The sequence below is a fragment of the Gorilla gorilla genome, chromosome 21, assembly GCF_029281585.2.
Source record: "Gorilla gorilla gorilla isolate KB3781 chromosome 21, NHGRI_mGorGor1-v2.1_pri, whole genome shotgun sequence".
Lineage (NCBI taxonomy): Eukaryota > Metazoa > Chordata > Mammalia > Primates > Hominidae > Gorilla > Gorilla gorilla.
The window spans coordinates 64,939,051-65,011,139 of NC_073245.2; the positions used below are offsets into that span (position 1 = coordinate 64,939,051).

Sequence of the window (72,089 nt, forward strand, 5' to 3'; positions counted from 1 at the left end):
TGGGCAGATCACTTGATGTCAGGAGTTCCAGACCAGCCCGGCCAACATGGTGAAACCCCCTCTCTACAAAAATTAGCCAGGGGTGGTGGTGCCTGCCTGTAGACCCAGCTACTTGGGAGGCTGAAGCAGGAGAATCACTTGAACCCAGGAGGCAGAGGTTGCAGCAAGCCAAGATCATGCCACTGCACTCCAGCCTGGGCAACAGAGTGAGACTCCATATCAAAAAAAAAAAAAGATTTTGGAGTAAGGAATAATATTTTTTACAATTTTAATACCTGGAAATGCCTTTTTATTTATGATATTTCTTTAGACTGTGAACTTCTCATAGGAAAGACTCTTCCATATTTGTTTTTATTTACTTAATGCCCAGCACATGGTGTTACTCTTACATGTTTCTGAAATGCATGTCATTGTGGATTTTGTGAAATGAAATGCATGTGGTTATTTTAACTGATCACTCAAGTTGATTAGACTGCCACATCCCACGCAGAAAGAGGGTGCTCAGAAAGCCAGTGACTGGATAATAATTTCAGAATACTCAAGTTGCTAGTAGTCCTAATCGGTTGAACCCGAAAATGTCATTAACCCTTTCTCAAAGAAGCAGACTGGAGGTGAGTAGCAGTTGTGTGGCTTTTTGGTATGCAGCTGTTCAGTTTCAAAACTTAATTTAAAACAATAAAAAATATACCTCGAAATCATTTTGTTTCCCTATTTATTTAATGTGATTTATTCTAAATGTGTTTCATATCACCATAATGTATCGGAGCTCAACCACCACCTGTTATTTTGTAGGGGAAATAAACAAGACCTCTCTCATCAGATGAGTTAATTACACTGACATATTCACTCCTCCCCAGAGATACCATAAACTAAAATGCTGCAAAGCTTTAATTCAAACAAGCAGGCTGGAAACAAGAGCTAGTGCAGTGGTATAATTTTCTTTGGGAGAATCAAAAGCTCAACACAGACTTGAACTTAGGGGGCAAAATAGCTGGAGTTGATCAAATGGAGGCTTGTCTAGGGTCGCATAATAAATCTGTAGGTGAGTTGAGCTTGAACCCATTTCTCAATATTATGGCACTATTTTCCAGCCTTTGTGCTTCTGAGCATCATGTGGTCATTTTTAAAACTTGTTTCATCCCGTCATTTCTCCCTCCTCTCAGGTATTTGTCTGGGGCTGGCTGTGCACCCAGAAGGCCATTCGCTCCATGAAGAACATGACAGAGGTACCTGGTCCTACCTGGATTCTTGGGCATGCGGGCAGCAGCAGCAGCAGCAGCAGCAGCCACAGTGAACTTCATCCTAAGGAAATTAAGCACACGTTGCGTGAGGCTGCTGTGGGGGTGCCAGGTCAGATTCTCCAGTGGTAGAACCTGAGATGAGGATTCATGGGCAAGGATTTACTGAGAATGTTCCCCCAGAAGAATTGTGTAGGGTGATGGGAGAAGCAGCCCAGGGAAGGGAAAGAAGCCAGCCAGGCAAGATGTGACTTCAGGCAAATCTCAGCCTCAGCCTGATCCTATGGGGAGCTCAGGAGTGTAAATCTCCCCCCAGATTTTTTTCTCAACTGGCAGAAAAAGAAGTGGGGTTTCATACTCCGCCTACGATTGGTCCCTGCCTAAGAGCCACTGGGAGAGGCATAAACTCCCAGGCACTTCTGGTTATCTTCCCTGTAAGCAGAGCAGGCCTCATAGCCTGCGGCAGCTCCTTAAAAAGAATCACAAGTATAGGAAAATGCCCAAAGAAGGGGGGGAAGTGGGGATAGGACCCACAAGAGACTGTAAGAAGGATTCAAGGTGGTGTGAGAGGAGAACAGCCGAGTCTGCTGTCCCCAGTAAGGAGTATCGGGTACTCTGTGCCTACAAGGTGGAAGCTGGGGGAGGAGCCCCACCCCAAGGCAGAGTACCTACAGTCTGTATAGATTTTAAGGACCTCTAAAATATTTGAGATCTAAAAACTAAAAAAAAAAAATCATAATTTTAACATATAAAAAATTCACTTGAAATTAATGCATTTATTAATTCAACCAATATTTGCTAGATATCTACTAGGTTCCATTCTGTTCTAGGTGCTGAGGTTTCTGTAGTGGATAAAACACAAAAATACCAGCCCTCATTTTGAAAATGGAGTGACAATAAACAAGATAAATTAGATCTATGGTAAGATAAATAGATCTATGGTATTGAGGAGGGAGGTGGGACTTGACTCTGGAGGCTGGGCTCCGATGACACCAGACCAAATTGAAGACTAGCTAAAACAGGGACCTGACGGAAGCAGCTTTCCATAAGACACCTCACCCGTCTGCCATGTCAGTTTACCACTGCCATGGCAACACCTGGAGTTACCACCCCTTTCCATGGCAACGACCCAAGGATCCCAAAGTTACCACCCTTCCTCTGGAAATTTCTGCATCAACTGGCCCTTAATCTCCAAGTCATTAAAAGTAAATGTAAATATGGCTGCAAAACTGCCCTGAGCTGCTACTCTCAGCACACTGCCCATGGGGTAGCCCAGCTCTGTAGGAGCAGTCACGGAGATGTAATACTGCCTGAGCTCTAACACTGCCACTTCAATAAAGCTGTTTTCTTCTACCCTACTACTGGCTCACCCTTGAATTGTTTCCTGGGTGAAGCCAAGAACCCTCATGGGCTAATCTCCAATCCGGGGTTGCCTGTCCTGCATCAGCATCCTATGTTCACAAGTTCCATAAAGAAAATAAGGCAGGGGAGGAGAAGTAAGTAGGGTCCATGGTGGTGTGGGCAGGTGTGAGTTGTACTTTTAAATAGGGTGGTCAGGGCAGCATTCTCCGCTATACGTAATGATTGCTGGGAACTTTTGGGCAAATGAGTAACTCGTAACTAAATAAGTAGCTTAATAAACAGTCTTTCCACTTGTTTTTCACAAAATACATTTCAGTTAATGTGCAATGGAAGTGGGGTCACATATTGTACAATTCCAGGGAGCTCCACTCAAAACTGGGCTTGTCAACATGGCAGCCCAGGGAGTGAGTGCATTTTAATATTCTTGACATAATACAAGGTGGTACCTCCTGTGACAAGAATGGCCAGGATTACGAAAGTCTTAAAAGAGCCCTTCTCACTTTGGTCACGTAGCATTGCAGGTCTGCAAGTCAAATGACAGGGCACCCTAGGAAAAGTGGTGTTTGCAAACTGAACTCTTGGAGGTAGATTGATAAATCCACAAACCAATTTATTCATTTACAGCAGGTGAGGTAGCTGGCACAGTAACTCTGTCAGTCTCTTTCCTGGTATTGACTTACCTGAGGAACCAAATTAATTATCAGAAGGTTGCTCTGCTAAGTATGGAATTAGAAAGAAAGGAAATTGGATGGTCTTAAGGGATTGTTCTTACAGGCTTGGATAAATCCTGATAAATTGCCTTTAAAGAGAAAGGAATGTACTGCTCTTTGAGAACCTGGCTCAGTCGTAACCACCTTCTCCTTGAACTCTGATGCTGACCCAAGTTTGTCATCCAAGGCTTTTAGTTTACACTTGTTCTTATATTACCTGGTTTCAAAAAGAAAATCTAAATTGCATTGTAAATCAATGAGATTTTAAGTGTGCTGTGTTCTGACTGTGTCCGGGGAGGTATTTTAATCTCATGGATAAATGGTAATCTTTCATCAGAGATAATTTCCTCTTTTTGATCTTTCTCTTTATTCCTTTGTCTGTCTTGCTTTAGGTCCTTTTTCTTTTTTCTCATCACCATAGCAAATGTCTCAAAAAACTGTGGTTGTAAAATATGCAGATAACAACCACACCTTTATTCATCATAATGGTTAGGAGCACACACTCCAGGTAAATCCTGGTCCTTCTTGGTGGCTGTATGATCTTAAGTAAGCTCATTTTGCTTCAATTTTCTTACCTAGAAAATGGGGATAATAACACCCATGTTATAGAGTTATTCTGATGATTTCTAAGAGTCTCAGAGACCTAGGATCCACAAAATCAAAAGTATGTTCATAAAAATATTAATAAGTAATTTGCCTTTTCACTGAGTTGACTTTTGGAATAATGGTGCAAGATCAATGCTGGGTAGACTGTGGTGCCTTAGTATGACAAGTGGTGGCACCAACTATGCTAGAAGTCTTGGTATTCTGCACCACAGCATACTTGTGGGGGAAAAAAATGAAACTTAAGAGCAGACTTGATGAAGTAGTAACATTTCTTAATTTTATTAAATCTTGATATTTTTAATGTTCTGTGTGATAAAAAGGGAAGTGTATATAAAGCACTTCTGCTATATAAGGCATGATGGTTGTTTCTAGGAAAACACTTGTATGATTGAGTTGGGAGCTGAAGTAGACATGGTTTTCATAAAACATCTTTATTTGGAAGAATGACTGACAAATTATGGTAATTCAGACCTCAGAATCTGGCAGTTTTTTTTTTTGAAAATGAGCAAAATAAGTATCACTGCAAGGAAAACAGCAAGTGGTATTTGTTGCCAATTATAAAATTCTTATTTTCAAGCAAAAATGAGAATTTTGTAAAAATTAAACCCACCACTGTGAGCTTGACAGCTTCCCCATGCTTAAATTCCTTTCTGATAGGAATGGTGGTGATATGAAATATGTCAGTATCTGGAATATCTTCATAACTTGTTAAGTCAATATTTTCCAAATGATCAATGTGTGATGTTACAAAATCATGCATGCATTAAAGGTCTATTCAAATTGCAAGATAGACCAAATGGATTTTAATGTAGCAGAGTATGAAAAGTCTATTGAATATGATTTCACATTCCACATTGTAGTAACCTTTAAAAAATTATTACTTGTTGAGTTTTGGTGTAGTATCAAAGAAGAAAATCCCTACTTATCTGAAAAGCTTTTTATAATACTCTTCTAAGTACACACGTGTGCGGGACTGGATTTTCCTCATACACTTGCTTTAACCAGAACAACATATTATTACAGACAACACAGGGAAAGATATGAGAATGTAGCTCTTTTCTACAACTAGGCATTAAAAATATACTTCTTACTAAATATTTTTTGTTTTGGAAACTATAGTTATCCTTTCATAAGCATATGTTGTTTATATTAACATGTAATGGATTCAGTCATTTATTATTAATTTATTTTTTTAGCATGAATTTATAAATAAATATATTAAAACTTTCACAGTTTTAATTTCTACCATGGCAAATACTGATTGCGATAAGCCATATAAACAAAAACTCTCTGGGAAGCTCAATGATTTCTAAGAGTGTGAAGGCATCTTAAGCCCTAAAAATCTTGAGTGTCACTGATTTAGAACATTGCTTAGCTCATAGTAAAAGGCATATAATCCTTAACACTTTTATTGGCTAATTATTCACACACCTAGAATTACTTGTTCCCAAAGTATGTATAATTTTAATAAATAAAGATATACTTTGTGTGTGCCAGACACTGTGCTATTTGCTTTGCATGTATTATCCAACATAATTTTTAATAAAATGTGATGAGATAGGTACAAATGTTAGTTTTATTTTATAGATGAGGGAAATGAAGTATGGAGAAGTTAGGTAATTTGTCTAAGGTCGCACAGTTATGAAATAGCAGAAATGAGACCCCAGGCAGTCTGATTCCAGACTGCCCCTAATGACTTTTTTTCTATGTATTTGAGTTGTGTTTATATTATTTCCCCATTTAAATGCTCTGAGTCCCCCACCAACTTGATTGTAGGATCAGAGTCCATTCCCCCGACTCAACCCAAGCAAGTCTTCCTGGTACTTTCTAGGAACTTCCAAAAAATAACTCTCTCATGGAGCCACAGTCAAGTCCATCAGCCGCCATCCTCCACATTCTACTCTATTCCAACCACTCTCTGGTTTCCACTGGCTACAAAACCAGTTGAAGGAGTTTTGCCATCACCTTCCTAATGATGCTCTTCATATATAAACTATTACCTCACAACCTCTGGGACACCAACAAGTGCTGGTTCTATCAAGACTGGCTACATAATTTGCAGCATCCAGTGCAAAATAAAAATGTGGGGCCTTTTCTTTAAAATTTATTTAAATAACTTTAAATGTTATTTAAAGTCTGCAACAGCAAAGCATTGATCAAGTGTGGGGTTCCATGTGAAGTGCTCTTTCAGTTGCATGCCTGGGGAATTGGCTATGGGTTCTCTGCAGAGATGGGAAATACCACAGCCTGTCTGAATCTGTCACAGCTTATGCCCCTTGGGCATGAAGGCAGGAGCCTGCAGCTCATGGCCTCACATACTTTCTTGTGAAAATGAGTCCTGCAGCTTCTAGTCTTTAGTCCTCTAGCCAGAGACCATCGAATCTAGTCTATAGGGATGGAGGTGCTGATGCCTTGACACTCCTTCTGCTATCTTGTCTTTCCTCTCCTTCCAGCAACAAAACCAAGCCTTTGTGCACATCTGTGGTTGTGACCAGTTGGAGAGACATTAGGAGATGAGATACTATGTTCACTCCTCACAGCTGTACCAGGGACCTGAGATATTCCATCACTATTCTATGAGTGAGTAAATTTAATATGTGGAAAGAACTGAGAACTTTTTCTTAAAAGCATGAAGAGCAGGACTTTGTCAGGTTATAGAGAAATCAAACTATTTTTTCTGAAGCCAAAGAGGGACACTAACTGCCTTATTTAACCAAGCCATGGGAAGGATAGAGCAGGCTGGTTTCATACATAAATGGATCTAGGGCCTTAGCCCAGTCTGACAGTCACTGTGAGAGTCTTACCCTGTTTGACCAGCCTTGACTTCAGACCCAGAGCTATCCCTGGACCCATCACTGTGGCCAAGGGAAATGGTAGGACCATTGGCCCAGATTGTGCCCACTCATGTGGTCAGGAAGTGGGCAGGAGTGCTATGACCATCTCTCACCATGGTGAGATGGGATAGTGGAGTAGGAGCCATTTGCCCCAGAAAGTAGTAACTATTCTGGATAGAACCTTTGTGGCAAAGCCATGGTTCTTCTAAAATAGCCCTTTGCAGAAATGTAAACCTGAATGTGGGCAGGCAGAACAATGAGATCCAGGAAACAGGATTCAGTTTGAGAAAATCTGGTTTATTAGCAACTGACATCAGGTGAGTGCTGATGCTTATATCTCCAAAGCAAAATTTGGGAAACCAGAGAAAGTAAGGTCAAATCAGTAGAACCTCGCTATCCTGAGAGACACAGGGACTAATCCAGTGAATAACGTTCATATGTTAGGATTTTGGAGATCCCACCAGTGGTTTTCCGGTGCCAGGGTATGAGAAGATAGTCTCCATGTCCAAACTCACAATTTCAGAACAAATTTCATCAAGATAAAGGTAAAAACAAGCCATGACCTGGGAATTTTGTCAGTCAGATCATATTGCAGAATTTATTTATTGCATACCCATGTCTTACAGCAAAAGGCAAATATGCAAAGGACACTCAGGTATGAAAATCACCCCTCCTCCACGAACCGGTGGCCTGTGAAAGAGGAACCCAATGAGGAATTGGCATACGTCTGTTTTTATATTTCCTTTGTTTTGCACCAAAGGTCATATTTTTGCAATATTTTGCAATATTTTTGCAATATTTTGCAATATTTTGTCTATATTTGTTCCCTCAACACCCAAAATGAAGGGAGCTGATGAAATAGAGGCAATCAGGAAGTGGGGAGGGTCACTTTCTTAGGAGTGGGTGGAACCAATGAGAAGCTGTCTGATTTGCAGTGGTTCAGTGATTTCTTAAAATTCTTTGCAGGGCTGACCTATTTCTAATTCCTTGAGCCTATAGTCTGAAAGGTCATTAATCTGGGCTCGGCTCATGGTGCTGAAGCTTAAGACTTCTATTTCTTAAATGCCAAAGGTGTGTCAGGTTGCCTTTTCAAATGCTGGTATCTCTATTCAGGCATGCAGCGGTTAGTAGAGAGGTACATCAGCACTTTCCTTTGTCAGGGAAACATTCACCTAACCAAAGGAACCACCTGTGTTTTTAGTTTTTACTTTTCTTTCTTTTTTTTTTTTTTTTGCCATTTGGATCTTTGCCATGGATTCAAAAGACAAACCAATCTCCCCCACACACTTTCTTTTTTCTTTTTTTTTTGGTCAAGTACAGGGACAAACTGGTATGTGTTTGCTAATGGGTGACAGCATCAAATGTACTTTCTGAGAGTCAAGTTGGAGGAAAACATGAAAAGTATCAGTTTATTCTTGTCACTTTATGTCTCCTCATTTTCTATAGAATGAAATCTGAGCTCTTTGTTGTCACATATGAGGTTCTTTCTGGTCCTCTTTCTGCTTCCTTCGCTGATCTTCCTTCTTGCCTCTCCCCAAACTTACCTTTGACCTCTAAGAACCAGTCATGTCTCGGTTCACATCAGGGCCTTTGTAAATGTCATTCCTGGCCTTCTCACCTGGCGGATTCCTGCTGGCCTTTCGGGTTTCAACTCAGATGGTTGCTTCTTCTTCAGGAGGCCTCACCTGACTCCCCAACCCTGAAGGAGGGACTTCTCTTTGGCGTTCCCATAGCAACCAGTGCTTGCTGCAGGAACTCACTTCCTCTGCATGTAATTGCTTATTTATCTGTCTTTCTTCCCTATTATGCCTTTTCTGGCTTCTTTCTTTTCCTCTTTCTCTTTCTCCTTCTTCTTCATTTTAATGCATTTTCCTTGCATGAAATCCAAATATCACAGATAAAGAATGCCATCCTCCTGGGCCACGCGTCAGATCTCTTTCATGTCTCTCTAGATACACTTACCAGTCACTTACTCCCACAGTGCGCTGGGAGCCTGACCGTGGGGTCTGCCTTGACAGGCATTTTGCCCTCCACCTTCCTATTGGGCTTGGCCACTAGGGACACAAAAGAAGGTCGGAGGGTGGGAGGGAAAGGGTTTGATGTATGCGTCCCCTACTTCCCTCCCCGCCACATTCCCATGGCTGATTGTGTCCCTCTAACTAAGGCTCTAGGTCTCCTCAGGTGTCCCTCTTCCTGCAGTCACCTCTTGGGCTCTGGTGGCACTTTTTCTTCTTGTCCTTCAGGCCTGGGCTGGTGAATGGTTCCTGCTTTCACTATTCCAGATGTCCAGCTCTGTACCTTGCTGCTCTCCTTAAAGCCTGCCTCCATCTAGGTAAGGTGTCCCTGTATTAAATGTTCCTTCCACTACCCAGTGTACATGTGCATTCCATCATGCTGAGAGCCTCACTGATTCTGACAGTCCCTTCCAACTCTAGTCCTTGCCCCTTCCTCGAGTTCACCCAGTTATAACTATGTCTTCTAGAATATCACAACCCTAGATGCTGGCACAGTATCATACACATAGAAGGAGTCCAATAAATGTTGACTAAATGCTGTTGTTGAATCTTGGGCTCCCAGGAGAAGATGGGATAAAAGTTGCTAATTTCAGCCAAACACTCATTTCCTCTGCACATCATAAAGATAAAACAGGATCACAGTTGTTAGAGTGGAAAATTCCCTCACTGTTATGGCAGCAGATAGCCAGTATGTATTCCAATGAAAGACTCAGGAATGGGTATAAAAATAATCCACTGTATACCATCAAAAATTGAAAGCACATTCTTTTCCTTTGAAACAAGATCGGCTTCTAGAAGCTTTCACTCCAACACCCATCCATCTAAAACTTCTCTCCAAGGGCACGAGTAAAATGCAACTTGTTTCATAATAAGTCCCAGGAGTTTACTTTAAAGACATGATTACCCAGAAGGCAATGAGAGCTGTCTACAATTTCTTTTGTTTTAAGAATATTTCTATCCTAAAGAAAGACAGGGCAGCACCAAAGTTTCACTGGAAATTTTGGCTTGTGAATTATACAGGAAATAGAAATTTTGCATATCTGTGATTGATCGTGGATTGGACCTCATTCCCCCAATTAGAGTTGCTCAACTATGGAGCATAAGGCTCCATCAGAAGCCCAACTATCTGTCAGATCAGCAGTAGGCCAAGCTGTAAGCTGACAGCCTTTATTCTACAGTGGTTTCATTGCTGGGATCAGTGACTGTTTCAAAACCAAGCTGGGGCATTGCATACTCGAGCCATTATTATAGCTACTATTAGCAGTGTCCTTACCAGGTACTTTGCATGTCTTATCTCACCCAGGCCTCCCATCAGCACCATGAGGGGGATGCTTTTAGCATCTCCATCTTATAGATGAAGACACTGAGGCTTAGCCAGATGAAGGGGCTTCTCCAGCTGAGTGGTGCAGGCAGTACTTGCTTTGCAGCCTAGGTTCCTTATCACATTTCCATTCACCTGGATGGAGTTGAGTCAAACTGCCTCTGGCCACCTCCAGCTTCCTGCTGGGCTTTGCTATTAGGGGCACCAAAGAAGATCAGAGGGTCGGAGAGAAAGGGTTTGCAAATTTGCAAATATGCAAAATTTCTATATTGTGTATTCACAGGCTGAAATTTACAGTGAAACTTCAGAGCTATCCTGTCTTTCTTTAGGTTAGAAATATTCTTGAAACAGAAGAAACTGTAGACAGCTCTCATTGCCTCTGGGTAATCATGTCTTTAACGTAAACTCCTGAGGCTTATTATGAAACAAATTGCATGTTATCTGTGTCCTTGGAGAGAAATTTTAGATGGATGGGTGTTGGAGTAAAATTGAGTCTGGGCTGCCTCTCTACCTTGGTACCAACTTCTACTCTTGTACTTTTCTCATTGTGTTGCATTGGCTCATACTCAAAGGTTAAAAAGAAAAATTGGCACAAGTCACATTTGGTCCACAAACTCCTTGCCCTCCAATGTTCTTAAAGGGCGTGAAATTTTGCTGGATCACACTTCAGAGTTGCTCATAACATTTCTGATTTTATTAAATTCCCCCTCCTCCCTTTTTAGGTCCTTAGGTAAAACTCCACTAAAACAAACAAAAAAACAATGACCCATTGCCAGCAAACCTCTGACTGCACCTTTTTCTGTTGTCTTAAGATTCATGGAGTAGACATTCAACTAAGCAGAAATCCTCCTCCAACCCTTATTTCTTTCCTCTCACCAAACATTCCCATGCCTGACTCTTCTTTACCTTAGAAATGTCCTCGTTATCCCCATTAGTATCAGCTGGTTCCATTAGGACACAGATATCCCGACCTGGACATTCTAGGGATTTATTTCCTCACCAGGCACGGGTTTGGTAAAGTTCTCCTTATTCCACAACATGAGCACTGTTAGCATTTTGGACCTGACAATTCTCCATGGTGGGGGCCATCCTGGGCATTGTAAGCTGTTGAACAGCATCCCTGGTCTCTGCACATGAGATGCCAGTAGCGTCTCCAGTTGTGACAAACAAAACTGTCTTCAGATATTGTCAAATATCCCCTGAGGCCAAAATAACCCCTAGTTGAGAACTACTGGTTTAGTGACTGATAAGTGGGGCCTGGCAGCAATACAGGTAGCTCCACACATTCCTACACATCAAGGCTCCTTGGAACATGCTCAGTGGTGACTGTGAGTCTCCCTCAGGAACAGGGGAGTTAGAAGCCCTCAAAGTGAGGATCCCAGTGCTTTTTTTTTCTGAAGCCCTTTCATATTTTATGCCTATAGAAGCTTAGGGTCTTAATACATTCATTTCTGCATGGGTGGGGTTTCAGTCTGCAACAAGATCTTGTAGGGACACTATTGCTGGCTATTAGGTGATCACAGTTCTGTGCATTGTCTCACCCAGTCCTCACAGTAACTCCAAAGACAGGTTGTATTATGATCCTATTCTATAGATGAAGGAACTTAGGAAAGTCACACATCCAGGCCATACAGGTAGAGAGTGATGAAGCCAAGACTTGAGGCGAGGTCTTTTTGATTCCAGGTATGGATTGGCTGATTATAACTGCTTCTTTTGTGATAAGAGATTGTACTGGGACTCCTCTACTTGAGAAAGAAATGCAGTAAGTGAAAGAAATGGTGGAAACTCAGATGCTGGACAACACATCCAGGAGGCTGGCTCCTCTCCATCAATAAACCAAGAACAGTTGCTTAGTGCTGTCACTTCAGAAAACTGACTGAGAGAGGCCAGATAATGATCCTTCCTTCTCCATATCTATCTGCCAGTCTAACTTCTCAGTTCCATGTTCTACTTAAGGGGCAGGAAGGCTTTATTCAGTTGTGCTATTGCTATTCAACGAGTGTTGCCACCTAGTTTAGCTACAATCACAACATGATTTCATTTGATAAGCTATGTGAGGGCAGAACAATGTCTGTATTGTTTGCCATTTTATTCTCAGCACTTGGGGCTCTCAGTGAGCATTTCTGAAATGAATGAATCAATGAATTAATGGATAAATCTATCTTGAGAAAGAATAGGTAAGTTTTTACTTTTATTGCTTTTCTTAGATTTTTAATCCATGAGCAGGAATTAGTGATGGGTTTCAAGATGATCAAACTTAACGTGGTATGTACATTATTGATGTGGAATCTTGAAAATCTCTACTGTCCATTATATGTACTGAAACATCACTATGTACCCTATAAATATGTACAATTATTATGTGTCAATTAAACTAAAAGGAAAGAAAATATATACAAAAGGGTAAATCTGTGTTTCCAATACACATCTTTTGAATGACAGCATAGCATAATATGGTATTTCATAAAAGCAAGACAAAACACAACAAAATGATTTGGGGGTATATTGACTCATGATTAAATAACAGTGACACTCCTAGTAGGAAAGATTTGCCCATTGGATTTTCTTTAAGTCCTTCTGTCTGGTTGGGGAGAAAGTCTCAGCTGGTGCTAGCGTAGTCTTTAACATCACACTATCACTTGTTAATCTTCCTTTTTGACAAAGGGAGAGGAGACTTCAGGCTCAGACCCTTCAACAGGCAACAAGTCCAGATAGAATTTTATAGCATTTTAATGTTTATATTGTGACATATTCAAGTTGGTCATCTATGTAGGGCAAATGACACTTGTGCTTTACATTTATGGTTTTTGTAAAATATTTCCCTTTTAAATAAATCTAGGAAAACAAAAAGGAAGGGAAAGCTATTGAAAGTAAAGCATTTCATGTCTTTATAACAGATGTTGCATAGATATGGCAAACATTTTTGATGCAGTACACAAATGGATGGAATTTAAGAAATACTGTCACACCTGCTAAGAACAAAAATGGAACTGGTTTTTAATCCTAAATTTACACCTTGCTAGAAAGGTGGACTTCAGGAAATTCTTTTGCTTTTCCAGGCCTTGATTATCCTCAGATGGAAATGGGGATGGTATGTACATCATAGTTTTTTAAATAATATTTTAATGAGATAGAATATTTTATTATCTGGCATTTAGGAAGAACTCAAAAAAAGGTTGCCATTTGTTGTTTAGATCTTGTTTCCCCATAAGCTGATGCCATTAAAGATGGACAATAATACTAGGGAATGAAAAATATGCCTTCTTTTATTTTCAGATGGTCTGGCTTGATGATATCCAACCTGACGTGGCCTGAAAAGACAGACAATGGCTCTTGCTAGCTAATTATTGTCAGATGGATCGGCAGCCGACCAACGCTTCTGAAGCTATTGTTTTTGGCAAATGTTCCTCAGCATTTTCCTGGTATATAAATAATGATTCCTTGCAGAAAGTCACTTCCTTTAGTTTCCTTGGTGTGCGTTTCACAAATGGTTTGTTTTGGCAGGTTCTCCAGGAAGTCACTTTATCATAGCTACAGGTGGTTTATGAAGAATTCATTTTGGTTAAGGAGGACACCTGATTAGGCCTGCCTTAAACATTTTCAGGCCATAGCTACTTGGGAAATGTTATATTCTCTTGGGTCTTGACCATCTATTCTGTGTCTTGGGGCAGATTCAGAACAAGATTCTGGGTAAAATCTGGAAATTTTGGCTTTGGCTTTGGAACTGGGTTATCTGACTCCCATCCAAGCTTTTTTGTTGTTGTTGTTGCTGTCTCCCTCTCTGATCATCTAATACTCCAAGAACAAAGTCCAGTAACCAGTGTTTGTGAGATGGAACCAAATGGTGAAAGAAAGAGAGAGGGAATTTTAAAGGGCTGTTGATCAGGAAAGACATATCAGAGAGTGAGGTAGCTTGGAGAAAGGGAAGGGAGTGGTGCTTGGGGGAGGGTACCTGGATCCTGGGGGCCCACTCACCACCTTTATAGGGGCAGTAGATAGAAGGGTAATGTCAGAGGATTGCTTAGTGGTCGAGTACATCTTCTTAGGGGCAACAAATTCCCTCTACTCCCAGCAGGGTTCTACCAACAGACTGTATTCATTAGCACAGAGGTTGACTTCTGTCATAGGGACCCAGGATGAGTTTGGCTTAACCAAAAGAGAAGCCCTTTCTCTCTCTAAGCCTAGGGCTGCTATAGTATGGCAGTACCATAATATCAGTCATCCAGCACCTTCTTACTTGTTACTTCTCCGTTTTTGGACAACTTCCTTGTTTGTCTGACTCAAAATGGTTTACTACCATCCCCACATTTCAGCTAGGGGGAAGAAGTAAGTGCAGAGGGGTGGGCAAGGTGCTTGAGAAGCCATGACCCAGAGTTTGCACATATCACCTCTCTTAACAACCCTTACAAATATTTACCAAGCACTTCAGCCTCAAGCACTGTGAATAAAGCATATTAGATTTCTACCTTCAGTTTAAAAGGCCAATTAGCATTCTTCAGGGGCTACAGTCTCATTTCCTTGCCCATAAATATTTATCAGATTTTCAGAAAAACATATTCATTGTTTCCTATATTCATTGTTGTGCATGAAGAACATTGTTGAGTTCTGCCTGAGTGCTGGGGTAACAGCAAAGACAGTAGGCAGATCCTCCCTGCAGGGAACATACAGTCTGCTGAAAAATAGTAATGAACAAATATGTGAGCAAACTGAAAAAGCAGTTGCAGGTGGGGCATGGTTGCTCACATCTGTAATCTCCACACTTTGGGAGGCTGAGCTGGGAGGATCACTTGAGCTCAGGAGTTCCAGGCCAGCCTGGGCAAGATAGTGAGACCCTGTCTCTAAAATTTAAAAAAAAAAATTCAAACAATTAGCTGGGCATGGTGGCGCATGCCTGTGGTCCCAGCTACATGGGAGGTTGGGGAAGGAAGATCACTTGAGCCCAGAAGGTTGAGGCTACAGTGAGCCTTGTTCGTGCCACTGCACTCCAGCCTGGGCAACAAAGTGAGACCCTGTCTCAAAACAAAAACAAAAACAAAGAACAAGTAATTGCAAATTGTGGCAAGCGTTTTGGAAAAAAACCCAAACTGAATGCTTAAAGAGAAAAGAATGAGAAAACATATTGTTTGAATTGATGGCTTCCAAAGCTTTTTGAGACAGTGTCATTAGAAAGCTTGTCCTTGAGAAGAAGGGAGCTGAGAAGGAGGGAGCCAAGTGAAATTCTGGGATGTTGGAATATTATACAGCAGTGAAGATGAAAGAGCCACAGCTATATGCAACCATGTGGCTGCATCTCAGAAGCATACAGTTGAGTGAAAAAAAAATCACCTAAGACTACATACACTATGATACCATTTTTATCAACCTCAAACAAAACCAAGTAGCATATTATTTCAGGATGCATACATATGGAATAAAACTAAATACAAAAAAAGACATGAGAATGATAAACACAAAATTAAGAATAATGTATACCTGAGTGGGAGAGAAGGAGAAAATAACAGGATATTCAAGATAAAGTGACAGTTTTAAAGTTAGATGGTAGGTTCCTGGATGCTAGTTTTGTTAGTGTGCTTTCTAACTTACACATGTGTTAAATGTATTTTTGAATGTATCTAACATTGCTTAATACAACACATTTTAAAAACATAGAGGAGGGACATTCAACTCAAGTATCTAGGGAGTCCAGGCAGGCAGTGTAAACTGGTGAAGTGGCTGAGTGGGTCCCTGGGGAACACCAGAGCACCTGCCTCATCTACAGGGGTGCCACCGCCCAGTCCCTGCATGGGGTTGCCATGTGAGCTTGCAGGCCAATTACCCAATAACATCCATCCAGAACTTCCGATTTTTCTTAAGGAGCCTCACATCTGACATCTGCATTTTTACAAAGCACTATTCCAATGCTGGCAACGGTTCCAAATTTCAAAAACTCTGTGGGGGCAAACAATACCCTTTGGGAGGCATACCAAGTCTCAGAAATAGAGGAAGTACTTGGAGGCCAACGTTAATTCCATGCCTATTTGCAACAAGAATGCCTAAATGTATTTGTATCATACTGTGCTGCTCGAATGCAGGCAGGAAGGAAACCCATCCCCTCTGCGTTCCCAGAGTGTGCTATTTCCAACCTGTGGCTCTGCTGGGTTCCTGCGCCTCTCTCACTTGTGAGCTCTCACCTCTAAGTTTGGAACGTGTGAAGGTGGTGCCAGCGCAGCTGAGAGCAGGCGGGCAGGAGCTCAGGCTGCGTCTCCATCCGAAAGCCTGCTTTCTGCATAGCACCCTCGCCCCCGGCCTTCCAGGCCCGGCTGTGCATGGTATTTGCAACACTCTCATTTTCCCCTAAAGGGCCGTGGGGGAGGAATGGGCAACCTGCAGCTAGGACCATGCTGCTGAGATCTAATTTACGTTGTCCACTGTTGGGACCGAACACTTTCCATACAAGAGTATGCAGACCCCAAGGGACATTTGGCAATATGTGGAGATATTTTTATTGTCACAGCTGGAATGGGGGCACTGCCCAGATTTGTGGGTGGTGGATTGTGGATGGAGGTCAGGGATGCTGCTAACCATCCTGCAATGCACAAGACAGCCCCCCTTCCTCACCCCAAAACTCCAACAAAGAATTATTCCACTGAAGATGTCAATAGTGAACAGTGCTGAGGCTGAGAAACTCTTTTCCCTCTGTCTGCTCCCACCAAAAGACAAAGGTAAATAAAGCCCACTCCCTGTGAGTGATGAAAGGTGTGTGTTGGGGGTGGGGTACGGTGAGGGGTGTAACATGAATTTAGAAGAAATGCCCTTTAGCTAGAGCTGGGATTTGTGGCCACTATTTTTGTTTTTATTAAAGCGTAATGCTCACAAGCAGAAGAGGAGATTTGTTATTCTAAAGACAGTTGCACACCAAAGCATGCTATTGTATAATCTGGCATTTTCCCCACTAGGGAGCTATGGTGCATTACTCACGAGTGACAGAACCAACGAGCTTCATCTCCCAAGAGGCTGGTGCATCTGTTTAAAGGAGCAGGCACTATGCAGAGCAGCCCCCACCCCACCCTCCATGGCAGAGTGCAGTGGGGGAAGGTAAGCTTCATTTCAGTCAAGGTGAAGATGAACCATGCATTGATTCTATGCCCGCCCCACTCCCACTCCCCAAAAGGAGAGGGTCGAGTCCAATTTTGTTCTAGTAGTGGGACCACAGGAGAGGAGGCAGTTATTCTAGGATTCAGTTCAATAAATGTGATTAGGGAAGTTCTAGCTCTTTCTGTACCTCAGTTTCTCAGAAGACCTGTGCATACTGGGGCCAAGAGCTTGGGGTTTGGGAGTCAGTTGGGTGTCATCAGTTTGAATGCAGGTTCAGCGCTTACGGTGTGTGCCCTTGGGCCTTGACTTCTCCCTGAGTCTTGGTTTTCTCATCTGAAAAGTAGGGATAATAATGCTTGTCTCATAGGGTCACAAGAGACAAGGATTATAAAGCACTCAGCACTTGCCAGGCATGTAGCAAGGATCATTCCAGTACTCAGAGATAAAAGGAAGTCAACACATCTTCCCTTTGCACCTCGCAGAACAGTTGGGAATTGAAATGAAACTATGGATGGGAAAATACTTGGAAAACTTAAAAGTGCAATATCAGTGAAATGTAATGAAATCAATGTAAACATCAATGCAAATAGCGATAGTGTTTATTGTGCTGATCCTAATAAAATAGAAACATTATTACACACTATAATTATAGCCAGTTAAAAGTGGAAGAAAATTAGGTCTGCATTAGTTTAAACCTTCTGTTTTATAAGGGGAGAAATTGACTTCAGTGGCAAAACTTTCATGAACCCCAGCCTGGTGCCCTTTTTCCACTCCCCACAAAGTTAACTTGTTTAATTTGGCAGCCAGTTAGAGCATTACGGCATCAGATGGAAGGTCTGTAACATACTGACATAAGCCTCAGTTTCTTCATCTCTAAAATGGACATGATAATGAAACCCAACTCACAAGGTAGTGATGAAGAATGAGATCATGCAGGTCAAATATTTAGCAGGCATGCCTAGCCCATGGAAAGTCCTCCAGAAACAGTAATTATCATTATCCTTATTAATGGTAGTAATTGAGATGACATCTGTACATGTATCTCTCCCAGAATCTGACATAAATTGGAGGTTGGGGGGCGGGGTGGTCAATATATATTCATTTGTGCCATTGCAGATAACAGTACCTCAATGTTCTGAGAAACATTGGTGGGGACTCTAAGTCTTCCTGAACAATTCACCATCACATTGTCTGGTTCCTGGACATCCCAGGGGAGGACCTGGACAGGCCAATGGCATCCTTTTGTAGCTTCAGAAACGATAAAAGCTGTCTGACAGTCTAGAATTCGGACAGGGGTAGAATTCTACAAGCCAAAGGCCCTGATACTAATTTTGTTCTAGTCTTTGTATTAGTCCTTTTTTACACTGCTGATAAAGACATACCCAAGACAAGGTAAATTATAATGAAAAGGAAGTTTGATGGACCCACAGTTCCACGTGGCTGGGGAGGCCTCACAATCATGGTGGAAGGCAAAAGCACGTCTTACATGGCAGCAGGCAAGAGAATGAAAGCCAAGCGAAAGGGGTTTCCCCTTATAAAACCATCAGATCTCATGAGACTTATTCACTACCATGAGAACAGTATGGGGGAACCTCCCCAATGATTCAATTATCTCCCACCACGTCCCTCCCACAACACGTGGGAATTATGGGAGCTACAATTCAAGATGAGATTTGGGTGGGGACACAGCCAAACCATATCAGCCTTAGAGGATTTGTGAACATTTAGGGTGGGCAGCAGAGATCAGTCACATGTTCCGATGGCCCTAGACCAGTGGTTCTCAAATTTTGGCCTGCATCAGGATTACCTGGAGAATTGTTAAACCACAGGTTACCGGCCCCGTGCCCTCTGAGGGTCTGGGGTGAAGCCCTATATTTTGCATTTCTTTTTTTTGTTTGTTTTTTGAGACTGAGTCTCGCTCTGTCGCCCAGGCTGGAGTCTAGTGGTGTGATCTAGGCTCACTGCAACCTCCGCCTCCTGGGTTCAAGCCATTTTCCTGCCTCAGCCTCCCGAGTAGCTGGGATTACAGGTGCCCACCACCACACCCAGCTAATTTTTGTATTTTTAGTAGAGACGGGGTTTTGCCATGTTGGCAAGGCTGGTCTTGAACTACTGACCTCAGGTGATTCACCCTCCTCAGCCTCCCAAAGCGCTGGGATTACAGGCGTAAGCCACTGTACCCAGCCTAAATTTTGCATTTCTAACAAGATCCCAGCTGATGCTGATGCTCCTGGTCCAGGGACTGCACTTCAGAATCACAGTCCTGGAGCAGCATTGCTCTGCTACAGTACTGCTGATGTTTAGGGCTGGCTAATTCTTCGTTGTGGAGGGTACTGTAGGGTGTTTAGCAGCATCTCTGGCCTCTATTCACTAGATACTGGTAGCAGTTTCGACAACCAAAAATGTCTCCAGACATTGCCTAATGCCCTCTGTGGGGCAAAATCTCCTGGTTGAGAACTGCTGCTGTAGACCGAGACGATTAGAATCAAATCCTAGTCACTTCTTGTCATAGCAGTATGACTGCAGTCATATTGCTGTACCTCTCTAGGCTTCTTCATCCATGTAATGGGTACGGGGATGCCAACCTCATAAGATCCAAGTAGAGTCTAAGAGATAATACAGGGAAAGCACTAAGCACAGTTTCTGTACACATTGAGCAGCTTAATTCATGTTAGTTATTGCTTTTGAGCCCTCCGTAGCAGATCAACTTAGTGCAATGTTTTTTTTTCTCCCATCAAGAAGTTTTCATAGAAATGCTTCCTATAAAGCATTTTCATAGAGAAAGCAGGTTCATATAGAAAGCACTGGCTGCTGGTTGGAGTGGAGAGATTGAAGACCCTCATCTAGGATCAAGCAACCCCCAGAAAACAATTTTAAACATGTCCATTCAGACAAAAGGAGTCCAAAACCATAAGATCCTCTCAGCATCCTGAACTAACGTCCAGCTGTTATCTCGGTGAGTAGCTCCCAATCCTTAGCTCAGAAGTGACTGACTACAAAAGCATATTCCAGCTTTATGAGCATACCTCCTGCTTGCTAGCCAGGGTTGATACTACAGAGATGTCTTTCCAGTTTTTAGAATTTAAAACAATGATCTGGTCACTCACATTTTCTTTCCCAACTTTGCTCTAGAAGTGAGCTTTCAAATCTGGAGCACTTCTGCATTCTGAATTCCCAAACAACTCCTGTTCAAGGGTGATCTATGCTGCCACACACAAGGGATCATGGATTTTTCTTTGGCTGTCAGCTCTCAAAATTACCCAGCAATCCCAAAATGAATTTCCACTAATCTGACAGTTTTGCCTCTCCTGACATGATGTACTGTATATTCAGTGGTCAGCAGGGACTATTTAATTGCAGTTAAGCCTGTGCTGTTCATTGTGGCATTCAAAATAGAGCAATGTGTAACGTGGCTACCCTTACTGACTCTCCAGGCCCAGATGGGTGGGTGGAACTCAATTTTGGGGGGAAACTTCTACTTGGGAACATTTAGTAATTAAGTTTTACTGACTAGCAGCTTTAATTCTTTCACTTTGAAGATTTATAAATGTTAGAATCAAAACTAACATCAAATCTCTCTGCAAGGTAGAAGGAACTAAAATATCAGATGAAACTGATGATGAGTTACAAATGGATTAGAAACTCAAGAAAGGAGAGATTAACATTTTTAGAGTACGTACTATATGCTTGGCAGTTTGCAGGTGTTATCTCACTTTTCTCTTAAAGCATTTCAAAGAGGCAGGGACATTTCCCCCCCATTTTACAGATGCAGAAACTGAGGACTTAAAGAGATTAAGTTACTGCCCAAGACCTGTGGGTTGTGTGAGCAGAGCCAAGATTTGAGCCCAGGTTTGTCTGATAACAGTCTAGATTCTTATGCCCCAATACTAAACTTCCCAAAAGATGCTTGATGTCATTGGTTTTTCAACTGTTTATTTGATGGGTGGAGAAACTGAGGTGTAGACAGTTCAAAGTGACTTGCTCAGAATTAAGTTATCTCAGGCTCAGGAAATTAGTCTGTGGGTATTCGTAAGTCTGATTATTAAGAATAATGTGGTGCTTTGCTGCTTATAAAGTGCTGTAACATCCATTATCTCATACTAAATTTTGGTTTTCAAGCAATTCTGTTATATGAACTGATAACTCAAAAAGAAAAGCATTTTGATAAGTGCTCTTTTTCCCACTGTTGAATCTAATGATAAATATCTGCAGTATAACCACAAAAATGCTACTGTAAGGTGCCATGAACACATGAAGAGCAAAGACTTAAGTGGATTCACGTATTCAGCAAATATTATTAAGCTTGTAATATGTGCTAAGCATTATTCCAGGTGCTGGGAATACTGCAGTGAGTAAAATATTTAAAAATTCCCTACCCTAAGAGGGCTTACATTTTGGAGGGCACAAGCAGATAATTGACTAAGTAAATGAGCGAGATATATAGCATGTCAGGTCATAAGTGTGAGCCAGCAAAATCAAGATGGGAAGGAGAGAAGGGGTCACTGGAAGCAGGGATTAAGTGGAGAGGGTGATATTTGAATGCAGACATACAAATATGAAGAACAAGCTTTTTTAATATATTGGGAAGAGCATTCCGGGCAGAAGGAACAGCTAATGCTAAGTCCTTGAGGCAGTAAATATACACTTTGTTATGTTTAAGGAACCCTAATGGTTAGCGATGTGGCAATTTTTCATGGACTTATTTGCCATTCATATGTCTTCTGTGGTAAAATATCTGTTCAAGTCTTTTGCCCTTTTTGGGTAACTATTTTTTTCTTCTCCTTCTCCTTTTCCTCCTCCTCCCCTTCTTCTTCTTTGTCTTCTTCTCTTCTTTACTTCTTCTCTTCTTCTTCTTCTCCTTCTCCTTCTTCTTCTCTTCTTCTTCTTCTTCCTCTTCCTTCCTCTTCTTCTTCCTCTTCCTCTCCTCTCCTTCTCCTTCCCTTTCCCCTTCTCCTTCCCCTTCCCCTTCTCCTTTTTCTTCTCCTTCTCCTTCTCCTTCTCCTCCTCCTCCTCCTTCTCCCTCTCCTTCTCCTTATTGAGACAGGGTTTTACTCCCATTGTCCAGGCTGTAGTGCAATGGTGCGATCTTGGCTCACTGCAATCTCCGCCTCCCAGGCTCAAGAGATTCTCCTGCCTCAGCCTCCCAAGTAGCTGGGACTACAGACACACACCACCATGCCTGGCTAATTTTTGTATTTTTTTTTTGTAGCGATGGGATTTCACCATGTTGTCCAAGCTGGTTTTGAACTCCTGGGCTCAAGAAATCCACCTGCTTCGGCCTCCCACAGTGCTGGGATTACAGGTGTGAGCCACTGCACCCAGCCTAATTAAGTTTTGAATATTTTATCCCTATCAATGACTTGTCTTTTCATTCCTCTAATGTTCTTAATTTTGATCAAGTCCAATTTATCTTTTCTCTCCTTTATAGATTGTGCTTTTGGTGTTACATCTAAGAAATCTTTGCTTTTGATTATTTTAAAAATTGATTTTCTCATCAAGTAAAAGAGAATGTACTTTCAAGTTCCTTTAAGTATATCCATGTTGCCTAGGCAACCAAGTTATTTATTGATAGGTGATCATTTGTAATGATTTGTTAATAAAGGAATTAGAAAATCTTGCCTTCCGTGATCCTTAATCTACTTGCAAGACCTCATCCCCTTTAGTATAAACTTATCCAAGACCTACGGCCAAGTTGGAAGAGAGGCAGGTGTGATTTTGTGGGGAAAGCTTCCTGGGCCCTAGCAATAGGAGACTGAATTTTCTTCTTTGTTCTGCTACTAATCAGAAGCTCAACTCTGGGCCAGTTGTACTCTCTTTTTTAGTTTACATTTCCAATTGCAAAAATCAGGAGTTGTACTAGATTTTTCTGTGCTCCTGTCTAGTCCTAATACTATATAAATGGGATATTGACAGTAAATTGAACATCTTCAGCAGGACCAGGACTAGAGTCAGGCAAGAGCTACGTCTAGGGTACAGCATTTAAGAAGCTGTGCACGGCCAGGCAGGGTGGCTTGCACCTGCAATCCAGCACTTTGGGAGGCCGAGGCGGGTGGATCACGAGGTCAAGAGATCGAGACCGTCCTGGCCAACATGGTGAAACCACGTCTCTACTAAAAATACAAAAATTAGCTGGGTGTGGTGGTGCGTGCCTATAGTCCCAGCTACTCAGGAGGCTGAGGCAGGAGAATCGCTTGAACCCAGGAGGTGGAGATTGCAGTGAGCTGAGATCATGCCACTGCACACTCCAGCCTGGTGATAGAGCAAGACTCCATCAAAAAAAAAAAAAAAAAAAAAAGGAAGCTGTGTGCTCTCAGGGTTGTCCAAGTTTTCATTCTGTATTTCCACAACCCTAACAAGGAGCCACTTGCAAGACACTGGGAATGAGGGCCTCCATGAATTTTATGCCCTCCATAATTCTCTTGCCATATCCTAGTTCTGGTCCTGACCTTCAATGAGATAAGTTGGCATGACCCATATGGGGGCTGTGATGAACTGGCACAGGGCGTCTTGCATTTGAGTATGCATTTGAATCCCCTGGGAATATTGTTCATTCTCATTCAGAGGGTCTGGTATGGGGCTTGGGATTCTGCCTTTCTAACAAGCTCCCAGATGATGCTTGTGCTGGTGCATGGGCCACATTTTTCATGTCAAGGAACTAGAATGTACCAGCTTTGTCCAAAAAAGCAACTCACCTTCATTCATTGCCATGTGGGAATTCAGTCCCCAGAATGCTCAATGTCTTTTTTTGTTTTTTTTTTTTGTGTGTTTGGTACATAGTCTTGCTCTGTCACCCAGGCTTGATAGTGGCTTACTGCAACATTTGCGTCCCAGGCTCAAGCAATTCTTGTGCCTCAGCCTCCTGAGTAGCTGGGAATACAGGTACATGCCACCACGCCCAGCTAAGTTTTGTATTTTTAGTAGACATGGGGTTTCACCAAGTTGGCCAGGCTGGTCTTGAACTCCTGACTTCAAGCAATCTGCCCACCTCAACTTCCGAAGTGCTGGCATTACAGGTGTGAGCCACCATGCCTTGCCCCAATGTCTTGATTATTCAGAAGAGACACTAGAAATCTGTGGTGTAATATGAAGTCTCTGAAAATGGGCAAAGAAATAGCAAGATCTCAGAATCAATTTAACAACAAAGTCAACATCCCTGTCCCCACACCAGAAATGTTAGCCTAAAAAAGGATGACAGAGTTAGACTCAATTTCATTTCTCAGGGTGTCCTTGCTTGAGTTGACATGCACTGATGGATCAGTGGCCCCCCTATTCTCTTCCATCCTTTTTGCCCACTGTGTCTCTACTAGTAATTTTCATCTTTGTTTTTTAGTATATCTCCCCCTCTCTCTTTCCACTCCCCAGCTCCTTACATGCCTCAAAGCTTCTCTGGAATAGACAGCTGTCTCCTTTGTCAGCCCAACATCCATTTGTTCTCCTTCTGGCATCAGCCTGTTTTGTTTTGAAGATTTATTCTCTCCCCACATTCAGCTCATGGGATTCAAACCAGACTGCACCTTCCTGTACCCATGGCTCCAGTAGGAACCAGGCCCAAGTTGGCCGATCAGGGTATTCTATCACCCCAGCTCCAGTGATTGGCTGAGGAATGAGCACATTACCCAGGCAGGATGGATTACCTTTCTTGCCCAGCCTGAGTTATTGGGAAAAGGGAGCCCTTTCCCTTGGAATTGGAAAACTGGCAATAATGATATCTAACACTTACTGAGTGTTTACTCTCTACCAGGCATTGCTTTAAGAACATGCTTTTACATGAATTATCTCTTTAATCCTTACAACAATCCTGTTTTGTATGTACTTTTATTGTCATCATTTCACAGATGGGGAAACTGAGGCACAGAGAGGTTAGAGATATGCCTGAAGCCACACAGCTTGCAAGTGGTGGAGCTGGGATTTGAACTTGTCGATCTGGCTGCAGAGCTGAGCTCTTGGAGACTAGGTTTTACTGCCTAGTAGCATGTAAGCCTGGAACTGCCAGCAGTCATTTTGTAAGTTTGCAGAGTGAACCTCAATGAGCATGAAGCAGAGAGGAAAGCAGTACTAAGAGATGCAAAAGAGTCTGTGTTCCAGCAATGGGATCTGAAGTCCTGGATCAAACCTTACCTGGTGACCAAGATTTACCCATCAGACATGCCAGTTATAAGACCCAAATTTACCCTTTTTGGGGGATTGAGTTTGAATGAGTATTTTTGTTTGTTTGTTTTGGCATCAGAAAGACTCCTGATTAATACACAGTATGACGCTGACCAAGATGCTTCCTTTCTCTACGACTCAATTTTCTTATCTGTAAAGTAAAGGGTTCATCAACATTCTTTGGTTGAATCTTACCTGAAACATTTTGTCAGCCTTCACCAATCTCATCTAAGCCTTTGTTTCCATAGAACAAAGCCCTTTAAGAAAGGAGGGGAAAGCGTCATGGAGTCTTACTGTCCTGAGTGCAAATATGGTCTCTGTATTGTCCTTATCTGTTCATTTTCTGCCTCTCAGTACTAGAATGAAAACTCTAGAAGAAGAAGGAATTTTGTCTGATTTTCTTACTGCTGTATCAGTATTTTGAACTGTTTCTAACTCAGAGTACAATCTCAAATTTTTTTTTGGTTTTCATATATCTGTATATATATTTGTTAAATGAGTGAAGAAATCCTTATATGTCTTTATGGATAACAAGCTGGCTTGGGCATGGTTTTCAGTTATGGGTCCTTCCTTTTGTGCGGGAGTGGTTATGGATGGTATTTGTTCCTCTCTGCTTCATAATTCTCTCATCCATTTTTGACTTAATGGACAGAAACAATAGATGAATAAAATGGAATCATCTCTGAACAAAACACAGGGTTTTAATGCTTCTTAAATCCTGTAGCATATTATCTCTTCTAAACTCACAGTAAGCAGTTAAGTTCTTATGATGGATGAATTTCAGTTTCAAATGATATAAGAGAGGACTGTGTCGTACTTTCCTTCCTATTTTACTTATATTTCAATATCTTATTAGAGCTATTACGTGAAATTGATCCCCCAGCATTAGGAAACAGGATGTTGCTGACACTGTTATATGCTATTATATAATGTACTATTATTTGTCATTTTTGTCATGACATCCAGCCCAAGCTTCTCTCTTGCAAATAAACCTCATTTTTGTTTTGGGTGGCAATGTGCTCAGATCCAGGTAATGATAAAGACTATAGTAGGCTGGGTGCGGTGGCTCACGCCTGTAATCCCAGCACTTTGGGAGGCCGAGGTGGGTGGATCACCTGAGGTCAGGAGTTTGAGACCAGTCTGACCAACATGGAGAAAACCTGTCTCTACTAAACATACAAAATTAGCTGAGCGTGGTGGTGCATACCTGTAATCCCAGCTACTCAGGAGGCTAAGGCAGGAGAATTGCTTGAACCTGGGAGGCAGAGGTTGTGGTGAGCCAAGATCACGCTATGGCACTCCAGCCTGGGCAACAAGATCAAAACTCCATCTCAAAAAAAAAAATATGATGATAATAAAATAAAATAAAATGACCATAGTAGCTATCACTTGAGTATTTTTTCCTATGTTTTAGGCACTCTTCTAAGCCAGAAACGTGCATTTTATGTATTTGACATATGAAGGCATGGATTGGGATTAGGATCAGCCAGTCATGCTGTCACCCACCCTGAATTCCAGGCAGCTAAGTGTGGCCATGATGTTCCCCTGCCCAGTAAGAGGCTATGCAGCAGGTGGACTGGAGAAGAAGTGGGCTTTGCTTCCAGCTTTGCAACCTTGGAGAATTTATTTAGTGTCTCAATAGCTAAGGTTTTGTTTTGTTTTGTTTTGTTTTTTCCTTTTCTTAAATCTCTGAAATGGGGTTAATAATACTTATCTCACAGAGTTGTTGCAAAGGTTAGATGAGCTAACGCATGTGACACACTTAGAAAAATGCTTGACCAGTGCTTCTCAACTGAGACAAGTCTGCCTCCCAGGAGACATTTGGCAATGTCTGGAGACACTTGTGGTTGTCACAGCTAGGGTGGGAGTGGAGCAGGTGCTTCTGGCACCTAGTGAGTGGAGGCCAGGGATGGTGCTAAACATTCTACAGTGTACAGGACAGACCCTACAACAAAGAACAATCTGGTCCCGAGTGTCAATAATACAAATTGGGAAATCCTGGCCTAGACCTTAATAAACACTCAGAGTATGGGAGCTGCTTGAGGGCTGCCTAGAACATAACCTCCAGAAGAGCAGAGAGATGTTGCTTTTTTCCCTGCCCTATCCCTGGAGCTTAGATTAGTGCTTGGCACATAGTAGTTTCTCAATAAATATGTGTTACATGAATGAATGATAGATACAATGACCCTTGGAAAATTTTTGCTGTCATGACTATTCCATCCTCCTCTGGTTTCATCCTACTTTGGTCTCAGTCATTATAAGTTGTTACAGGAGCCATTTACCATCATGGTACCCAACATGCTGATGGAAGAGGCAAAGGCTAGAAGGAATCTGGGCCTCTGATGACCTTGTCAGCCACTGCACTGGCCTGGACTACCGGATGCCAAGGTTTTCAGCCTATAAAAAAATGGCCACTATTACACAGGTTTCTGTGACATGCAGACAAAAACATTCATAACTAATAACCAGAAAGGACAGCATCTTCTCTTGGGTTTATGACATGAATTTACTGTCTCAAACCCACTGAAGAAAACAACCCCATTGGTTAGTTCATTTCCAAAGGCTCTGCTTATCATCAGATAAGCTGAAATTAAATTTTTTGTATTTGGCAACTATGCTCCAATATTTAAATGCCAACACTAAATGCTCTAACAAAAGGGGAAATATTGTGCCACTTTTTGGAAGTGCTTGGCAGCTAACAAACTTATCCTGGCATAAACTCTAGGAAGTTGCCTTAATTTTCAAAATTACTCATATGAAGAAGACATACATGTGGCCAACAAGCATATGAAAAAAAGCTCAATATCAGTGATCATTGGAGAAATGCAAATCAAAACCACAATGCCAGTCAGAGTGGCTATGATTAAAAAGTCAAAAAATATCAGATACTGGCAAGACTGTGGAGAAAAGGGAATGCTTATGCACTGTTGGTGGGAGTGCAAATTAGTTCAACTACTGTGGAAAGCAGTGTGGCTATTCCTTAAAGAGCTAAAAACAGAACTACTATTGGGCTGAGCCATCTCATTACTGGATATATACCCAAAGGAATATAAATCCTCCTACTATAAAGACACATGCACACATATGTTCGTTATAGTTCTATTCACAATAGCAAAGACATGGAATCAACCTAAATGCCCATCAGTGATAGACTGGATAAAGAAAATGTGGTACACACACACCGTGGAATACGATACAGCCATAAAAAGAATGCAATCACATCCTTTGCAGGAACATGGATGGAGCTGGAGGCCATTATCCTTAGCAAACTAATGCAGAAACAGAAAACCAAATATTGCATATTCTCATTTGTAAGTGGGAGTTAAATGATGAGAATGCACGGACACAAAGAGGGGAACAACTCACACTGGGGCTTATTTGAGGATGGAGGATGGGAGGAGAGAGAAGAGCAGAAAAAGTAATGATTGGGTACTAGGTTTAGTACCTGGATGACAAAAGAATCTTCACAACAAACCACCATGACACAAATTTACCTATATAACAAACCTGCACGTGTACCCATGAACCTAAAATAAAAGTTTAAAAAAGTTACCCATGTATTTAACGCATGTTTGTTGAAGGCTTAAGATAAGTCCAAGATGGGACAGGGAGTAGGGTATAACAAGAAGAAAACGGAGCTAAGTTCAGTTCTCTGTCCTTGTAAAACTGACAGGCTGAAAGGAAATGTGGATCTGAAATTACCAGTGCAGTGAGTGTCATGAAGAAGCACAGAGGTCTAAACAACACTTACTGGGAGTCTCTAAGCTACTCAAGAGATCAGGAAGGGACTTTCCTGAGAAGCTGAGATCTGCATTATGATGTCAAGAGGCAGTATGAGACAGTGGCTATTAAGGCTCTGGGGTAAGATTATGAAGTTTTTGTTTGTTTGAGACAGGCCCTCTGTCACCCAAGTGGGAGTGCGGTGGTGGGATCATATCTCACTGCAGCCTCAAACACCTGGGCTCAAGCCACCCTCCTGCCTCAGCCTCTTGAGTAGCTGGGACCACTGGCATGCACCACCACACCTGGCTAATTTTTTTTTAATTTTTAAAATTTTATGTGGAGATGGGGGGGGTCTCACTATGTTGCCCAGGCTAGTCTTGAACTCCTAGCCTCAAGCAGTCCTCCTGCCTCAGTCTCCGAAAGTGCTACGATTATAGGTGAGATAATGAGCTTTTGAGTTCCCCTATTACCTATTCCTAGATGGATGATCTTGAATAATTAATTGCCAAAAGACTTGATACCTTATTTATTAAAATAATACTTCATAGGGTTAGTGTGAAAATTAAATTGGGTAATAGTGTAAACTTGCTGTAAGCCTCAAATATTATAAGCCTTCAAGAAGTGTTAGATTTGTAATTATTAAAACTTCACAGCCGGGTGCAGTGGCTCACGCCTGTAATCCCAGCACTTTGGGTGGCTGAGGCAGGCAGATCATGAGGTCAAGAGATCGAGACCATCCTGGCCAACATGATGAAACCCCATCTCTACTAAAAATACAAAAAATTAGCTAAGTGCTGTGGCACGCACGTGTAGGCCCAGCTACTAGGGAGGCTGAGGCAGGAGAATCGCTTGAACCAGGGAGGCAGAGGTTGCAGTGAGCCGAGATTGTGCCACTGCACTCTAGCCTGGCAACAGAGCGAGATGCTGTCTCAAAAAAAAAAAAAAAAAAATTCACTAAGGGGAGGAAGGATAAAAAGCAGGGGCATGCACAAACCTGTTTTATGATTTCTCAAAACTTGTTTCTAATTCATCTCTTGCAGGTTACATCATCTGGAGACTGAGAACTTGGGATGCTCCTTGTTCATCCAAGCATTTGAACAAATCCAGTGTCCTTTTTGAGCAAAATATGAGCCCCACCTTTAGAATCTGTGAGTCTCCCCTTCAGATGGGAAAGCTGTTTTTGTGGCTAAAATTAGAAACAACCCAAATGTCTATGAAATGATGCATGGATAGATAAAATGTGATATACCCACACAATGGAAAAGTATTTATCAATAAAAAGGACTGAAGTCCTGATACATACTCCAACATGAATAAATCTCCAAAACATTATGCTAAGTGAAAGGAGCCAGACACAAAAGACCACGTTCTGTGTAATTCCATTTATATAAAATGGCAAAAAACCAAATTCATAAAAACAGAAAATAGATTAGTGCCTAGATTTGAGGGTGAAAAAATTAACTACATGATCTTTTTGGAGTGATGAAATATTCTATAGTGGATTATTGTGATAGTTGCACAACTTCTTAAATTTACTAAATATCATTGAAATGAATAAATTTTTATGTTGCATACATTATATCCTAATAAATTTATTTTTAAAAACATCCTTTATGACTGAGTTAAATAAACTTGCAAGCTCCTAAATTTGTATGGTAGGATGTTAATTTTTAGTTTAAGACATTTGGTTTCTAAAGATACTGAATCTCCAGAGAAGTCAAATGGAATATTAGCAGTTGGGCTAATCTGAGATATAACCTTGATGAATTTGCTAGGGATGTCTGATGGTTGGGAGGGACATTGAACGTTTTGAGCCAACAAGATCTCTGACTTCCATCCTTATAGTGAACTCTGTTACTTTGGGCAGCATTATCTCATCTACCTGTTGAAATCCCCTTTCTAAGTTATTATCATCAAGATTGTTCAAATAGAAACCAATATTGCTGTATTTTGTCTTTTGTACAGCCATATTTGAAGACATTGGCTGTTAGGTTTCTTGAGATCCCTAAAATGGGATCCCTTAGATCTCATTCCATGAAAATTATTCTCATCGCGTGCAGAAAATTATTTTATGATTTGGAAAAACTTGTTTCTAATTCATCCCTTGCAGGTTACATGATCTGGAGACTGAGAACTTGGGACACTCCTTGTTCATCCAAGCGTTTGAACAAATCCAGTGTCCTTCTTGAGCAAAATATGAGCCCCACCTTTAGAATATGTGAATCTCCCTTTCAGATGGAAAAGCTTTTTTTTTGCATTAAATAAACTTGATCCTTAGATCCATATGATCTTCAGATGAAAATCTCTTTGTGGCCATGAAAATTTTACTTTTGGTGTATTTGTACATTTTCTCCTATGATACAGGGAGAGACGTAGTTCAACAGGTTTTCCTTTTTGTCTCGACAACTAGGAAAGGCAAAGTTACATTCAATGGTCAGTGTTGCTGTAGCTCTGATGTATAATAATGTCTTATTGCTGTTCTTTCTCTCTCTGTCATGATTCTATATATGATTGTCTCATTTGTATTATGCTTAATTTAGTGAACTACCTCACATTTTAGGCAGTGAGGAGGTTACAAATAAAAATAATGAATGCGGCTGAGTGCGGTGGCTAACACCTGTAATTCCAGCACTTTGGGAGGCCGAGGTGGGTGGATAACGAGGTCAGATCGAGATCATCCTGGCTAACACGGTGAAACCCCGTTTCTACTAAAAAATACAAAAAATTAGCTGGGCGTGGTGGCGGACAGCTGTAGTCCCAGCTACTCGGGAGGCTGAAGCAGGAGAATGGCGTGAACCCGGGAGGCAGAGGTTGCAGTGAGCCGAGATCGTGCCACTGCACTCCAGCCTGGGTGACAGAGAGAGACTCTGTATCAAAAACAAACAAACAAACAAACAAACAAAAACAAGAATGCATAATTTTGTACATTTGCAATTATATTTTTCTGCTTTTGAAATTAACCAATATGGGCAACACCATTGGTGGTGGTTGTCTTATACACACATACATATGCAAGCATGTATGTGTTTTGATATATTAGATATGCAGATATAGGTGTCAACATGAATTCTCAGCTGAAAAATAGGAGTAGCTAGTGAAAATTTGTGGCTAGATTTAAATCTCTAGAAACTGTTCTTTAGAAAGGACACATTAATGCAAAGTAAATTTTACTAGGAAGAACTAAGTAATAATTCTCCTGTTATAAACCATACAACATTATAAGGGAGTTAAGTTTAGATTACTTTAAAATACTTGAGGTTGGGGTTCTATGATTTAGACACAATTGTTTCTTTCAAAATTATTTCTCATGACCTCAATATAACTTCAAGGATATCTAATGCCTAAGGAATCAGATCAAAGATGCCACTTGAAATTTCAAAATAGGATACTAAGATATTCCACTGTAGCCTTCTGGCAGCAGTTACATGAGTTCCCTTTCTGTCTTTGAAAACTGGTCTTGCCATCTCATAAAGAACAGTGTGAAATTGAACTTGCAATTAAAAAATAAGCTTCGTTTTTCCCCTCCTCTCCACAAACCTCTCGATACAACCAAATTGAGGGTCATGAGGAAACAGAAGGAAGAGAATGCTGTAAGATTTCAAAGATGCCTGGTAGGAATATTTCTTAATTGAGCCGTGCTTTCGAGCTGCGTGGAATTGTTCTTATTAAAAATTAAATAAGAACAGCAGAGAAGAACATGGGAAGCTCTTCGAGATTAGAGCTTCGTGAGATTTACTTAAAAGGCTTTCATTAGGCACTGGGGTTTCTGAAGCGTATTAAAACCCTACCTATACAAAATATATGGTGTTCTAGCTTTTAGCCCCTTTTCCTAAGAAATAGAAAACATGGGCGCTTAAAACAGGAATAGGAAAAGAATATTTTCACAGCGTTCTTTGAAATAAGATCTACGTGTTCCGATGAGTAAATAATTAGCCCTTTTGTTCTTCTCTCTTTCCCTTCCTTCGTTTTTCGCTGCCTTTGTCAACGCAGGTTAGCACAGGTCCTGGCTGGGGTTTGGTTCTTTATTTTGTTATTATTATATTTTAAAAATCAATTTTCTATCTTGGGTGAATGGAGGAAAGGTTTTCAGCAGGGCTTCTCAAACTTTAATGCGCACATGAGTCGCCTGGGATCCTGTTAAAATGCAGATTCTGATTTAGTGGGTCTGGGGATGGGGCCTGGGGTTCCGCATTTCTAACAGGCTTCCAGGTGGATGTCAATGCTGCTGATCTGTGGACTGTTCTAGAATAGCAAAGAGATCCAGTAGCCCCTAAATTAAATCATATGTATCCAATTCCTTTAAAGAAGGTAGGGATGGACTGACTGGGGGAAGAGTGGGGATAGAAAAAAAAGGAGAAGAATAAATACAAACAAAAACTGCACCATACACACAAATATAAACAGCCTAATTATCCACATTGCTTCAGTTTGATGATTTATCATTCCCGAGTAAGTGAGGCCGATAATACAAATTTTGTCATATTTTTGCAATACAACTTGGCTTTTGGTAAAGCAATTGGAGTTCAAATACATGATCCTTCAAAGTGCTGAATATGGAACACACATGTGCATGTACACCCACACACCCACACACACACACAAACACACACACACACAATGTTGCCAGTCAGAGCTGCCTGCTCTTCTGTATATGTGAGGCCTCATAATTTTCCCCGAAGGATACAAATAACCATGTCGTTAAACATAACAGTTTTGCCATAGGCAGGGCAGGGGATAGAGGCCTGATATTCAACAGAAATTTCAACACTGTGGCCTCGTACCTCACTTGGGGAGCTGAGGTTCAGGAAGAATTCCTTCAACAATAAGATCAAGTGAAAAGATTCACTGGAAAGTATTGGAAGTATTTTGCAAACTATGGAGTGTTGGGTAAGTGCTACTTGCTATTATTTTTTCCTGTTTGCATTTGATTTGCTGTATTTTATTTCATTTAAAAATATCTTTTTGAGTTGTTGCTGGTTCATGCAATTCATGCTGGTTTTATTGCAATTTGCCAATATGCATCAAAACTAAAAATTAAAAGTGTTCGTATACTCCAATCTAGCAAATCCATGGACTGAAATGAATTCTACCTAAACCCTTATGTAAATGTGGAGAGAGATATGTATGAGGAAGGTCACTGCATTATTGCTTGGATGGAAAAAAATCTGAAAACGCCTAAATGTCCTTCAATGGGACTGGCTCCTGTGTAATGGCACACCCATAGAGTGAAATATTCTTTTGCTAAAACCTCCAAATGAGGTGCAACTGAAGTATGAGCATAGAAAGATATCCTGAATATAAATGTAGTTATGTTTAAAAAGAAAAAAAAAAGGAAAAAGAAAACACAAAGAAGATGTCCTGAAATTGGGTTGTCCACTTGTCTGTCTGTCAAGCTTTATTTTGTTAGCCTGGTAAAAGCTCCTGACAAAAATAACACTAAAAGGGTAACAGCAGTGATCACTAGGAAAGGAATTAGAAGGAGGTACATTCTGTTTCTATTTTCATACTTTTTCTTGCTGTATTTCTGGAAAACAGAACATAAATAGAAAAGAGGACAGAATGGACGAGTAACTAGAGGACTTAGACTTGGGTCCCAGTTTGGCTTGGCCAAATAATAGCTTTGGGCAAGTTACTTCACACCTCTGAGCATTTATGTCCTCAAATGTACAATGTGGATTGGGACAATACCACCCCATGGTTTTATTTCTTTGGAAGACTGAATGAAATGCATTAAGCACTTTGTCCTCCACAGAGAACCGGGAATGTCCTTGTTTCTTTTTGCTGCTCTAAACATCACTATGTGATTTGAGGACCCTGCCAATCAGTGCTGATGCATATCTGGCTCAATGCACCCTAATCCATGAAGCTTTATACAGCCTTCCCCCACCCCACCTCTCCTCACCCTTTGACCCCTTCACAGACACTTTTCCCATCTCTATGGGTGTCCCCTAACAAAATGTCAGAAAGACCCACGTCGTTGACTTACGCTTTTGTATTACCATGAACCAATGTACTTTTTTCCCCAAGGCTATTTGCTCTTATATCTTATTCTGCAACATCTGCCAAAGAATTCTGTGATGAAAGAAATCTCAGCCCCAAAGCAACAAGCCAGGAGGAATTCAGGTAGGCAAGAGTCTTCTTGGGGTACCTGAAAGGACATAAAATAGTGTTTGCCACTTGAGTCACTTCCAGTAAATATTGCTGGTCCACGAACCACCTATATTATTTTTTGACTAATTATTTTTCACAGACTCTATTTTAAACAACTTAAGAATCCATGTTAAAAGAAAATAGTAATTAGTAATGAAAAATCCACATATAAGGTCTGCATTGATAAAAATAAATAAATAATAAAATTTTGAAAGTATACATCTGTATACCACCTAAAACAGTGTTGTGTCCTAGAGGGATACATTTACCACCCTTTGGACAACAGGTGTATAAAACATCTCCAACTCATCCCAATGACTCTTATTCTTCTTTGCATTCTCCCAATGGACAAGAGACGCAAACTCATGAAGCACTTCATGGGCTCTTGCAACAAAGCAATCCCGTTGCTCCAGAGTGAAACAGTCTCTACCCAGGAGGGTAGACGATGTGCCTCATTCCCTGCTGTGTATTCTTAGTGCCTGGATGAACGAATGAAAAACTGAATGAGGCCGGGTGCAGTTGCTCACACCTGTTATCCCAGCACTTTGGGAGGCCGAGGTGGGCGGATCACCTGAAGTCAGGAATTCGAGACCAGCCTGGCCAACATGGTGAAACCTCATCTATACTAAAAATACAAAAGTTAGCCAGGCATGGTGGTGCCCACCTGTAATCCCAGCTACTCTGGAGGCTGAGGTAGGAGAATCTCTTGAACCTGGGAGGTGGAGGTTATTGTCAGCCGAGGTTGCGCTACTGCACTCCAGCCTGGGTGACAGAGCAAGACTCCGTCTCAAAAAATTAAAAAAAAAAAAGAAAAGAAAAAATGAATGAATAAATGCAGTGTTTCTTATTCAATGCTGATGACTTTAAAAAACAGATTTCTTATTAGTTTCTGTTGAAAACAAAACAATCTTCTGTTTTCATATGTCAAACTCCTTTGTCCATTTGGGAAAATCACTTAAAAAAAAGAGATAAATCCAACTCCTCCATTATCACAAGGTCTGAATTTGTACAAAGGATGAGAGAATTGAGGCTACAGCTCAGACTATTAGTGGAATTTGTAAAGGGAGAAAATTAACTGTTCATCATATATATATATATCTACATATATATATATATTTGCAGTAATGTCAGTACTAGAAGCCTTTTGTTCTTATTTAATTGTTGTAGAGTCTGCCTGACGAAAGTGCTGTGAAGAAGTTGTCAGTTCTATAAAATCAAAGGACTTGGATCCTGGCATTCTAAGAGCTGTCTAATTTAAGACCACTGAAATTCACATGATATTGTTAATTCCTATCATGTCTCCACAGTGGATTTTTTACTAGATCTAAGTAGATCACAGGCTAAGACCAGGGAGAAATGAAAAAAAATGCATATATGTGTATATGTATATCTGTATACACACAGAGACACATAGTAGCATGTATCATTTCAGCATGTTCTAGTTTGCAACAAATATGCAGAATACTAGACTGTGAGCTACCAAGTCTTCCAAATTCTGAGTATTATACTCCTTTTCTTGGTATAACTGACATAATTATTGTTTTCAATGAAATCAGAGATTTTCTTTATGCAATCTTTTTTCAAGAAAGAGATAGATATGTGCAAGCTTACAGCACACACACACACCTATCATATAATTATATTCTTTCTGAGTCTTTATACTCTGCTGTGATTTCCTTTATGTCTTATTGGGGGTTTCATCCAGCAATTGAATGACTGGAGGGAAAAAAATAGAAATTTTTTGTCTGTCATAAACATCAGTGAGTTTGGATTACAATTACCTTATGTACAAGTAGGTGTTTTTTCATACTTTAAATTTTGCATTTTTTAGATCTCTACCATCTCTTCATGTCTATTTGTCGTAGATATTCAGTTTGCAGTGTCTATGAATTGTTTTGTTTTGGAAAATGAGATGTTTGGAGAAGAGGTCTATGTACGTGTGTGTGTGTGTGTGTGTGTGTGTGTGTGTGTGTATTTTCCCTGCTCCAAGCATTTCATTCACCTGATTTTGATAAGACAGCCTCAAAATTTCAGTTAATGAATCATAGCTCCCACCACCCTCTCAGCTAAGGTAATTTGGTTTTAATGGACCCCAAATAGTGTTGCCACATAAAATATAGAATGCCCAGTTAAATTTGAATATCAGATAAACAATACTTTTTTTTTTTTTTTGACAGAGTCTCGCTCTGTCACCCAGGCTGGAGTGCAGTGGCATGATCTAGGCTCACTGGAACTCCACCTCCCTGGTTCAAGCAATTCCCCTGCCTCAGTCTCCTGAGTAGCTGGGATTACAGGCGCGCACTACCACGCCTGGATAATTTTTTTTTGTATTTTTAATAGAGACGGGGTACTTTTGTAGTACAACTATCTCCCAAATATTGCATGGGACATATTACATCAGAAATAATTCAGCTGGGTGTGGTGGCTCATGCTTGTAATCTCAGCACTTTGAGAGGCTGAAGCAGGAGGATTACTTGAGCTCAGAAGTTTGAGACCAACCTGGGCAACATCGTGAAGCCCTGTCTCTACAGAAAAAAAAATAGCTGGGCATCTTGGTTTGCACCTGTGGGCCCAGCTACTGGGCTGAGAGGCTGAGGTGGGAGGGCCACTTGAGCCCAGGAGGTCAAAGCTGCAGTGAGTGGTGATCACACCACTGCACTCCAGACTATGCAACAGAAAGAGACCCTATCTCAAAAAAACAAAAACCCCACAATTCATCATTTATCTGAAATTCAAATATAAGTGGGCATCTTGTAGTTTTATTTGCTGACTTGGGTAACCTGAACCCAGCCTTCAGCGCCAAGGCCTAGACTCTCACTGGCCCATTAGATCAGCAGTTCCACGGCCATTGAGAGCCAAGGTGAGAAGTTTTATTGGCTGCCTGAGGGAGAAACAGGATTTTCTTCCTCTGGATCTGAGGCTGAGGATCTCATGATTTGGGGTTGGTGCTGCAGCCACGTTGTGCCGTGGTAGATCAGCATGGAAGGATGGCACACAACGATAATGGTCGATAATGATAATAACAATAGTTACTGAGCACTTTCTATGTCCTGCTCCGAGTAAAGAATTTTAGCTCATTATTCTGTCTGTAGTCTTATGCTTGACTCTAAAGGTGAAGGTCAGGGTGAAATTTGCTAGGTTGAACCACAGCAATTTTCTGGCTCCATTTAGCAGTTTTCTCTCACGACCAGGTGAGATGGCTTAGTGATGACACCCAGGGACTCTGGCTTCTTTGCTTTTGCTCAGTCACAATCCTTAGCATGAAGTTCTTGTCTTTAAGGCCTCAAGGTGGCTGCTGCTCTTACCATGTCAGAACAAGGGGGAAAAGCTAGGCGGCCTTCTCCGGGAAGCCTGTGTCTTCTACTCAGGAAGCCATTCCCAATATATTGGGACATTACCTTTTCATAATTTCTACAATTATTGCCTCACTTTACCAATGAAGCACCTGGAGCACAGAGATAGCAGGTAACTTGTTCCAAGGTTAACAATTAGTGTGTTAGTAGGGTTTTCTGGGGCAACAGAACCAATAGAGTGCAATATATGGAGAGAGAGAGAGAGAATCTATATATATCATCTATATCCATATCCGTGTGTGTGTGTGTGTGCGCACGCGTGTGTGTGTGTGTGTGCGCGTGTATGGAGAGATAAAGTTCTAGAAAAACAGAACAAATATAATGACAGTGTGTAGGGGAGGGAGACAGGAAGAGATGCATTTTAAGGAATTGGGCCATGTAATTGTGGGACTGGCAAGTCCAAACTTTGCAGGGCAGGCTGACCAGCTGGAGTCCCAGGGAAGAATTTTGATGTTGCCACTGGAGTCTGAGGGGTGTCTGAAGGGTCCCTGGGGGCACAGAGTAGGTAACTTCTTCCAAGGTTATGCAATTAGCATATTAGTAAGGGTTTTCCAGAGAAACAGAACCAATATAATGTTCTATCTATCTATCTATCTATCTATCTATCTATCTATCTATCTATCTATCCATCCATCTACCTATCTATCTACACACACACATATATAGAGAAAAGAGTATCTATCTGAGAGTATATCTATATCTATATCCATATATATGTGTATATACATATATCTCTATATATGTCTATCTACCTATATATCTATATATTTATATATAATAGAGAAAGAGAGAGAAAGTTCCAGAGAAACAGAACCAATATAATGTGTGGTGGAGGGAGAGAGGGAGAGAGATTTATTTTAGGGAATTGGGCCATGCGATTGTGGGGCTGGCAAGTCCAAACTTTGCAGGGCAGGCTGGCCGGCTGGAGTTCCCAGGGAAGAACTGATGTTGCGACTGGAGTCTGAAGGGCGTCTGGGGGCAGATTTCCCTGTTTCTCAGAGAACCTCAGTCTTATTTCTCTTAAGGCCTTCAGCAGATTGGACGAGGCCCACGTACATTATAGAAGTTCATCTGCTTTACTCAAAGCCCACTGATTCAAATGTTTATCTGTTCTAGAAAATGCCTTCATAGTGACATTTAGATTGATTGACCAAATATCTGGATAACTTGGCCCAGTCAAGTCAACACCTAAATGTGCCATGCAGCTGGTAATTTAGAGAAGCTGGGAATCAAATCCTTCTGGTGTCTCCACAGCCCAGGCTCTCTCATTTGCCGCCATTTATATAACTCACACAGCTTCTGTGAAGAAAAAGCATTACATGTAGGGAAGGCAATTTTTATCCTTCATAAGAACACTGAATAGCAGATCTTTATTCTGCTCCTACACAAATCACTTGAATTTACCTTTTTATTTTAAAATAAAGTACAGATACTGAAAGTCACATGAGAGAATTATATAGCTTAATGGACAATATAAGCTGAATATCCAAAACAGCCACCCAGCTCAAAAAAGAGAGCTTTGCTGGCAAAGAAACACCTTTGTGTATTCCATCCCAACCCCAGTTCACTTCCTTTCCCCAAAGTAACCATGATCTTGACTAGGAATTGGCTTGACAGCTGTTTTTACAAATAAAGTTTTATTGGCACACAGCGACACCCAGACATTCCTTGACTTGTCTGTGGCTGCTTTCACACTGCAATGGCAGAGTTGAGTGGCTGTAACAGAGACTGCCTGGCCCTCAAAGGCTTAAAAAATATTTACTACAGAAAAAGTTTGCTGACCCCCTGTTGTTGACTTTCACAGTGGTAATTTCCTTGAGTTTTAAAATAGTTTTATTATTCAAGTGTTCATTCCTAAACACTATAGTTTAGTCTTGCCTTTTCTTTGTATGTCTTCTAAATCTCATTTAATCTACAGGTTCTCCTTCTAGCCCTTTATTTTCCTTGCAGTTTATTCGTGAAAGGCACAGGCTGTTGAACCTACAGTTTCCACTGTCTAGGTTTTGCGGTTGCATCATCTTGGTGCAGCTTAGCAAGCTCTTCTGTTTGCTGTTATCTCCTGCAAATTGACAACTGAACCCAGAGACTTAATCAGACTTGGGTTCAGCCCCTCTGGCAAGACTTGACTGTGTGTTCGCTCAGTAGTAGGCATAGAATTTCTGTTCATCTTTCTTTCTGAGATGCCACAGTTGCCAAGGGATGATGCCTAGATGTGATCATTTATTATGATTTTCAGAATGTTGACATTCTGATTGAATCAATTCTTTTTTCTGTATAACTTGCAATACTTTTAGAAAGAAATACGTTGCCTCATCTTTCATTTGAGTTCCTCGAAGTTCATATAGGAAAAACAGGTGAAGGCTTCATTATTTTTCTTTATCAGTTTTTGAGATACTACATTGATTCTCTGTTGTTGTTATTATTATTTGCCTCATTATAACATAATAAGGTATGTAAGGAATTTCAATCCATAGCATTTATTAGACTAATCAACGCTCAAGTTATCCCACTTTTGCCACTGAGAGCCTTTTCAATATGGCTCCTGAGTCTTTCTGAGATGACCCTGAAGTCTGATAGGTCTTTCGCTGTTTGATATGACAAGATGTTCTAAACTCATCTTCTACATTTTTCTGTCCCAGATCTGGAGGAAGCCTTCCTTTCCCTCTTTTAAGATGGTATTTCAAATAGAATACTACGCAGCCATAAAGAAGAACAAGATCATGTCCTTTGCAGCAACACGGATGGTGCTGGAGGGTATTATCCTAAGCAGACTGACACAGGAACAGAAAACCAAATACTGCATGTTCTCACTTATAAGAGGGAGCTAAATATTAAGTACATATGGACACAAAGAAGGAAAAAACGGACACTGGGGCCTACTTGAAGGTAGAGAGTGGGAGGAGGGAGAGGATAGAAAAACTACTTATCAGGTGCTATGCTATTACTGGGTGATGAAAAAATCTGTACACCAAACCCCCACAACATGTAATTTACCTATATAACAAACTTGCACATGTACCCCTGAACCTAAAATAAAAGTTTACACACACACACACAAGTGTATATATATATATACACACACACATATATGTGTATATATACATATATATACACACACACATATATGTGTATATATATGTATATATATTAATATATGAATTTTGTTTGGAGGGACGCCAACCTTCAGATTATAGCAATGCAAATATTTTTGCTTTGCATCTTTTGTACAGTCTTATCCACCCAGGACCTGTGCCTCTTGTCCCCACCCTCTCACTTGAAATTTGAGGTTTATAGGTGTTCTGATTTTTGCCCTGAGTTCTTGCATGCTGATTATGCTTTGTGCCCTGTATAATTTTGTCAGTTTTGCTAGTTATAAAATCCTCAACTCACAATTTCTTCCCTTGAATAAGTATGGTACTCCATTTTCTACTGGCATACGGTGTTGCTTTCAAAAAGTTTGATGCCAATATTTTTAAATAAATAATATTTTCTTTTTATCTAAATGTCCAATTAATATTCCTTTTGCTTTAAAGTCTGATAGATTTCATTAGCTTTAAAGTCCCATAGATTTTATTTCTTGGAGACTGTCTTTCCAGGTTACTATTCCCAGGTACCTGGTGTGCTCTTTCAATATGCAGTTTCAAATATATTTTTTCTATTTCAGGAAAGTTTCTTAAATTATGTATCTCAGTATTTGTTCTGTTCCCTTGCATTGTTTTTTATTTTACCATCTATTTTTGAATCTTCTCTGCCTGTCTTCAATATTTCCACTTTCTCTTGAATTTTTTATTTTCTTGCTTCTTTTTTAATTTTTAAATTTTTTATTTAAAAAATTTTCATTATGTTCAGGCATTGTATATTGTGCTAATTCTCTCTTGTATTTATCACATTTTTAATCTTGTAGTTTTTCCTAGCTTAGATTTCATTTTTTAAATGATTTTTTATTTCTAAATATTTCTTATGTTCTTTCACCTCATTTCTAAGCAATTGAATTCTGATTTGTGTTGTGTTTTCAGATCTTGTATAATTTTATTGTATAATGTAGTATGCTACAGTTTTGATCTGTTTGTGGGCATAGCTTTCTGGCGTGCTTTCATCTCTATAAGCATGTTATTGGTTTTTACTTCTCTTTTTTGTCTTGTAATGTTGCGAGGGATCTGACCTCAATACTTTTCTGTTGTCATTTCTATGTGAAATTAGTTGTCCTGAACTTTTAAAGGAAATGTGGTTCAGGGCAATTTTTTTTTATTATACTTTAAGTTCTAGGGTACATGTGTACAATGTGCAGGTTTGTTACATATGTATACATGGGCCATGTTGGTGTGCTGCACCCATTAACTCATCATTTACATTAGGTATACCTCTTTTTCTAATCACACAGAGCTTCCTCATCTGTTTTCATATAGTATTCACAAATGGTGGCTTAATTTCTAAGATTTCTCTGGCTGTTATTCCAAACTCCCCCGACTCTATACTTTTATTTATTACCTTTAATTTGGATTCTCTTTCCAGGAGCTTCTTCTCAGTATGGAGCCTGGTCCTGGCAGGGGGCTTTGGCTGTTGTCACTGAGGGCTCCTGTGGCCTGGACAGCTCCTGCCCCTTTCAGGACTCACACTGGCCTCTTGCACTCACCAGCTTTTAGAGTGGTCATGGCAGCCCCATCTTTGCCTGCCACCTCAGCTGGTCCACTGTTTCCCAGTAAGTTCCTATTGGCTATTTAAGGTTTCTCCTATTCTCAAATCTGGACACTCCATTTCTAACCTCTGCTTCCTCTGGGCAGAGTTTGACCCATGGGGACTTGGGGCTCTCATCCCTACCCTCTGGCTTGAAATATGAGGTTTGTAGATATGCTTTGTTACCTGCCTTTTTTTAAATTCGATGTTGCCCATGAGTTTTGTTTTTTTCTATTTAGTTGCTATGTTTGTTTTTAATGTAAGGGAAGATTAAAATATTACACTGTCACTGTTACTACCATCCTCCCCAAATCCCCCTGTATTAGCTACCTAGGCTTGCTGGGTAACAAACTGTCACAAATTTATTAGCAAAAGAACACACACTTGCTATATCACTGCTCTGTAAGTCAGAAGTCCAGGTGGGCTTGACTGGGTTCTGCACTTAAGGTCTCACAAGATTGAAATCAAGACGTCAGCTGAGCTGGGCTCTTATCTAGAGATGTTTACGTGCTTATCTCTCTGACTTTAAAATTTTTGTGTAGTAGAGTAATACACAAAATTGATTAATACACAAAATTAATCCACATAATCTCCCTGTCTTAAGGTTGAGTAATTATTAGCCTTAGTTACATCTGCAAGATCCCTTTTCCATGTAAGGTAACATTATTAACAGAGTAACATCAGGAGATGAATGTCATGGGGGCCATGTTAGAATTCTTCCTACCACATCCTCATTCATTTATTTTGAATCCTAAGAATTTATTGAGATCCTACTATGTTCTAGGTCCTTGCAGTAAGGGTACAATGGTGAATAAGACAAACACGGTTCTGGTGCTATGAGTAGAAAATTAATGCTGAATGTTTAATGAATGGATGACTAAATAGATGTGTAAAGGTCTAAATGCACATTCAGAAAAAAGCAACAGAAGACTGAGACTCAATATTATTGAGTATGTTTTAAAGGTCCATGTATCATCTTGAATGGAAATGTTGCTCAACTTCTGATGAGGAGACTAATTCATCAATATCTCTGTTATCACTGACTGATGACCTCGCATAATAAAAGATCTTGACTTGCGTGTATGTTAACAATTAATGGAATGGGTAATGTATCACATAGAGTATATGGAAGGTAATAAAAATGTATAAATGAGAATTACACCGGTTAGTTGGTGTTGTTAATGGTTCTTTTGTTCTGCGAGAGCAGCAGTATCTTATTCAGGAGACAGGGTTGCAGTTCTGGTTGCCAAAATGACTTAAACATGCCAATTCAACTATTAGTCCTTCAAAGGTATTTTCCATTGCAAAAACCCCTTGGCCAAGTGTATTGACGATGCTGTCTACTTTTGACCTCCTCATTTTTTTGACCCTTTCAGGGGCTTTAACAATGTGGAGACCCATTCACTTTGTTAGTGTATGGTTCCATTCATAATTATTTGCATGGTCTTGTCATGCTTCTTTATCTCCCAGAAGGCTTCTTATCCTGTATCCAGCCCCTAATGAAATAAAAGGATAGTGATCAATTTTACAATACACACTACTACACATGGGACTTCATTTATTTATTCAGAAATATATGTCATAAAGATTGAATGAGAAGCTAATATTCAGAGCTGGGAAAAGCAATGCTCTATATTAGGGAGAATCAGCATTTGTTAGCGTAAGCAAAACTCTGAGTCTTGATTATAAGTGTCAGTGTGTTAAAAAACATTGACTAAACCCAGTGTGAAATTACAAGTCTGTAATGCAAATATACTTGGTGAAATGCAAACACATTTAGCCTTGCATTGATTCATTCGTTCGACAGCAATTTATTGAGTGCCTAGCATGTGTCAAGTGCTCTTCTAAGCATTGAGGATACAGTGGGGAAACATGCAGAAAATGGCATTGCCCTTTGAGAGCTTATATTCTAGTGTTGGGAATTAGAAAATACACAAAATAAATAAAGACACCATTCTATTATCATTTATTGATAGACAGTAATGATTTTAATGTTGACAAAGAAGTTTGAAGTAAATTAGAAGGTTTGTAATAGAAATAAAAAGAGATTTGCACTGTTTGCATATATACTTCTTCTATGGACATTTGTAAGAATTGTTTCATCCTGGTTGGATCAAACATTTTTCATGTTCTTTGAAAGATGCAAAGCCAACAGTTGGTTGAGTACTCAGTAAATACATATCAAATGCATACATTTTACTGAGTTTAATTTTTATGCAAAATAATTATTATTGTAGTTGAATTTTATAAATACGTTTTAATTATGTCCTTGTAATTTTCCTGGATTTAGTAAATAATAATATTAGTATTAGTAATAATCACTGCCACAATTTAACCTTTAAATATTGACTTAATTGTCACCTCTTTAGAGAGATTTTCTTGACTATCCTATTTTTAGTTATACTAGTTGTTACCTAATACTGCATTCCTTTAGTTTCCTTGATGTTTATCACCATGCATGCACTTTTATTTTTACATGTAATTGCTTATCACCTCTCTTTCTCACTAGGTTGTAAACTTCAGAAGAAAAGGGGATAAATCTGTTTTATCAATGTGTACCCTTCATGATGACTGGCACACAATAATCCTTCAATAACATATATTAAATGAATGAAATCCACTCCCTTCTTTTCCTCCTTCTTTGACTTTCTTCCTTCTATGTTCTTCTTTTCATTCACTAGTTATTTTATCTCTTCTTCAAGCATTCATATTACTTGCAATAATAATAGCCAATTATTTATTGAGAGTTTATGATGTACCAGACACCACCTAAATAGAATCATTATAATACTAAAAAATGAAGAATTCTTACTGAATGCCTCCTCTGTCTGTATTGGGCACTGTGTTGGGCTCTTTTCATACATTATTCTTTAATTCTCATAGCAACCTTGCAAAATAAGCATCTTTATCCGTTTCAAAAGAGAAGAAGCTGTGATTCTAAGAGGGTAGATAAAGTGCCACAAAGATGGAGATGGGTAAACATTGAACTAAGATGAAGAAAACTCTCTCTGCATCACAGCCTGGGTTTTTCAACTCATCTTTGCTGTCTCAAAATAAATGAATAGGGTTTATTAGTTTCCCGGATTGTGAGGATTAACTGATGTGTTTGGATAAACAAGAGAGTTGAAGTATAAATTAATATCACTGTTGTAAGTCATATTGCACCTTAGAAATAAGAACAGTATTTAATCATTGGAACTCCTCACTCCTCAAATTTAGAGAGATAAATGACACTTCTGGGCACTAACTGAATACAACAGTAGTGACTGCTCCCATTTTATGTCATTAGAGAAAACTTCTTTACCTCCCCAGCTCACCTTTGTTTTTCTTCCAGCAACAGGCATGTTTCCTTTTGAAGACTCTCTCCTTTCCCAGTCTCAGTCCGTGTATCCTGGATAAGGATTCTCCCTCAGGTCTAGGGACAGAGCATAGGATCCAGGCCTAAGCTGACCATGGCACTGTTTTCCTTTAGCCGCAAAGATGGGCTCAAGTTCAGGGTGAGCTGAGCTGACCCAATCATAATAAATCGTGGGGCCTTTGTGGGTGCAAACAGAAAATAGACTCTTAACCCCTCTGGATTTTCTCATGGGAAGATAGGATCTGGGGGTACTACAGCTATTTTGTCACTACCTGGGCAGAGCCTAGGCTTCTGAAGGTCCCCAGCGCACCCTAAAAGTGCAGCCAACACAAAGCAGAGCCAAGAGATGAAGAGAATGTGATTCCAACTGACATTGTTTAAACTCTGGATCCAGGTCTGCTTGGATTCTTTTCTTTTTTTTAAAGCCAGTTTGAGTTAGGCTTTCTATCACTTGCATCTGCAACTATTTTAATTGTTATAGCAAGAGTGGGATGATTAGATATGTCAGGGCAAAACTGGCCTATGCTGATGTGACAAATAAACCCTGAAAATACAACGGTGTAACAACAAAAAGGTGTATTCCTCACTCATGTCACAGCTGATTGGGGGTTAGCAAGTCTCTTGCATGGCTCAAGATTGACTCAAGATTTGAGCCCTTTTTAGTTTCGCATCTGGAACACATACCCTTTGCGGGTGCTGTGGCAAAGACAAAACACATTAGAGGGTGGAATGGGGGCTGTGGCAAAGACAAAACACATTAGACAGTGGAATGGTTTATTTTTAAGTGCCAGACATTGGCCCAGGTTACATCCTTTCCTGGATAATTCTCCAGTCACATGGCCCCAACCTAGCTGCAAAGGAGGCCGGGAAATGTGGGGCTCACATGGGTGTTTGGTGAGCTATAACAGCTCCGTCACAGCCACTCTCTGGAGAACATTGATAGTCTCGGAGTTTTATTATCTCCAGTCAGAATAAAGGTTGTTATATGTGGAAACTCACAAATTCACCCAGAGGTGCTTTTGAGAATCTCCCCTCTTCTCCAATGGTCAGTTGGGCCATGATGCCACCCAGAGGTTTTCTCTTCAGAGGCAGAAGGCTTCAGCCCCCGATCATGACTCATGGGCACCATCTTCTACCACAGAAAGAGTTTCTTTCAAGGTCTCCTATATGAGGACTAATTTAGCCCAGCACATAATTACTACTTCTTACATGAAAAGTCATCTCTAGTTCCCAGTATTCTTCCATACTAATGGGATAGAATTCTTTATTATATGATTTCATGGGCTGCTTGGCTACTTGTCCCTTCCTTTCTTCCCTTCTTTGACTAATATTTACTGGGCACCTATAATGTGCCATGCATTGTGCTAGACCTTAGAGACATAGCAGTAAATAAGGAAGATGTCATTCTCCCCAGCAGATCAAACTGCCTGCTTTCATATTTTCTTCCTTCCTTCCTTGCAAAATTTTAATTTGTAAGCTATTTCAATGTGCACTGTTGATTCTAAGATTAGAGCATTTTTTTTTCTCATTTTTTGTCTTCCTGCTATCCGGATCGGTAGAGTTAACCTTTATATAATAGGACTATGAACTACATTCTAAACCATGTCCCAGGAAAAATTTCAAATCCCCCTCTGTATTTCCAAGTCCCCTTGCCTGTAATCACCCTCTTGATCTCTTTCTCTCTGACTTTTATTTTGAGAGGAGTGCATGCTGCAACCCTGTAATTCTCCTTGCCCCTCCCTGCATCGTATTTGGAGATATCTAACAGCAATTGACTGGGTTTTTATTAGTTCTTAGGGTACGTTTTCCATTTTTCAAGGATCTCTCATCAGGGGTTCTTTGCCAGTAATTACTACAGCACCGAAGACTTGAAGGAGCTTCCTCTCAGCGTTGAGTGATGGAATTTCTTAATACTACTGCTTTTTATTTTTGGAGGAGAAAAATTAAATTAAATGTGCGGTTTTATACCAGGCTTATTTAGTCTGCAAAGACATTGGAATAATTTTGTTAAAATGAGCATGCTTTGAGATCACTCTGTTGAGTTATAAGAACACGAAAAGGCCTCTATGTGTTTATCATTTTCCTAAGAGTATTTGCCCAGAAAGGGTCTTAGACACATTGAAAGGACAGACACACATAATAAAGACCAGTGATGTTGAGGATAAGCCTTTTATTGGGGCGTTACCTCAATCAGGGGTCAGTAAGGTGGGCCTTTGGGTCCTCTTTTTGTAAATACAGTTTTATTGGAACACAGTCATGCTTACTCCTTAACTTACTGTTTTGGCTGCTTTTGTGCTGCAACAGCAGAGCTAATTGTTGCAACAGAGACTATACAGCTCACATGCCTAAAATACATATTATCTGGCCCTTTGCAGAAAAAGCTTACCAACCCTTAACCTTGATGCATTTTTTGGTGTTCATTTTGGGATTTCCACACATCTAATTGTTTTACATGAAAGTGCTCTTTTCAGCTTCACACATTTACCATTTATTGGCAAGCTTAGCTGCAGAGTTCACATACAAGAGAAAATGGTTGTTCACAAGTAAGAGACCCATTCATTCTCTTTTATTTATATCTCGTCCTCAATTTAAAAACAAAACAAAACAAAATCAGCCATGGAAGAATTAAAACATGATTGATTTTTTTTTTCCTACCCTTTTCTGATCTGTCACAAGACTACCGATTCTAACATACAGGTCAGTGACTACCTTGGGCCAACACTGAAGACATGATTTACTTAACTGACTTAAAGTGATTTTCCTTCAACTGAAAAATGCTAACATAATTTTCTTTTTCTTTTCTTTTCTTTTTTTTTTTTGAGATGGAGGCTCGCTGTGTCGCCCAGGCTGGAGTGCAGTGGCGCAAACTCAGCTCACTGCAAGCTCTGCCTCCCGGGTTCACGCCATTCTCCTGCCTCATCCTCCCGAGTAGCTGGGACTACAGGTGCCCGCCACCATGCCCAGTTAATTTTTTTTTGTATTTTTTAGTAGAAACGGGGTTTCACCATGTTAACCAGGATGGTCTTGATCTCCTGACCTCATGATCCGCCCCCCTTGGCCTCCCAAAGTGCTGGATTACAGGCGTGAGACACCACGCCTGGCCAAAAAATGCTAATGTAATTTTCAAGGCTAAAACCACTTTATTTTTCAAATTTATGTATTTATTCTTTAATTGACATATAAAATATATGTATTTATCATGTAGAGCATAAAGTTTTGAAGTATACATACATTGTGGAATGGCCAAATCTAGCTAATGGCAGATGCATTTCTTCATATAGTTGTCATTTTGTGGTGAGAACACTTAATATCCACTCTGTTAGCATTTTTCAAGAAAACAATAGATCATCATTAACTATAGTCACAATGCTGTACGATAGATCTCTTGAACTCATTCCTCCTTTAGCCTCTGGTATCTGGCACTCAGCAATCAGTCTAACAATCATGCTGGAAACTTACCACTTCATGACTATTTATGTCAAAAACACGGACGCTTTAAGTGAAGATCAGTTTCACAATTAGATAATTGGTGTACCTGACATTCGTCTACTGTTTCATTTGAAAAATGACTTAAAGATGGGAAAAAATGATCATTCCCTCTCTTTTTTAAAAAGGAGGCAAATATCAGAAGATTCCCCTCACATCCAAGTTATTTGTAGTATGAGCTAAAGAGAATTCAGGTGCCTTCTGCTTATCTGCAACAAATTATACAGTGAGAGATACATTGTTCCTCATTAGCAAGGATAAGAAATAATGTCACATGGAGAAATATGACTTTCTTTAAATTGTTTAAAGAGTTAAAACTAATATTCAGAGTGTAGAATGATCTGCCCCGGCCATGGTCAGTAAATAATAATAACAATAATAGTGATGGCTAACATTTATTGAGTTCTTACTTCATGCCAGGACTGTGCTTATGGTTTACATGCCTTATCTATTAAAGAGTTCCCAAAACTCCTTAAGGTGGCTGATATTTATTTCCATTTTACAGATGAGAAAATGGAGTATCTGAAAATTATACTCAGATCTACCTGACTGTAGTCCAGTGGTTTTTAACTGGAGGTCATTTTTGACCTCCTCTTCCTACCCCACCCCAGGGGACCCTTAACAATATCTGAAGACTTTTTAGATTGTAACTGGGTCAGGTAAGTGCTACAGGGATCTAATGGCTACTCAAGGATGCTAGTAAACATCCTATGATGTATAGGACAGTGCCCCACAACCAAGAATCACCTGGCCCCAAAATGTCAATGGTTCCAAGATTGAAGGGTCCTGTTCTAGAACTTGCACAAGTAATAGAGACTTCTAAATATTTCGATTTAGAAGATGTTACAGGGGGCTCTAGCTTCTTTCTAAATCCCAGGGAAGCAATTTGTAAGTCCATCCATCCATCTGTCTTGAATGGCCTCTTTCTTCCTCTTAGAAAGAGTCTTAGATAATAATGTTATTTTTCCAGTAGCCACCAGTTCCACATTCTATATGCAAGGGACTAGAGAGCTCTTGCCCTTCCTCTGTGTGAGTTCCCATGGTCCTTTCATGGACTTTCCCATGATCAACACAGAAAACTGCGCTTAGAGAATAGACATACCTTTGCTGAGATTCACTCAATTAAAATCTTAACCTGTCAATAGAATTCCCTGCCCACAAAAATGGAGATACTTGCAAAGAAATGTGAAACCAGAGTCCACTTCTCCCCAAACCAAATTTATGGTTGTAACAGGTAGATGGTCTCACATACAGTGCACTAGACTATGTTGTTATCTTTCTCTTTTCACCTGAACTTGCCTCTCTCTGGCCTCAATTCTATAATCGAGTCTACCTTTAAACCTCGCATTGCACGAATGTCGGATGTATCCAGGGCCACTTCGAGCATGCAACCTTGTCCTAAGTAAGCTTCTCTGCACTGCTCCCTCAGAGGGGTTCAGTTCTAAATCTTCAATCTCAATCCAGATTAGAATTATAGAGCTAATGTCCAACAGTGCATCGAGTTTATTTTACATTTCCTATCCAGTTCTACTCAAAGCATGGAGATTTTTATAGAAAGAAAGCTTTCAGGAAAGAAACTATTAAAAAAAGAGTACTTCAAAAATCTCTCTCCAAATTTCAACTGCTTTACTTACCTAGTCATTAGATTACTTGATGGTTATCTTGGTTCTGAGAAGGGGTTTTAGTGCTGCCTCCACAGCAGATCAGCATATACCCAGTGCCACGTTATGGATATGGCATGGTACCAGGGACTGCGGGAGATCCACAGACACATAAGGAAGGTCTTTGCCCTTAGGGGTTTTACATTGTGGTTGGGAAAATGGGACATATGTATACACATGGAAAATGAAATAACTAAACAAAAGGTAAATGATAATATGAAGCAATCATCCAAGAGGTGGCAGGAGATATATCTGCTTTTTTTTTTTTTTAAGTGCAGCCCATTGCTTAGGAAGAATAAAGTTTGCTGTGACTTGGTTTGTTCAGAAGTCTTCACATAACAGATGGAATTTGAAAGAGGGAATATATTCTCAGGGAAATTGGAAAAAGTGAGAACTCTATATGTTAAAGGCTGGAGGGAAATCATTTACAATGGGCTGAAGATGCTGTGTTGGCAAGCTGTAGTGGAGAGACCATCATGGAGTATTAGGAGGTAAGCCTAATGGTGTAGCAGGGGCCAGGATTTAGAGAACTTTAAATGTCATGTGATGGAACCTGAACTTGTTTCACAGGCAATGGGTAGTCAGTGAAGAAGCACACATGCAAATTAAAACAGCTTCCTAACTGATGTTGTCCTTCATTCATGGTCCCCATCTAATATACTCTCCCCAAGTCAGGCAGACCAATTCTTCTAAAACAAAAAATCTGATCATGTTGGTCCCTCGCTTAAAACCATCAGATGATTTTCTATGGCACCTAAATACAACCTGCATCTCACAGTGCAGCTTACATATTGTATTAGTCAGGATTCCCCAAGGAAATAGAACAAATAGTATATTGATATTGGTATAGGTGTAGGTATAAATATAGGTATTGATATAGATAAATATAGGTATAGGTATAAGTATAGATATAAATGGATTTATTTGTCTTGAGAATTGCTTGACACAATTATAGAAGATGAGAAGTCTCACCATCTGCTATCTGCAAGCTGGAGAACCAGGAAAGCTGGTGGTGTAATTCAGTGCAAGTTCAAGGCTTGAGAACCAGAGGAGCTGATGGTGTAAGTCCCAGAGTCCACAGGCCCAAGAACCAGGAGCTCTGATGTCTGAGGGCAGGAGAAGGCAGATGTCCCAACTCAGGAAGAGAAAAATCAGCCCTTTCTTTACCTTTTTGTTATATTCAGGCCCGCGAACCAGGAGCTCTGACGTCTGAGGGCAGGAGAAGGCAGATGTCCCAGCTCAGGAAGAGAAAAATCAGCCCTTTCTTTACCTTTTTGTTATATTCAGGCCCGCAATGTATTGGACGATGCCGGCCCACACTGGGGAGGTTGATTTTTGTTTACTAAGTCTACAGATTCAAATGTTAATCTCTTCTGGGAACACCTTCATAGCCATACTCAGAAATGTTTTACCAGCTATATGGGTATCCCTTAGCCCAGTCAAGTTGACACATAAATTAACCTTTGCAATCCAGTCTCAGCCTCATTTTAGGCATCTTTGCACCCAAATCACAATGTCCCAGCTCCACTGTCTTCTTTCTTGATTACGGGATTCCTGTTTCTATCAAAGGAGCCCTCTACTTGCTTGGCCTCTGACTTGGATCACTCTTCCTCTGCATTTTTCAATGATCCATTACTTGTCTGCATTCATGTCTAAGCTCATTCCACCTCCTTGGATTGCTGTCATATGATTCTGGTGTATTTTCTTCATAGCTCTTATCACTGTTAAAACTATTTTATTTATATAGTTTTTCATTTTGTGCTTCCACACTAACATATATATGATATATAGAAATTATTTATCACTTCTCTTTATATATCATATATAGATATATATCTTATAAATATCTATGTATTGATATATAATATATATAGAAATTATGTATGTATTATTTATATGGAAATAATATATAACATAATTATATATAATTTTATATTTTTATATATAATTATATATAATTTATATTATAAATTATATGTTATAATTTATATGTTATATGTTATATATAATTTTTATTATGTTATATATAATTTATATATAATTATATTATATATAATTATATATTTATATAAAAATATGAAATTATATAGATTAAAATAAAACAGGACAGAGAATTGCTAGTGTGGAAACAAACACACAATATATATATACATTTAAAGAAGTGTATATGTGTATATATACACATACATATGGAAATCAGTTGGGGGATAGTTGCAAGTCTGGGTGAGAAATTACTAAGATAGGGTAGGGACAGAAAAAATATTTATACATGGAAGACATTTGCAGGTAGGATTTTTCTTGGTGATTCTTTGGATGCACGTGGTGGGAGAAAGGGAGAAAAGGTGTTTTTTTGCCTTTCTCCCCAGCTTTCTGGTTTTTAGGAAACAGATGGGCAGGTGGTATTATTCACGGAGGGAAGCAGGCTCCCAAAAGGAAGGTTAGTTCAGTTTTGGATATGTTGACTAAAGATACCTTAAGATACTTGAAAGTCAACATTTATAGACATGTCAAAGTGGAAAGTAATCAAGGAATGTAGTGATGATGGCCGGCTCAGTGAGGTGTCAACAGGAACGGTGAACACAGACACAGGTTTGCCTTCTTTCCCAAATGCTTTCAAAGAACCCTCTGTTGACACCTGATCCCCCACAAGGCTTAGCGGCAATCCTAGACATTGAAAATGTAGAGAAAATTTCCAACCTTGAGCATGAAGGAAGGGGGCAATTTTGAAAAGAACCCTATTTAATGTTCAAGCTTGCAGCAAGTTACCGTATTTAAAGGGAGAAAATATGACTTCCCAATTTATGAAAAACATCTTGAGTGTCATTTAAAAACTGTAATACATTCTCTACCCCCAACAACATTTTAGAACTGCAGAAATTAGTATAAATGTTGCTCTATTTTATAGGGAGGCGAGAAGATAGGGCAATATCAAGACTTTATTAAATTCTGGACAAATTGGGGAGGATGTTTTCTGCTATTTGAAAGAAGTCACTGATCTTTTTTTCCCCCTTTTCTTTTGCTTTTTTTATTTGGAAATGTTAAGGGAGAAGGGAAGCTGCAGAAATACCTTAAAACAGCTCTGTAGGGCCTTTGGCAGGAATTGTGTGTGTGTGTGTGTGTGTGGGTGTGTGTGTGCGCGCACGTGTTACATGGAGAAATTAAGGAAAAGGGTGACTTTTATTGCTGAAATTAATTTTATTGCTATACTAACTAGCCCTCTTCCTCCTCACTCCCTGGTATCACACAGAGATAAAAAGGCAAGAAGAAATGCCTTTTCAGATTCCGTAGCTTCTTGTAGTAGTTGCAGATTCTGGCAGCCCGGTGTTAGGTTTATAAATATATCCCAGAAAACTGCAAAACCACAAACAGATACATAAAGAATGAGGAATCTCATTAAGAAATGAGCATTTATATTTTTACTGGGTTTTACTTTTAACATAAAACATCTTGAAAAAAGTTTTATGATTTAGCATTTATGAATGACTAGATTTTAAGAGAATTGTAATTTTTTTTAGGGTGTTTCAGCTCCATGAGTTATTTCTTATAGATTCAGATAATGACATTATAAATCTTTCTGTGGAGGCAATTACTAAGGCAGAAATGGCCTATTCCCCATTGGCTTTTAGGTTCAGCTTACTGACATATTACAAGCAGGCTTACCGTGGTCATTAAAAACTGATCTGGGATTTATTGTACCTCTTTAAACTCTCAGTACTCTGAAAAGTATTGAACAGAAAGGAGTACAAAGTGAAGTTACAAAGAGGGCCAGCAAGGCAATCAGGAGAGAAGTAGATTTAATTTATCCATTAAGACCACCACAAGTATGGTGAAAATATCTGAAATTGGAGCATGAGGTTTTGCATAGAGGCAAAGACATGCTTGCTAAGTGTGGCTTTCCACCCGAAATAGTTTCAAATGTGGTTTTAGAATTGAGAGTTAAAGGGACATTGGTGTGAGATACTGCACAAAAGGCGAGGTGGGTTTTTTAGCCTTTCCTGATAGGTGCACCAGCTGGAGACATGGAGCATTACAGAAGAAGAACAGCAGTCTCTGGCCAGTACTGCGTCCACCTTCTCCAGCAACACAGGCCACTTAGGGTGCAAATAAACGGGCAAGAGTCTGGACTTATCTTGTTCATTTGGATTTCCTGGTCTCGGTTTTTCTGCTTCTCCCCAAATGATATTGGAATACCTTTTCTGGGAAAAGATATCCCCAGCAAGGTTCAAGCAGGTGTGTTATAACAGCACAAAGGCATGAAGATAAGAGAAAGAGTTAGAATTGAAGATGAGAGTGAGTTCATCCCAGGCAAAGCAAGGAGAAAAATTTCCTAAAGAAAGTAGAGTTTTGCTCTAACCCTTGACCATAAAAATTAATGCTGTCCTCTAGGGGTGGGCCGAGGCATCCCTTTTTTGTAGAGTTGCTTATTGAACTATGGGGAACTCCCTCCCTTTTTTCAATGAGAACACAGAGATGACTAGAAAATGCTTTTATCACCTCACACAGGAAACAAGCTGAAGGTTGAGTGTGTGTTTATTTTACCACTTGAGGCTTGCCTAATGTATATGACAGCCTGGCAACTTGTTCATCACCTTTAAGGCAATGCTTTACTAGAAACAAACAAACCAAAACCACCAAAATCATCATATCATTCTGTTTGTCCAAAGCACTTGGTTTCCCATGGCTGGCTCCTTATCGCACAGGTCTCAACTCAAATGCCACCCACCGCCTTAGTGAGCTCTTCCCAGACCTTCTACTCAACTCCCCGCTGCAGTCACTTCAACACGTTGACCTTTTAGTTTCTTTACAGAGGTCAACAAACTTTCTCTGTAAAAGGTTAGATAGCAAATGTTTTAGATTTTGTGGGCTACATGGTTTCTGTTGCAATTGCTCAACTGTCCACTGTATCGTAAAAGTAGCCACGGACATTACGTAAACAAGCAAGAGTGGCTGTGAACTAATAAAACTTTTTGCAAATATACAGGCTGTGGGGACATGGTTTGCCAACCCCTGCTTTAAGAGAACGATAGTGTAGTGCCCTAAATTTTTGTGTGCATGTATTTACTTTCCAGATTTTTATGCATCTTTCTCCATTAGATTTGGAGATGAATGAGGCCAGCAATGTAATTTATTGAGTAACCTACCACTGCAGATTATGGATGTCAACTAGCACTATATGCTAAATACATAAAGGCATATTGGGTCTTCCATAAACATGGGCTAAACAAATGAACCTAAATGTCTCCCCTAAATGGTGGTTGTGCTATTGTATTCTACTGTTTCGAATTGCAAAGCAAATCTATAGTTTCTTTGGAAACTTTGGAGAATAATTTTTTAAACAAAGATCTTTGGATTATTTGTAAAGCAAAAATGTTGGAGTCAAAGAACCTGGAGTTAATTGGGGGTTTTCCTTACAGTTTGGCTCAAACCCTTAGTTCAGATTTCACTCAGGCTAGATTGAATCTGATTTAAAATCTTCACTTCACAATATACCCCTGTTTGATAAATATAACGCAAATATTAGGGGCCCTGGAACTGAGTTTTCTATCATCTGAATCTCTAATCCACAGTGCAATAAAAGGCTGCGCTGCACTATAGAATGTTATGAATCCCAAAGGAGGTAGTCACTTTATATAGCTTCGTTCATTGTCTTCATAACCCGTTAGCCAGTCCACACTTTCAACTGTGGGGCCTGATGGAGCCAATCTGATGGAGTGGGCCTGTTTCCTGACACTTCGAGGTATTAAAATTCTTGCCAGAGTTTCAGATATTCTTTTATTCCCAATCATGGTGCATTTGGAACTCTTATCGTGTGCTTTCCCAGTTGGGCTTCCAGTATACGTGTGGTGGTGATGGTGGGTGACAGTGATTTGAAGGGGGTATCATTCCAACAATTAATTTGTAAAATTTTGTTTTTGAAACTTTTTGGCCGAAAGTCTTCATGGAAAGGCAGCTATTGGCACTAATGGTATTATTTCCATTTGGAAGCGGATTTAGAAACCAATATTTGGCATGTTTTACAGCACAGCAAGTTTACCGGATTCCTAAACTAGCTGCACTCAACAGTTAGTGGTGGGCTCCTGGTCTCGCTGGCTTCAGGAATTAACTTCTATCAAAAATCACATAAGATTTACTCAGATACCTCCCTTTTCTTGGACTCAGTTTACCACCAAGACGACTACATTCACTAGAAGAGAAGAGAAAAGTTCTATAATACAAAGCCCCAGTGATCTGAAATGCTCTGATTTTTCTGTCCACTAAGACTCATTTCTAACTGAGGAAGGCTCTTACAGACCTGAGCTCTCCTTGACAGCCCTCCAGGCCACTGCCGTACACATCGATTTGCACTTGAGCAGTAATAAGATTTCTCTATTGTTGGTAAGTATTGAATCCATCTGGGAGTCACTGGCAGGTCATAGAGAATGAAGAATGAAGATAAGTCTTCAGTGGCACTCAGCCTATGCATGATTGTGGTGGTTACACGTTAGCTTTTATCTCCCTGTCACCCCTTTGCAGGGTTGGGAGCCTATGCATGACTTGTGGTGGTTATGTGTTAGCTTTTATCTCCCTATCACTCCTTCGCAGGGTTGGGGTGGAAGGAGTTAACCTCTGTTTCCTCATACCAGGTATTCTGGTGAGGATTTTAATCAAGATCTTCCCATTTTATGAACTGCGACTTCAAATAGGCCTCTCCTAATAGGACCCATTATCTTTTTTGTCACCTTGTTAGTCTGGCATGAGCTACTAACAATTCATCTTTCTAGGGTCTTCCCTAGGATTAACAGACACTGAAGAGAAGAAATCTTTCCAATGGAGTTGGTGAGCTTTAACAGTGGATCCCAGAGGGTGGGGTATGTGGGGTCATCTCTCCCATCACATTGAAAAATACATCCAAGCAAAGGTAAAAGCTGAGCAGGACTGAAAATAGAGGAAATCAGACAGCCTGGATAATATCGACCTTCCAGATGCAGTCTTACCTGATGGTGATCCTACCCCTAGACTTCTCAACTGTATGAGCCAGTCAATGGTCCCCTTTTAAATTGAAGTATTTTATTTGGGTTTTCTGTCACTTGCAACCAAATGAATCTTGATTAATATGGCTATGTATTTCTGATAATTCTCAACTTTAATCTGTTACATTACATATATAGCTCTATATACCTCTGTCCTATAACTCTATGGTATAAATTTTCTTTACTGTAAGAAAGACCTTTTAAGTTGCAGTTCAATGAATTCCCTGTAATCTTATTCTTTTGGGGATCCAAATAAAATGTAAGTTATAGATCAATTGCCCACAGCAACCTAGTATCTCTACAAAACTGCTTTATCATTAGAGAGATACACCAGGACCCCTTTCTCTTGAAATGCTGATTAGATTTATTTGCAGTAGACCAAGTACGTTCTTGAAACAAAAAATCCCAGGTACGCTTGCTGGAGAACCACAGCTTTACAGGTTCTATTGGGTCCGGAATTGGTGGGTTCTTGGTCTCACTGACTTCAAAAATGAAGCCGCGGACCCTGGCGGTGAGTGTTACAGTTCTTAAAGATGGTGTGCCTAGAGTTTTTTTCTTCTTCAGATGTGTCCGGAGTTTTTTCCTTCTGGTGAGTTCGTAGTTCTTGCTGGCCTCAGGAGTGAAGCTGCAGACCTTCGTGGTGAGTGTTACAGTTCATAAAGGTGGTGCGTCCAGAGTTGTTCATTCCTCTTGTCTGGAGTTCGTCCCTCCCAGTGGGCTCGTGGTCTCACCGGCTCCAAGAGTGAAGCTGCAGACCTTCGTGGAGACTGTTACAGTTCATAAAGGTGGCGCAACCAGAGTTCTTGTTTCCTCCTGTCGGGAGTTTGTCTCCCCCAGTGGGCTCGTGGTGTCACTGGCCAATGGCTTAAGGAGTCAAACTGCAGACCTTCCCTGCAAGTGTTACAGCTCATAAGAGCCAAGCGCACTCAGCCAGCAGCAGCAACATTTATTGCAAAGAGCAAAAGAACACTGCTTCCACAGACTGCAAAGAAATCTTAGCGGGTTACAACTGTTAGTTCGGGTGGCCTACTTTTATTCCCTTATATGGCCCCACCCACATCTTGCTGATTGGCCCATTTTACAGAGAGCTGATTTGTCCATTTTACAGAGAGCTGATTGGTCTGTTTTGACAGAGTGCTGATTGGTGCATTTACAAACCTTAAGCTAGACACAGAGTGCTGATTGGTGCGTTTACAATCCTTTAGCTAGACACAGAAGGTCTCCAAGTCCACATCCTTCTCAGAAGCCCAGCCGGTTTCACCTCTCAGTGGCACTCACAGGGGGCTTTGTGGCACCTAGCCCAGGCACTCCAGCAGCCTAGAGAGAGTTCATCCCAGCCCGCTGAGCCCGTGCCTACCAGGAACCCATGCCGGCCTGCGAGCGTAGCGCACAGCCTGGTCTCCTGCCAGCGCCTCTTCCTCCACACCTCCCCAGGAGCAGAGGGAGCCGGCTCCAGCCTTGGCCAGCTCCAGGGAGGGGCCCCCACAGCGCAGTGGCAGACTGAAGGGCTCCTTGAGCACGGCCAGAGCAGACGCCAAGGCCGAGGAGGCGCCGAGAGCAAGCGAGGGCTGCTAGCACGTTGCCATCTCTCACTATGACATTTATTTTATATTTATAGTATTTTTACTGATTCCTCATCTTGGACCTTTCATATTATATTTATTAAAGTGTTTTTTGACAGACAAACGTCTCTGTGGGGGGGCCAGGCATGGTGGTACATGCCTGTAATCCCAGCACTTTGAGAGGCTGAAGCAGGCAGATTGCTTGAGCTCCAGAGTTCAAGACCAGCCTGGGCAACATGGTGAAACTCCGTCTCTACAAAAAAATATTAAAAAATTAGCCAGGCCTGGTGGTGCATACCTGTAGTCCCAGCTACTCAGGAGGCTGAGGTGGTAGGATCACTTGGGCCCAGGAGGCAGAGGTTGCAGAGAGCTGAGATCATGCCACTGTACTCCAGCTTGGGTGACAGAGTGAGACCCTGTCTCAAAAAAGAAATGTCTCAGGGATAACTCAGCTTGGGTCATGTGCTGACCAAAAGATATTCATTGTGGCCAGAGAGGAAGGAAGCTCTATTTGATGTGACTGGGGTCACCCATCTTTGAATCAAAGAGATGATGTGGCCCACCTCACCCTCCATATAAATTTTGCAGGACCTATCTGTTGAGTAGAGGAGGGCTGCCTCCAAAGAAGGGATAATGGGGAGACAAAGTAAATATGTGTACAATGCTCCTATATGATGCTTAAATTCCCTATAGAATAGCAGAATATCGTGAACTTTTTTGAGTGCTTTTTATGTATCAGGCTCAGTTTCATTAATTGTACAGATATTATGTAATTTTCACAGTAACTCTGTGAAGTGGGTACTATTAAGAGCAACACAATACAGATGAGAACATTGAGAAGATTTAATTGCAATTGCCTCAGATCACATAGCGAGTGGTGAGCATGACTAAGGTCAGGCCCAGGCAGCCACATCCCAGAACACATACTCTAAATCATGGTCAGCAAACTACACCTGCAGATGAAATCCAGCCTGCTGCCTGTGCTTGTAAATAGTTTTATTAGAACATAACTACACTCATCTTTTTATGCGTTTTCTTTCGTTTGTTCTTCTTTTCTTTTTTTTGAGATGGAGTCTCGCTCTGTCACCCAGGCTGGAGTGCAATGGCACAATCTCGGCTCACTGCAACCTCTGCCTCCTGGATTCAAGCGATTCTCCTGCCTCAGCCTCCTGAGTAGCTAGGATTACAGGTGCACGCTGCCATGCTTGGCTAATTTTTGTATTTTTAGTAGAGATGGGGTTTCACTGTGTTGGTTAGGCTGGTCTCGAACTCCTGACCTCGTGATCCACCTGCCTTGGCCTCCCAAAGTGCTGGGATTACAGGTGTGAGCCACCACACCCAGCCTGTTTATGCATTTTCTATGTCTGTTGGCATGTTAGAATGGCAGAGCTGAGTAGTTGTGACAGAAACCACAAAACATAAAATATTTACTATTGGGCTTTTATAGAAAAATGTTTGCCTACAACCCCTCACATCACCCAACTTCTCCTTAAACAGTTTTGAGTCAAGAGACTTATCAGTTCTTGCATAGCCTATTGCATTTCCAGATATATAGTGGACATTTGTACTGAATTTTGGTTGACCATAATCTCAATTTCTTTTGTAGACTTAATGAATTTCCCATAATATCATAATATGTGTGTTGGTGAAAGGTAGAGCCCATATACCACATCTAAGCCCTGAAGACCAGATATTCATTTTCCTGGCTCCCTTGCAGCTAGGCTTGTAACATAAGCTCAAAACTTAGGCTTGGCCAATCATACCTATTTGAGACCATTAAGCCTGAAATGTTGCAAAGACGGAACAATGTAGACCCTTGATTGCATTAGTCAATAAGGCAGAAAATCTTATTGGAGATAATTTTCAGATTTTCAGAAAAGGTAGATCTCCCTTCAGCTCTTCAAACTAATTCTGCTTTTGTCATTAGTATAAACACCGACAAATTATCAAGAGTCTGATAGCTCATGGCTCCCCCTTCCAAGTACTATTTTTAGAGATAGGAAGGAAGGATACTTTGCCTTTCCATAAAGTTTATCTCTAGATTTACCTTCTAGTATGCCACTGCTGTGGAATTAACAGATCTTTTTACACTAGCTTCTGTTTAGGTTTTTAAATTCGTTTTTTGTTTGTTTGATACTGTTGTTTTTTGCATACGTATGAGAATGATATGCATTCTCATTTTATTCATTTAAGAGAATTGAGAGAGACTAAGCAACTGGAATAGCACTCAGTATCCCAGCTCCCTAGCTTATGTTTTCAAAATTATCATATTATTTATTTATTGCATGCATATTCATTTGCCATTTGCATGACATATTTCATTTGATATCACTGTCCAAAAATGGTAGGTGTTCCTGCCCTCATGGGGCTTGGAATCTAGTTGGGAAGTTGAAGCAAAAGCTGATGAACACAAGATAGTCAAAAAAATAGTCATAAATTGTGTTCACTGATAGGAAGGACCAGACAGGATGCTGAAAGAGAGAATATGAGCAGATGGTGGAGGTGGTGGTCAGGGAAAGCCTATTAGAGGCTGTGACCTCTCCATAGGGTAAGGAAAAGCAAAGCATTGCAGGCAGTGAAACAGCATGTAAAAGGTAACCATCCACATGACAGCCAGAATAAAGCAAAAATTCCCCAAGCATATTATTCAACAGCAATTGCAAACCTGCGATACTGAGACTTAAAGAGAAAATGGCAAGAGGTCTGGAAACTCATCCCAACAATGAATTCTGAGTGCCAGGATGTGTGTGTGTGTGTGTTTGTGTCTGTTTGCTCAAGCAGGTTTGTTTTTCCACTTCCTCATTTTCCTAATGCCATCACACGGCTGCCTCACCTGAATGCCAGTCGCTGATTGAGGCGGCAGCTCTAGATACAGGGAAACAAAGGAGAAGGTTGCTATAGTAACAGAGACCACAAGAAGCTACCATGAGAGCTCCTCCTCTTTCTCTCCAGAATCCCTCTGGCCAAGGGAGGCAACAGGATGGCCCTCCCAGCTGTGGGGCCCTCAGGGCATTTCCCAGGCACTTAGCTAGTTTGCCAACTATATCCCTTTTGACAGTTTAGGAAAGTTACTCAGTCTCTATTACCTGCTGTAGAAGAGAGAAACAACACAGTTTAGATGTTTCTAGACTGGATAGTGGTTTGGAATTATTTAGCAACTCTTCATTCCTATGGTCCCTTTCTCTCTTCATCAACCTCTATGCACATAAACTATGCATCAACTTGTATTTGAGACATGATACCCATCTACATTTACCAGGCAAAATTGCAGTGCTCCCTGCAGTACTCTAATGCGAGTAGTTGCCCAAAATTCTATGACTCGTCACTGTTCCAACGGTGAAGAAGAGTGATTTTTTGAAATATTCATGTCCTGATCAATTTTAACAGATCAAGGTATCTGTAAAAAGATAATGCTTGACAGCAAATGAATTGAAGCTGTTTTAATTGGACTGAAGTCCCCTTGTGAGAATTTAATTTCTTTTATCGACAGTTCCAGGAATCCATCCCAGATAAGTTGGGATCTCCTTATAAAATACCATTCTCTCCTAGCTTTGCATACTCAGACATTACTCCTATTTTTGGGTGCAGCTAAAGTCTTCCTTAATTTGTTGTGTTTCCATTCTAGTCCTTAGTCATCTTGGATGCTTTTCTGGAATTTTAGCCACTATGTGGCCCATAGCTACTTATGTTTTCAGTTTACGTTCGACAACTCAGTAAGGAGATAAGGTTAAGAACATAGAATTTAGAGTTGGGTGGAACTGTGTGTTAATGCTGGCTCCATTACTAACTGTTTTTTATTGTTGGGGTCAAATCTTGGCCAGGTTACTTGACAAGCCTCAGTTGTTGCATATGAGAAATGCATGTAAAAATACTATGTATTTTCCATGGGTATCATGATGATTAAATGCATCAGGGTACCTAAGGCTCAAGGCCAGGCATTATACCTGTTGTAATGAGGGTGTGAGGATGTCGTCTTAGCTGCCCAACAGGACTGTGGGCTCCCCAAGGACAGCAGACAGCACCTCTTCATTCTTTCCCCCCTTTCCATATAGCATGTGGCAACCATAGACATGTAGACATGACAAGTGATAAAAATGGTTCAATATAATTATATTTATTCTGTTAATTAAGCAGTTTGTTCCCCATCCCAATTATATGGCATATATAAGAAAGACAGGGAGAAAAGAAAGAAAGAAAGAGAGAGAGGAGGAAAGAAAGAAAAAGAAAAAGAGAAAAAGGGAGAGAGAGAGAAAAAAGAAAGAAAGCGAAAAAGAAGAAAGAAACATAAGTATCGGAAGCCCTAGCTAGGAACGGTATGCCCCCAGCAATCTCTCAACTTCAAGGTTCTGAGGGAACTTTAAGAAAAAGTTCAATCATTTCGTTTGTAGCAGCCATGCCTCAGTGTTCTCATAAGCTTCAATTAGCAAAATACTTTCACATTTCCTATTGCCACCAATACGAGGGCTTCCATTGTTGGAAACAGATGAGAACTTTTTCACTCCACATGGAGTTTTCTTCATGACACTGTCTAATGCAGTTTTGCTCAGCAGTTTCGAATTGCTAGTTCCATAGGGAATATTCTTTAGCATGTGTGAAAAGTAATGCCAATATGTACATAAGGAAATATTAATGCACAGAAAATATTCTCAAAAATAGTGTCTTAGCCTTTGGAAATGTTTCAAATGGTTATCTGGCTAGATCTTAAATGCAATACATTCTCGTTCTTCAAAAACCTCTTCCTGTCAATGTTGACACTAGTAAGAGCTCTAACTGGGAAAGGAGATGCGCAGCATGCTAATCAAAGCCAAGGTGGCCTTGTGGTCTTATGGCTAGTTCTTACTCAGGCACCAGGTAGAAGGAACAGATTGGTCCATCACAGATGCTTGATTCTCTGACTAGGGTTCAAGGACCCCTTGAGGTCTGAGAATATTTTCTGTGGGTTGGAGTGCTCCCAGGTTTAAGACACTTCCCCAATAAGTCAAATTCTCTTTGTGAGAAGGGAACAGAAGTATGTGTTTGGGTAGTAGTAGGATGTTGAGGGAATCATAATGGAGATCTTAAAAGATATTGCTAGAAGCTGGGTACAGTAGCTCAGACCTGTAATCCCAGCACTTTGGGAGGCCAAGGTGTGTGGATAGCTTGAGCTCAGGAGTTTGAGACCAGCCTGGGCAACATGGTGAAACTCATCTCTACCCCAAATACAGAAAATTAGCTGGGCTTGGTGGCGCGCACCTGTGGTCCTAGTTGCTTAGGAGGCAGAGGTCGCAGTAAGCTGGGATCATGACACTGCTCTCCAGCCTGGGTGCAGGTGACAGAGTGAGACTCTCTCTCTCTCAATCTCTCTCTCTCAATCTCTCTCTCTCTCTCTCTCTCTATATATATATATATATATACACACACATATATAGCTTGAATTTGTTTTATAATGCAGAAGAATAACACTTTCTTATAATTAAAAATAAAGTATGTCATTATATGAAGCTAAAATAACATTAACATTCATCTGAGCATTAACTCAACTGTCAAGAACTGTTCTATATTTTATTGAGACTACATATAGTAAAAAGCATAGATCTTAAGTGTATTGATCAGTGAGTTTTGACAAATATATATATATCCATGCAACCAGCACCTAATCAAGATACAGAGCAGAGGTTGGCAAATTGCTATCTGTGAGCCAATTCGACCCTGTGGAATGTTTTCTGTGTGGCCTATGAGTGAAGAGTGTTTTTTTTACATTTTTAGAAGGTTATTCTTTAAAAAGGCAAAGAAGAATATACAACAAAAAACTATACATGGCCCTCAATGCCTCAGCTCATCAAGTGGCCTCAAGTGGGGCACCATTTTCTACTAATAATTTGCATGAAGGGTCTGCAAAGCTACCTGTGACTCTTTAATATGTGCTCAATTCGTATTAGTTAATACCTTACATGGAAATGTCTTTTAGTTGATAAGCTTTATGGAAAATGAGAAGGTCTTTTAGCAGCTGGTAAAGAATTCAAAATGAGTCCAAAAGCAGACTAGCAAATCTCAATTCTCCTTAAGATAGATGACTTATTTGTTTATTTATTTATTCTTTTTATTGAGATGACATTCATATGACATAAAATTCACCATTTTAAAGTGAGCAATTCAGTGGCATTTAGCAAATTTAGCACAATGCCTTGCGGCCACCACCTCTATTTAGTTCCAAAACATTTTCATCTCCACAAAAGGACACCTGTATCCATTAGCAGTCACTCTCCCATCCACTCCTCACCCTCTACCTTTCCAGGCTCCTGAAATCCCCTAAGCTGCTGTATGTTTCTATGGATTTACCTATTCTGTATGTTTCATACAAAACGAATCATAGAATGTGTGACCTTTCATGTCTGGCTTTTTCCACTTAGCATAGTTTTCTAGGCTCATCCACATTGCAGCATAGATCAGTACTTCATTCTTTTTATGGCTGAATAGTATTTCACTGTAGGTGTAGACCAGACCACAATTCATTTATCCATTCATCAGTGGATGGCCCTTTGGGTTGCTTCTACAAACCTTTAGGTTATTGTGAATGGTGCTTCTATAGACATGCACCTGCATGGATTTGTTTGCATATCTGTTTCAGTTCTTTTGGGTACATATTAGCTTGATGTTTTTGAAACTGCAGTCTACGGAGGTAGGTAGAGATATTCGATGTTTGGGTGGTGATGGTGGAAGGCTCTAGGATTTCTCAGGTTTGAAAGCCACTGTATATTTTCTTTATACAAAATATAACAGTATAAAAGTCTCAGCCAGGTGAGATGGCTCAAGCCTGTAATCCCAGCACTTTGGAAGCCCCAGGCAGGTGGATCATGAGGTCAGGCATTCGAGACCAGCCAGACCAATATGGTGAAACCCTGTCTCTACTAAAAAATACAAAAATTAGCTGGGCATGGTGGTGCACACCTGTAGTCCCAGCTGCTCAGGAGGCTGAGGCAGGAGAATTGCTTGAACCTGGGAGGCAGATGTTGCAGTGATCTGAGATAGCACTGCTGCCCTCCAGCCTGGGTAACAGAGTGAGACTCCGTCTCAAAAAAAACCAACCAACCAAACAACAACAACAACAACAAAAACTTGCTTATCCATGTGGGGAAAAAAGTGAACAGTAGTTTATTGCAAAGCTTAGTGAATCCCTTAGTAATCTGCTGAATAAAAATGCTCCACTGAGAGGCAGAGATGCCAGAAGGCTTCTTTGGACAGTAAATTTTCCCAAGCTTTGCAGAGCACTTGCTGCTGAGATGTCATGTAATGTCCTCACTGGGTTAAGTAGGGCTCCTTTCCACCCTTTTAGTTTAGGGCTCCAGATAAAAAGCAAGAAGCCCAGTTAAATTTGAATTTTACATAAGCAACAAATAACTTTTAATATAAATGTCTCCAATATTGCATTATTTACTGTTTTTCTGATATTCAAATTTAACTGGGCATCCTTTATTTTTAGTCACTAAATCTGGTGACTCTATTTTTATTGCCCTGGGAGAGGGTAGCTGATTTGCAGTGAATTGTAGAAGATACCCTATCAGCGGAGATGCTTTGCTCACTCATTTTCCCATGAGACAGCCATTTCCCTTTTTATATAAATAATGTAAAAATTTGGAGATAAAGTATGTGGGGCATAAGGAAGGTGAAATGGAGCCTTTACAACGTAAAGTGCTTTCTCCCTGGCCCTAGTTCATTAGTGAAATCTAGTGATTTAAATTACCCAGCTAACCTCTTCCGCCACTGCAAGATTATAAATCAAGTAGGTGGCTACTACCTGAAGGAGTTGTAGGGTCTTTGCAGAAGGTTCTCATCAAGCTAAGAGGGGCAGAAAATTTCCTATTACTGTGTCATGCATAAATGGTAATGCCTGAACCTCCACTTACAGCATATTACCTCTATGCAATTCACTGGCTAAAATAAAAGAAACAAAATAGGAACATTTTCGCTTCTTTGCATTACAGAGGAATAAATAAGATGACAACGGTCTGTCTGCAAAAGGGCTGATGCTATGAAATACTTCAAATGCTACCAGATAGAGACAGACTCAATTGAATACAGAGAACCTATTAAAGGTATTTATCTGTCTGTCTTTCTCCCTTTATTTTTGTCTGTCTCTGTGCCTTTACTTTGTGTGAAATTTTGAGAGATGAATTCCATTTTCTATTAATTCAATGGCTGTCATATTGCATTACATCATGCAGCTCGAATCACAACAATGAGATGTTAGGGTTTAAATTAATAATATTGCAACACATCACTTGCTAAAGCAGTGTATTTAATCCCATCTAGCCTGCTCAGGTAGCCTGACTTCTGCCCAGTGCCTTGAATCTGCAGATTGCGGTAGAATTACCCAAGTTCAATTGCAAACAACCTATAATTGTGAGCTGAGGACTTGAGCTTCATGGTAGAAAGCATTAATTTAACATACTGGTGAGATGTAACAAGCTTAATTTCTTTTAGTAAAATGGTTGTGGGCCGGGGGGGTGTGGGTGCAGGGATTTTGAGGTTTCTGAGCAGCATTTTCTATTCCTAGAAATACCCTCAACAAATAGTTGTGCTATGTACAATTGCCTTACATGGTGTGTTAACTAAAGCTGCCAAGAAAGTGAGAAGCTGGAGGGATACAGGTAAGAGAAGATCCTTTGAGGAACGTATAGATTTGGTGAACTGTTCAGAATGCATTTCCACAGACATTAAATTGAGAGCACACCCCCTCCCCAAATGACTGTAGCATGAACATTCAACCCATACTGTTCCACGTCTGAAAGAGAGTAAAACTGGATGAACAAAGAGGAAAATGAGTCCAAAGCACATCAAAAATATTCCTTACCCAAAGCAGATTGTTCTCACAGGGCTTTTTTCATGTGCAGATGCTTTTACTGTGGAAACAAAACAAAATAATTAATGACTCTACATTTCAGGAAGCGAGAGAGGCATTTTGGAAATCCGAATACTGTCATAAGCTGCATAACGACTTTTTGGTTAACCAGGGATTGCATATACAATATTTCTGCATTTAGGTATGTTTAGATACACAACTACTAACCCTTGTGTTACATTTGCCTGCAGTACTCAGTACAGTCATGCACTACTACACAAGTTTGTAGCCTAGGAGCAGGAGGCTAGCCCATATGGCCTAGGTGTGCAGCAGGCTATGCCATCTAGGTTTATGTCAGTGCACTCTGTGATATTCACACAACAATAAAATCGCCTAACGATGCATCTCAGAACCTACCCTCATCATTAAGCAACACATGACTGTAATTATCACCAGCACTAAGAGAGAGGTATGTGAAGGGCCAGCCCTCTGAGTTCCTGCTTCCTGGTTCCCTCCGAGTTCCCCCATACCTCTCTGGAGCCCCTGATCGCTTCCTCGGGCCATGTACATTTCCAACCATCACCAGCTCTGGATAAACAAACAGACAGAGGATTCGTATGTGGCCTTTGTTAAGGTGGGTGCCAATTGTCAAATTAGTTTCTGCCCAACCTGCCGAGTGCAAATGCAAATCCACCACCCCCGGCGCTGCCTCATTTGCAGTTATTGATTCATGTTTGACTGTGAGTTCAAAAAATGTTGTCTTTGAAGCTTCCCCATCTATGCTTGGCTTCCTGGGTCCAGGTGGCTCGGGGATCCCTGGCAGTCATTTTGATCTCTGTATTCCAAACACCAACGCAGGTCATTTCAGGTAGCTTAAAAGCAAGATACACTCAGAAAGGATTTGGAAATGAAGTCTTTGCCTTGTCACATTAATGCGGTCCTATCAAGTGGCAGTTTATCAAGAGCCACCTCACAAGGTTTTAATGAGCATGCTGCCTGTTCTTGTACAATACTAATTAATCCCATTTTTTCACACTGCCGTGATTGCTTCAGGAAACCCACATTGTTTTATACTCAGTAGCAAAGCGCCTCTTACTGATTAAATCTCCTTGCCTGCGATGGAGCCTGACAACTGAATTATACCTTGCTCAAAATAATAATGGGTATCAGCTAATAAATACGGTTTAACACACACAAAACTATGCAGCCAAAATCACACCACAAAATAGGAGTTTGACTTATAGGCTCAGCAGTGTTTCATTAAACATCTGTATTATAATTCACTGGTTTTCCAACTGATGTAATAACTTAATTGATGAGAACAAAGACAAGCTTATTTATTCACCCAATTGCTTGCTTCTTGACTAACGTTTTTCCTGGGTGTTATTGTGGAAATAAATATACAATATTCTTTTTATAGAAGTCTAATTTAGGTCCTTTTTTTCCCCTATTGAGAAGTCAGCATCACCATCTGTATCTGACAAGTTCTTGCTGCTTTGCAATGGAAGCATTTCGATAAGATGGGAGGTGGTGTTTACCCTGATATTCAGACTGGCTAGCCGATGTGAGAGGGGAAGCATCGGTCTCCTAGCCCCCCGGGTAGTGCATGATGAGTGTTCCCTGATTTCCCTCACAAGGCTGAAAATGCCATCTAATGGAACACACACACACACACACACACACACACACACACACACACACACACACACACACGCACACGCCTCTCATCCAATGCTTTAAATTAATTCCACCAAAGTTGAGCTGATTTTGTGTGTCTCATGAAATGGCACGGACACACTCATCTCCAGCTTGTGTCTCCCCACCCCCATTTAAGTGCTACCAGAAACAAACCAATTTGATGAGAAAATCACACCCAGAATTTTTAATTTGTATAAGGTCTGTTTCAGCTGGATATAGAAGCCAATAACTGGTGTGATTTTTGTAATTCCTCTAGCTTTGGGCTGTATGTCTTTCAGTACCAGCTATTTAATAAATATGCATTGAACTCTTCTGGGTTTCTTTTTCCATGAGGTAGGCTGTCGGCCTGATTTGACCACATCTTTTCTTCCAGTGATGCTTCGGGGAAGCCTGAGTGCTTTCCCAATCTCGTGAACTTTCCACTCTGCTCACACCCTATGTAGTCGCCAATTCAATTTTCTGACTCTGACCTTGACTGTGAACTCCATGAGGATGGACACTTCCAAATAATATTACTTGAGAACTCAGTTATGTTTCAGGAACTGTTCTAAGCCTTGGGGATATTCTGATTAAGAGAGGAAGTCCTGGTGCTCATGGAGCTTGCATTCTACTGGGGGAGACAGGTGAGAATCAGGCAAGTAAGTGCATGTATAATACAGAATATGATATCTGCCACTGATAAATGCTATGAGGAAAAATACAGCAAGTGGAGAAGTATGTTGTATGTGTTGTTCACTTAGTAGACACTCATTAAATATTGGTTGAGTCAGTGCAAACTTTGTCATATTGATCCCACATTCTTGTGCTGTGTCTACTGTTCCTTCATGAGATGGTTCAAGAGGAGGTGATTCCTTCAAGAAATTTCTCTGGAGCATGCAAACATTCCTTTGCTTTGCCTTCTTCAGATGCGCACTGGCCATGTGCAACCACTATTCATACATATTCCTTTCTCTGATCTTACTACCATTCTTGAGTGGAGGGCTGATTATCTTTTGGCCTTGTATCTTTTGAAGCAGTCATCAGAGGGCTTACCAGTTCTCTAATATCTACATTTCCTGCCTCTTATGTAAATCTTGTTTCTATATTTCTTGGTGTCTACAAGATGTCAATGTGGAAACGACACTGTTATTTAGTTTAAGTAATTTTCTATATTGACCTCTTGCATCACCATATCCCAGAAGATGTCAATACAAATTCAACCTCCTTCCTGGTTTCTAAGAATCCCAGTGTGGCAAAGGTTCTTCTCCCAAATCCTCATTCTTCTAGTCTTGCAGCTTATATGACCTAG

At 40.4% G+C, this 72,089-nt stretch overlaps 1 long non-coding RNA gene across 1 annotated transcript; it reads left to right on the forward strand.

Moving 5' to 3' along the window:
• Positions 1 to 854: 854 nt before the first annotated feature.
• On the forward strand, positions 855 to 31,313 carry LOC129529048 (uncharacterized). The gene is made up of 9 exons (XR_010132299.1): positions 855 to 1,350; positions 2,069 to 2,159; positions 6,370 to 6,496; positions 8,994 to 9,082; positions 13,363 to 13,508; positions 17,022 to 17,160; positions 24,996 to 25,163; positions 28,982 to 29,169; positions 30,072 to 31,313. It is a non-coding gene; the product is annotated as an uncharacterized lncRNA (long non-coding RNA).
• Positions 31,314 to 72,089: the final 40,776 nt, after the last annotated feature.